General features: G+C 54.8%; 6 protein-coding genes across 11 annotated transcripts; 2 read left to right on the top strand and 4 right to left on the bottom strand.

Annotated features, from left to right (window-relative positions):
- Positions 1-2533: 2533 nt before the first annotated feature.
- On the bottom strand, positions 2534-8062 carry GPN2 (GPN-loop GTPase 2). Of its 5 annotated transcripts, none has more exons than XM_075047560.1 (6): positions 7999-8062; positions 6540-6985; positions 4825-4981; positions 4499-4659; positions 3697-3827; positions 2534-3185 (listed from the first exon to the last, which is right to left on the bottom strand). In XM_075047560.1, exons 2-6 carry the CDS (start codon positions 6954-6956, stop codon positions 3113-3115), a joined length of 939 nt encoding a protein of 312 aa, XP_074903661.1. In that variant the 5' UTR covers positions 6957-6985; positions 7999-8062; the 3' UTR covers positions 2534-3112. The 5 variants fall into 5 exon arrangements, with proteins under 5 accessions (XP_074903661.1, XP_074903660.1, XP_074903659.1 ...); XM_075047559.1 differs by having other exon boundaries at positions 4499-4682; positions 4761-4981; XM_075047558.1 differs by having other exon boundaries at positions 2534-3055; positions 3165-3185; positions 4499-4981.
- An 809-nt stretch (positions 8063-8871) lies between these two features.
- On the bottom strand, positions 8872-13415 carry GPATCH3 (G-patch domain containing 3). Its single transcript, XM_075047561.1, has 7 exons — positions 13049-13415; positions 12349-12767; positions 10916-11084; positions 10490-10549; positions 10099-10220; positions 9794-9921; positions 8872-9220 (listed from the first exon to the last, which is right to left on the bottom strand). Exons 1-7 carry the CDS (start codon positions 13407-13409, stop codon positions 9001-9003), a joined length of 1479 nt encoding a protein of 492 aa, XP_074903662.1. The 5' UTR covers positions 13410-13415; the 3' UTR covers positions 8872-9000.
- Positions 13416-15885: 2470 nt separating this feature from the next.
- Positions 15886-17667, bottom strand: NR0B2 (nuclear receptor subfamily 0 group B member 2). Its single transcript, XM_075048732.1, has 2 exons — positions 16638-17667; positions 15886-16166 (listed from the first exon to the last, which is right to left on the bottom strand). Exons 1-2 carry the CDS (start codon positions 17179-17181, stop codon positions 15886-15888), a joined length of 825 nt encoding a protein of 274 aa, XP_074904833.1. The 5' UTR covers positions 17182-17667.
- An 829-nt stretch (positions 17668-18496) lies between these two features.
- On the top strand, positions 18497-27978 carry NUDC (nuclear distribution C, dynein complex regulator). Of its 2 annotated transcripts, XM_075047563.1 has the most exons (9): positions 18497-18671; positions 19960-20037; positions 22330-22530; positions 22995-23078; positions 23416-23529; positions 23971-24165; positions 24791-24874; positions 25199-25317; positions 27032-27978. In XM_075047563.1, the coding sequence occupies exons 1-9, from the start codon at positions 18576-18578 to the stop codon at positions 27081-27083; spliced, it is 1023 nt and encodes a 340-aa protein (XP_074903664.1). In that variant the 5' UTR covers positions 18497-18575; the 3' UTR covers positions 27084-27978. The 2 variants fall into 2 exon arrangements, with proteins under 2 accessions (XP_074903664.1, XP_074903663.1); XM_075047562.1 differs by lacking the exon at positions 27032-27978 and having other exon boundaries at positions 25199-25396.
- Positions 27979-32841: 4863 nt separating this feature from the next.
- On the bottom strand, positions 32842-41421 carry KDF1 (keratinocyte differentiation factor 1). The gene is made up of 5 exons (XM_075048733.1): positions 41374-41421; positions 39913-40086; positions 36726-37839; positions 35715-35789; positions 32842-35041 (listed from the first exon to the last, which is right to left on the bottom strand). The coding sequence occupies exons 3-5, from the start codon at positions 37819-37821 to the stop codon at positions 34959-34961; spliced, it is 1254 nt and encodes a 417-aa protein (XP_074904834.1). The 5' UTR covers positions 37822-37839; positions 39913-40086; positions 41374-41421; the 3' UTR covers positions 32842-34958.
- A 4865-nt stretch (positions 41422-46286) lies between these two features.
- On the top strand, positions 46287-47508 carry TRNP1 (TMF1 regulated nuclear protein 1). The gene is made up of 2 exons (XM_075048654.1): positions 46287-46445; positions 46555-47508. Exons 1-2 carry the CDS (start codon positions 46287-46289, stop codon positions 47506-47508), a joined length of 1113 nt encoding a protein of 370 aa, XP_074904755.1.
- Positions 47509-66135: the final 18627 nt, after the last annotated feature.

Raw genomic sequence — 66135 nt, forward strand, 5'->3', positions numbered from 1 at the left:
CCCGCAGCCTCTCCTGGGGCAGATGCTCCTGGGGTCATGCTGACCCCATCCTCTGGCTTTTAGCCCACCGTCTTGTCTGTCCTGCAGCCCTGGGGACAATCCAGGCGTGGGGCTGAGCCCTGACCTACATTGCAATGAGTGGGGACTGCCAAAAATACTCAGTATTTGATCCTGGTACCCACATTTGCACCAGCCTGGCTGGCTGACTTGGCCCCCTGTATTTTGGGCTATGGAGAGGGACCCTGCAGCTGTCTGGGGATAACCCGGCTCTGGGTTGCTGCTGCCTCCCCAGCAAGCAGCTGCGGTGACACTTTGCCGGGTGGGATGGGCAACCAGGACTCTGGTGTGGTGGCCTGGCCGCAAGACAGGGGTTGGTGCTGGAAGCCAGAGGCGGGGAGCACAGCATTCCATTCCATTCCCAGCTCAGTGGCTGCAGCTGAAGTCCAAACCCTCTCCATCCAAAAAAAACCATGACCTGCCATGTTCAGTCTCACCCAGGAGGTCCCATGTGCCATCAGGGTGGGCTCAGCCTCTCCCAGTCCTGGACTTGGAGGGGCCAGGGCAGGTAGGACCAGCTCGGCAAAAAGCCTGCCCCCCCCCCCCCAGGGATGTGCCTCAATTGGGGTGACTAATCCTGGCCCTTTGCCCCAGCCGATTGCTCAACGAGAGCGACAGGAGCCAATGTGTCACCTCCCTCAGCCCCAGGAGCCTCAGCGAGGCCATCCCCTCCCAATGTGGGGACATGTGGGTGCAGGAGCCAGCTGGATTTCACACCCAGGGTCCCCCGGCTATCCCTGCCCGCTGCAGAGCCATTTTCTGCTTTGCCCTGACCGAGAGCAGCGAGTGTTGTCCCTGCTGAGCTGTGGGTCCCAATTCAGGCCCCGATTTCCACACCCGGGCTGCGAAGAGCCCCTTGGTGTGAAAACGCTGCACTTTTCAGGCTGTAGCTCTTTTAGACCTCAGCATTTCTTGGTTTGGACACGGCAGAGGTTCCCTGAGCTGAGAAGTTTCTGTCACCTTTGATTTCCACTTTCTCCAGCACCAGCACAGTGTGGCAAGGCTGGGGCTGCAGATACTGCCTGGGTATTAAAATAAAAGAGCCAAACAGCCACAAAAGCTTTGATGGCTCTTGCATAACTCCAGCTTGACCTGACGATACCCTTTTAAGCCACCAAATCTCTCAAAGCCATGAAAAAACAGCCATAAAATTCACATTTTTATGATCACATCTTCCATCCCTTTACAGCAACTAAGGGCTCAAAGATGACCAGGACAAGCCCATATGGCAAGGATGGAGTTTCAGCTCTGGTTACGGTTAGATTGGCTTCCAGACCTTCACCCCAGATAGCACTGAAATGCAGCTGCTGGGTTACAGCCAGGAACACCCAGGGAAGTTCCCGGGCTCTTGGGAAAAGAGCTCAGGCACTGACAGCAGACACGAATTTGACTTCTATATTTGAAATGTCAGTGTAGTCTTTCATTGTGAACTATCTCTCTGGTTAACACAGAAGTGTGAGTGTGTGTGCACGTGCCTGGAAGTGTGTGTCTCCATCCTCCTTCTCCCCCTCAGCTCCTCCTTGTCTCCAAATCCTGGCCACAAAGCTGCGAGACACAGGAAAATTCAGTTTTAACTCCCCGCCTAGCTGCAGTCCCTGCTAAGCAAGACCCCACTGACATTCAGATTCACTGAGTCAGTGGCCTGCAATCGCTCTGCTAAGCACCAAACTGTCCTGCAAGAAAAGAGCTGTCTTATTTTATGCAAGGTCTTGGGCAAGACACGATGCTGAGTCTGCACACCGAGCTGGGAGCCGGGAATCTCGACCGCTCCCATCCCACATGCGGCTGTGCAAGCTGCCGGGAGGCACTCGGAGGGCTGCTTGGTGTGGACGCCTTGCTTTTCATCACCCCAACCTTCCCAATTCACAGCACTGATGGACCCAAGCTGCTGTCGCCAGTGGGGATGCAGAAGAGGTGGCACGTGAGGCTGGGAGCTGCTGCCATCACCATCAGGAGCTGCAGCCAGCTGGTGAGAGGGAATTACCTGGGGAGGGGAAGCCCCAGGATTTGGGATCTGGAGAAGGTACTGGAGAAAGCAAGCCCAGAAAAAGGAAGGTGGATGAGGGCAGACAAGCCAGCTGCTGGGAAAGGCCTTACATGCAAACGATGTGCTCCAACCTCCTGCTGAGTCACACAGGGTCTTTCTTAATCAAAAGCCTACAAAAGCCGAGCTTGCAGTTTACGCGTCGCTGTCAGCGCACTGCGTGCACACCAACCGCCAGCGTTCAGCCCCTGGATAAGCGCACATGAGGAGTGACCTGCTTTCACGTCCCACAGTCACTCTTCCTCGCTCCCTCCAGCAAACGCTTTGTCTGTTCTCAGGTAGATCATAGAGGAACACGACGTCGCAAACACGGAGCCTTTCTGCAAAGTACACAACACAGCAGCTGCTGTGACGTTCCCACCAGAGGCTTTTTAGCCTCGGGCTCTGTAGCACTCTTGGTTTTATTTATTCAGGTTCAGCAAACTCACAAGATGAAAGCGAGGCGAAGGAGCGTTTTATTAAGAAAGAGTCCATCATTATTTAAAAAAAAAAAAAGAAAACCAACCATCTTGCTGTCCTCCTTGAGACAGACTGGAGGCTTCTCAGCCTGGATACTCCTCTGAGCATGAGGCCCATGCGTGCTCCTCCTGTGTGGTAAACCCAGAACTTTTGTCTCAAGTCTCACTGCAGAGGAGACAGTCAAACTGATTTTTCTTTCTCTGGATCTACCTTGGTCATGATGGGGAGGAGACTTGGCAAAGGTCAGTCTCCTTTATCTTGCTTCTCTTCTCTTGCTAACCCTGCCTTCACCTGGCTAAATCTCTCTTGTTTCTAAGGGAAGACCCTGCTTGCTGGTCACTCGGCCATTGCCCTTCTGCAAAAACACTGCTCTGTGCAGCAGGGCTGAAGCACAAGAGGTCAAACCCTTACAGAGAGGGAGTCCAGCAGCCAGTCCTCTGCCTAGACAGGCTTTCACTCGGTCTGAGTCACACAACGCAGAGATCCCTTAAGCTCCTGGTAGGAAAAGGAGAGGTGTCAAAACCGAGAGCAGCTGTGGAAGAGGTGGGTGTGTTACAGATCCATCACTTCTTCTTCCACTGCTTTGTCCTGAGATTGCACATACCTCTCCTGCACTGCAAGCGTGCTGATAACGCAGTAATTAAGGAAAACAAGGGGCTGGGCTCAAACACTCCCTTCTGCAAGGAGCTCTTAATGTTCTTGGGCGAGGAACCAGCCCCACATTAGCCTGAAGGCTGGCAGGAAGACGGCAGTACTGGCAGCTGCACGCATCACCTGAGTTATTTCTGGCTCTGGCTGATCCCAGACCCGACAAGTACAGAAGAATCAATTGTATGGTTTGGATGAGGTAGAATGAACTAGTCCAAGTGAGTGTGAGAGACAGGAAAGTTGTCAAAAGATTCCTCCCACATTCACAGCATCAATTAGCAACAAATGTGGTGGCTTTGGTGCGGACAACTGTCTGCTAAGGTCTGGGCTGAGCCATACTGACTCGCTACATGCACATCACCAAATAACATCAGATGATGTTAGTAACAACCTGGGCCTGCAAACTGCCAGCCCCACCTCCAGCCTCTCTTCCCCAAGGAAGGACAAATTAAAACTCAACACAACACAGGATCGGTGGAGAAGGATACGAAGCAAAGTGGAAATCAGCTCCCACTGCTGCCGACATCAGAGCTTCCAGGCTCCTGTGCTCCTGGTCTCCGAAGGAATAGCCGTTGGCTTTGTCCACTGCCTGCATCACCTGCCGCATGCTCTCCTTATCCTGAAAGGAAGGGAGATGACACACAGGGAATCTGGTCCTTCCCCGGAGGCAAGAGCTCGTGCTGGGCTTTACCATGGATTTTCTCCGAGGCTCTGGGCCACCCACACAGCCCCAACGCCTTGAGGATGCTGCCAGCCTCCCGGCGCCCAGAGGGGCCACAGGACAAACAGGTGCACCCGCTGTGGAGCCCGAATGCGTGATGGGCTAACACCCTCCACCCTTTCATCACCTCTTGTCTCAGCCCATTTGCCTCTGTTGACACTTCTGCAAACTACCAGCTTAACGTTTTCAGCCCTTCCTCCCAAATGTATTCCTCCCAATCTTCTAATTATTTTGTGCTCCCTAATTTAACACCATTTCAGGTAATACTTTGCCCAGATTTGAAATGCAGGCACAGAGGAGTTGAATGAAGGGGGAGTCTTAATTCCCCACCCCAAGACACAAGGCCCACATAGCCCCAAGCTCATTAGCCTTTTCTTTTCCTTTGGCTGCCACAAATGATTTACAAGTCTGGGTGTGTTTCACTGTCCTCCTCCATCCCTGAGTCTCTTCACAGCCAAGGTTTTCAGCCCTCATGGCTCTAAGCAGGCATAACCTAGCTGCTACCAAACCTGCTGACTACATATCCAACACTCCCTGTTCTCTCTGCCCCACTCCTCCTGCTGCATCACCTGGACGTTGAGCGGAACGAAGGACACCAGGCTGTAGTCCTCGATCACCTCCACCAGCTTCTCATTGAGGCGGCGGTAATTTCTGAAGAAGGGGTCAGAAGCTAAATGGTCAACCAAGTAAGAGAGGTCCAGGACCTCTGTGTAATAATCCAGGTTGAAAGCTGCAGGGAAACACCAAGAAACTCTGAAGGCAATTTGTAAATTGAAGAACCCAGTGAGATTTACACCAGTTCCCTGAACATCTCCCTGTACATCCCTGTACCTGAACAGGTAATTTACACCTGATGCAGCCCAGTTCCACGTGTCTCTCTTGCAAAGGCTCTTACCCAGCTTGCCGTATTGCTCGATCAGGTCCATCTTGGAGAGGACATTAACATGGGGCAGTTCCACGTGCAGCATGGTGGAGAGCGAGGTGCAGAGAACAGAGATAAACTTGCCAGGGTCTGTGCAGTAGTGAGAATCCACCAAATGCACTGCAGCCAGCTGGACAGCAAAGGCACAAAGCAACAGCACAAGGTCAGACCAGTGATAAGTCCACCTGCTTGCTTTTGGGAGAGTCTGAGAAGTGGCTAAAGGACAATCTGTCCGGACCTGACTATAATCACATGGACTCCCATGTAGGGAAAGTTACCACATACCTTCTAGCTCCTGCATATAAACCATCCTCACATATGAGTGCACATATATAGAGAGAAGTATATATTGCCACATTCACACCCGTAGACAACCTGGGGGATTCAGGACCCAGGGTGCTGCTGCACAGAAAGGGATCTGCAGAGGCTTATAGGGGTGCTGAGCTCCACCAGCAGTACTGAAAGACACTTAAACCTGCAACCGCTCTCCCTTTTCTGAGGGCTTCTTTCTTTGCAGATGAAGTTTCCACGCGTGTCTGAACTCTGCAGGTTTTTCAGGGGTGGGAGCTGGGGTGAAATCTCCTTCTGAATGACACAACTGCCTCCAGATTTCCACCTTTCCCACAGGAATGCTCACGCACAGCATACACTCAGGAGCAATAACTGTAGCACACCACGCTCTGCTGGGAGCACCAATTGTCATGTGGTTTGAAATAATAATTAATAATTAAATTAATGAGCTGTTTGATTCCTTGTGTTTTGTGCAGCTGTAACAATGTGGTCCGAGATCTCTGTTAAGTTACTGCCTGTTACACAATATTACTCAAAGTCAGGGCTCTATAGTTGAGTGTGGTTGAGTCACAGCTATGCTTCTGCAGCAAAAAAAGCCAGTTTAAAGCTCACAGACAGGTGTAAGCACTCGAGCGAGCATCAAAACAGCAGTGTAACTATCTTTTTTTAGTAACTACAATTTCATGTACATTTATTTGAATAAAAATAATCTCCACTGTGCAGATTCCTAGTGACAGTCTCAAGCAAACGAACTTGCCCTTCTTGCTCACACCATACACAGTTTGCACATTCATGGTTTGGCCCAAATGCAAAACAAATGCAATGTAAGCAAGTTAGCTTGGTTATGGGACTCTTCTCACCTGTGCTTCCTCATTTGCATCTTCCATTGTGCAAGAAAGCACAGAGCACGTACTACAATGTGCAGAGCGATTCAGTTTGGCAGCAGGAGAGCCATGTAGGGCCTGAGATGACGCCTGAATTTCTCATAGTGCAGTGCCAAGGGTCTCCACTCGCCCAGCGCACACATCTACCACCCCACTCCAAAATACAGCGCCCACTCAGATAAAACACACAAGGTCTGTGGAGAGGACCCTGGAGCACGGCAAGAGTGTGTGAAGAAGGAATCCATGTTTCTGTTCATGATAATTCCACTGCATTAAATGCCCTGAACAAGTCACTCTTTTGCCAATCCCTCCAAGCATAAAATGGGGCAAAATTCCCCTCCTTCCCTAACAAAGCTGTTTCACATGAAAGGCCAAAGACGTTAGTAAAGAAAACAGTCATTAGTACCCACAATCAAAAGCTCTGACTGTGCAGTGTACAGCTTCTGAGCCCCTTGTACAAGCACGTCGAGTGCCAGGCACCGATCCCAGCTCCCCACGGAGCCCCAAACCTACCCTGAAATTCCACTTGGCCAATTGCGCGAAGACGTTCTTCAGGGCGTCATGGTGGGTGTAGAGCTCTACCTGGCCTGGGCAGTCAAACAAGTAGTAGTGACCCCTGAACGCAGCCAGCTTCTCCTGCAGCCAGTCAAAGTTGGCCTCCAGGTACTCCATGCAGTAGATCAACCCCCCATTGGGCCCCAGCTTCAAGTTCTCCATTACATCAGGCAGGGTGATGAGCTCAGCGATGTCCACGGCACACTGGTAGGGCATCACCTCATTGGCGGGGTCCAGGTTCACCACCGTCACCTTGCGCCCAATCCTGCCCATGAACTCCTGCATGCCATGGCAGTAGGTTGTCTTCCCGGAGCCCGGAGGCCCGATCACCACCTGGCCAAAGGCCAGAGAGCTCCCCTTGCTGCCCTCAGACATGTCGGCTCATTTCCTTCTCCTTCTGTTGACTTGAGAAAAGAAAAACTCCCATTTACCATTTTATTTGCATTTATACGAAAGCAATCTGCTGGAATTCACACCCAGGGAGCGGGTGGAGAGGAAGGGAAAGTGCCATTGTGTAACTGCTGTCTCCTGTCACTCCTTGCACAGCTGAGCCCCATGCTGGGGGGGACATTACCCTGTTACCCCCCAGCTGGTGACACCAGGGCTGAAAACAGGCACAACCCCCCAGCCAGACCCACAGGGCTGTGCTTGTGGGACGCAGATCCCTACGCTTGCCTGCGTGTGGGGTGAGTTTTACCCTAGTTGGGTCCTTCCTGACGTGGCAGCACCCGCACATTCCCTCCCTTGCCCCAGCATATCCCTATGTCCTTCCCTCCATTTCTCCACATCCCTTTTCTCCTCCAATGTCCCCTCTCCTCCCCACGTAACCCCCATATTCCTGCTTTCCGCATATCCTCCCTTCTCCCCACACCAGCCTATGTACCCCCCTCCCACACGCTCCTTCCCCCACCCCACATGCCTTCTCCACACCATATCCCGTCCCCCCACGTCAACTCTTCCTGCCGTGTCCCCTCTCCCCTCTTCCTCCATCCTCACTTCTCCCCATGTTCTCCTCTTCTCCCCCATATCCCCCCTTCCCCCCCATGTCCCTTCTTCCCCACAACACCCTTTCCCCCCACATCCCCCCCTTATCCCCATGTCCCCCCATGTTCCCCTCTTCTCCCCCATGTCCCTTCTTCCCCACAACACCCTTTCCCCCCACATCCCCCCCTTATCCCCATGTCCCCCCATGTTCCCCTTTTCTCCCCCATGTCCCTTCTTCCTCACAACACCCTTTCCCCTCACATCCCCCCGCCATGTTCCCCTTTCCCCCACGTCCTCCCCTTCTCCCCTACGACTCCCGTTCCTCCACGCCCCCTCTTCTCCCCCACATCCCCTCCTTGCTCAGGTCCCTCCATCCCCTCATCACCCCCTCCCCGCCCCGGTAGACCACCCCCGGGCCCGGTAGGCCGCTCACCGCCTGCCGCCGCCGGTCCCCCCCCCGCCACTGGGTCCGGGTCGCCGCGGGGCCCGAGCGACGCGTTCCGGGCGAGGAGCGGCCGCCGCTACTACGGCGCCCCCTGGTGGTCGGAGGGACGCGCTGCTCTTCCATCGCCGGGACTCGAACCCGCGACCCGGACCCCGATTCCGGGGTCCGGGTCGCGGGTTCGAGTCCCGGCGATGGCCCTTGTCCTTCCAGCAACGCCCCCCCAACCCCAGTTCTGTCTCCAAGAGAAGGGAAAATTACACCCTGCATCCCCCCGCCCCGACACAGATAGCCTTAAGGAAGGTGCACGGGGCCAAACCAGAGCCTGCCAGCAGAGCGTTCACCAATTTAACCCTCCAGTACTGGGTCACTGGGACGAAGGCTCTCCCCTCCCCCAGAAGAGTGCCTGCGTCAGGAAAACGGGGCAGAGCACGTCGGAGAGCCGTGGAAGGAAGCACCCGCTACACCCGACCGCAGGGAAACGCCTCCCGCAAAATTCCTCTGGAGGCTGCCAGGACGAGTCTTTCATCCCAACGAGTTTCTCCCAGGAGTGTGGGATCGTCACGCCCAAGCAACGCGAAGCTGTGGGCCAGCAGCGAGCTTTCGGCAGGACAGTTACCGTGCCACAGCTGGGGCCCTGTCTGTACTTGTCCTTCCCCGGGTCTCAGGCAGCCATGAACTATGAGTTCTGGTTTTTTAGGCTGACCTAGCACACAAGCTTGGTTGATCCAGGCAGTAGTATTGGCTTTAAACAGCCAGTCAGAAACGCAACACCCTTCCCCGTTCCCACTAAACAACCAGGACAAGCACTATTTTCCCCTCACTTGAATGGTTCAATTGCAGTAAAAAAACCAAACCCTGAGGCAATTTTTGTTACAAGTCTATATTTCTTCCAAAAATAAATATATGAACACCCTGCTCCAAACCCAAGACCAGGAGCCAGCCTGTGCTCGACAGGAGCAGAACCAGTACAAAGGCTCTGTGACAGTCTGCTCAGCATGACTGGGCACTGAAGCTCTCCAGAGCACCGTGTGATGCTCGGACAAACGCCATATCCTGCCTGTACTTCATGGCAGTGGGTGGCTGGCGCCTGAGCAGCTGGTCACCGCTGTCCTTTGGGTCAGGGTCATCATAGACGGTCGAGATGAGGATGGGAGCGTCCCGCCGGGGCTTTTTCACCTTGTTGAAAGTTGGCAGTTTCTCCCCGTGGTACCTAGAAGGAAGCAGGAAACGTTTGGTACAACATTGCTGAGGCAGTCGGACACCCCTGTACATCCCAGCTCATTTCCTTCACATCCTGCAGGGGGAAAGTGGACCAATAAAGGGCAATAAGGATTCTTGTCCTATTCCTGGCTGTGAGATTGTTCTAGAACAAGTGCCAGTCTTCACAGTGAAACACAGCACCACAGAAAGCCTCCAGAAGCCCCACAGAGAAGGCAGGGGTGAAGGTGCACAGCTGCAGCTCAGGTCACTTGGTTCCCCACAAGAATACCATAGCAGAGGTGACCCTCAATCCTCAAGCGCAGCGCGCCCTGTTTGTGTGCTGCATGAACCTGCAAATGGTTTCTGTCCTGCTCTAACATCACAAGCTCCTCTAAGGAGCACTGGACCGTCAGGAGGAGCACTGTATTTAGCTCTGGAGCGCTGTGGCAGGCCCTGCCACCAGCTGTGCAGAGAAAGGCAGATCCTTGGGACAGCCTTACAGTTCTGTTTCACACTCCGTTCCTTTTGCAGCCAGTTACCTGCTGCATCAGCCCAGAGAGCCCAAGCAGGGTTGGGTACTTACCCCAGCCCCCTCTTGCATCTGGGGTTCTGACCCTCGTTGTCCAGAGCTTCGGCCATTCCAGAATTGCTGCTCCCCAGCCCCAGCCCCTCCGTCCAGCCCTGCCGCTCCAGCACCTTCCTGCCAAAGCCCTGGGAGAGGGGAAAAAAAACGTCAGAGTTGCTGGACAAAGGCCATCCTCATCTTCCCAGAACCCTCTGCCCACTCCCCACATCCAAGACCTCTCCTCCCCCTAACCCACATCCTCTGAGCATCGCCACCTTTCCTGTCCTGCCCCATCCTCTCCTGAGCATGTATCCAGAAGTCACCTTGGTGTGCCTCTCAAAGGTGCCAATCTGTTGCCCTGAAACAGACCCATCCTCCAAGCCATCCCGGAGTCGCTGTTCCAGCCACATCTGGACCGAGTCCCGAGCATCCTTATCACCTCCATCTAGGGAGAAAGAAGCAAGAGTCAGAGCAGCACAGCTCAGGAAAGCCGTTCACTACCATCATTTCCCCCAGAGCACCACGCAACAAGGAGCAGAACCTGTTCTTTTTGGCAACTCTCGCTGCCAAACAAGAAAAACGTTGTTTCAAGTACACTGACATCTTGGACGCTTTCAAAGGATGACAGAGCCAAAGAGCTCCCCGCTGCAGAAATTCTGCAGGGTCAGAATTTCCCAACCTCCCTGTTTTTCAGAGGGGTTTCAGCTCAGATACCTTTGTCATAGTAGATGCTCATGTCCACATCCCAATCGTCTGCCGTCTGCTCATCAAAGTCTGCCGAGAGAAGGAAAGCACTGGTTTTAGCGATGGTTGTGGAAGTCTGACGCAGAAGAGCTGTTTGCTGGTGGCCCAGCTCACTATTTTCTCTAACAGAATGGGAAGGAAACAGTATTAGAGACTCTGCAAACCACAGCGTTTAGATGACAGGCTGCCAGCAGCACCACTGGGGTCTCTGGCGACTGGATTGAACCACGGCAGGTTTTGTGATCAAGGGAAAGTTTAAAAAGTGACGGCAAGGTGCCTGTATCTGTAGCTGATCTGGAATGCTCATATGGGGTTATACCCGATTTATCCGCAAGGCTGGGGCCCCCAGCTCGTGGTGCTTAGTTTGTGGCTCAGCGACACAAACACCAAAGTTACCTCCATTCTGCTCCTGCCAGTACTGAGCATCCGTGTAGAAGACAAGGCCAGAGCCGCCTTTCTCCCACTTCAGCTCAATCTCCTCTTCAAAGAGCCGCTCCTCCACACGGTCCTGCTTGGTCACATCCTCGTGCAGAGCCTCGTGTCGCTCCCACTCCTCACAGGTGTCCTGCAAAGGAGCCAGTGAAAGGTGGGTGACACCAACAGCACACAGCCTCCTCCCTGTTTCCCTGACCCTCGCGGCCCATCGCAACGCCTTCCCTATGAAACAGCTTTGTCAACAGAGCTCGTCTCAGCCTGCTGTTTTCAGGCACTAACACGACCAGCACTGATGACCTCATTCCCCTGACTAATGCCATCTTCAGAGTCAGCAGACAGAAGTGGTGAAAAATACCACATCACACCCACTTCACAGCACGCTTTCAGCAGCGTACCCAATCTGTAACGCTAAGATGCCCATTTAAGGAGCAGGTGTGTTGTACGTAAAGTCAGCACTAGCAACAAATTAATTCCACTCAAGCTGATCCCTAAAGAGATTGTGTCGGTTCCAGTGAAGCAGCTTGCTGGCACAGACACAGATCAGACTGACAGCTTTACTGCTGCCTGCCCAATTCTGGGCAGACCCCTCCAAGGAAGACATTAACAAACTAAGGAACAGCCAAAAGAATCACTAGAGATCCAGGAAACAGAGCCTGTGAGAAACAGCTAGAGGAGTCTGTTTAGTCTGGAGAAAAAAAGACTGAATTAAAAGTTTGCAAAGGAGGGAACAAAGCGTTCTCTGTGTCCGCTGTTGCTAGGAGAACCTAATGGGATAAAATTGCAGCAAAGATTTGGCATCTAAGTTAATTCTGGTATAGCAAAGAACGGGAATGGCTTGCCTCAGGATTGTGCTGCCTCTGTAATGACAGAGGTTTTTGAGAACAGGCTAGACAGGCGTCTGTCAGGTGGAGGGAGCGAGATAATCTCCGGAGAGCCTGTCCAGCCCAGTTTTCTAGGAGTCTTTGTCACAAAAGCCATTTTTCTCAGAACGACTAACTTCAATCACAGGAGCATTCAAGGTCAACCATTTGTACAGCTCCGCATGTCGTTTCCAGCACACAAACGTGCTCCCGAATCTCTGGTCACCTCATTCACAGGCAACAGCAGAGTTGGGTCAATCTGTCACGCAGCAGGGCAGAGACCTGCTCCCACACCACCAGCCTCTGCCTGTGCTCGCTCCTCTAGACCAAACCCTTTGGGCTCAACCCCTACAACTGGCTTGATTTGGGCAAGCAGTTTGGGGCATTAATGCCCACACTGTTCATGCGCCAAGGGGCTCAGTGCACCAAGACGCGAACAACCGTATTTTAACACCATTTTTAGACAAGCGATTTATACAATACAATTAAAAAATTAATGGCTAACCTTGGACGGTGCTAGAAAAATCCACTTACATCATCCGAGTGCGACTCCTCTTCCTCCTTCTCCTGCCCCTCCTCATCTTCCTCAGCACTGGCTGGGTGAGTCACCTTAGATCTTGCCGCAGGCCCCTCTTCCTCTGTGATCTCATCCCCTGTAGCAGTGTAAACTCTTTCTTCTTTTATAACTGTCTCAGTGTCCTGGTATTCAAAAGGCACATTCCCATACCTACGGGATGAGCCTGTCCTTGGAAAATCCAGCTGCAATTTCTTGATAATCCGGGGAGGCAGCCTGCAGGCTCGGATCAGCTCCAGAAAAACTTTCAGAGGAGTGCCCACGTTCCCGTAAGGCATGAAGGAAGGGGGGTTGAACTCTGGCAGCCGCTTCAAGTCCGCTTCTGCGACAGATTCACCTGCGGCCGTCTTGTCCCCACTGTAGAGAGATGTCTCTGTGCCTGGAGGAGAGAAGGAATGGTTTTGTGGGGGAACACACGCTCCAGCAGAGAGGGGTAAATCAGGCAGGAGGGGGATGAGCACACCCCAAACAGATTCTTCTTGCCTCATAATAGATTCAAGGCATTGAGGAAACTCCGTGAGGGCTTTTAACCACCCGGTGCCCTCGGGTTGCCTGCTGGGACCCGTAGAGGTGGGATCCGGTGCCCAGCGGGTCCTCCGGACCCTCCCAGGCCCATGAGGGGGAACGATGCCCGACCCCCCCCCCGGTTCCCGCTCGTACCTGTCCCGGGGCTGAGACGGACCCTTCGGATGAGGCAGCGGCCGGGCAGCGAGGCGCCGCCGGGCCCGACCCAGCGCTTACCCGAGTACATGCGGACGAGGCGGCGGGCGCGGCCGGGCTGCACGGCCACCAGGCAGGAGCAAGTGCGCGGCGGCGGCGCCGCGGCCTCCTCGCCGCCGCTCCCCGGTAGGCGCTCGGGGCGGTGGCGGTAGTGGAAGCAGAGGAACCCTCCGGCCTCCACGAACTGGCTGAAATAAGCGCGGAGCTGGGCGGAACGCAGCGCGGCCGGGATACCGCTCACCAAGCAGTAGCGGGCGGCGGCAGCACCGCCATTACCGGCGCTACAGCTGGGCGCCGCCATCTTGCCTCACCGGGACGGCGCGTCACGGCCGTTTGGGCGCGCGGTGATGACGTCGGCTCCCGGAACGTGGACCGGGCGCCCCCTGGTGGCGGGAGAAGGCGCTGCAGGGGGGGGCCTGGGGGCGGCCAGGGCCCGGGGGGGGGTCACAGGCCCCGGGGATAGCCCGGGCCCCCCCTGATGGGGGTCACAGGCCCTGGGGGTGTCAGGGCACTGGGGGTGGCCAGGCCTCAGTGGAGGTCACAGGCCATGGGGGTGGCAGGGGGTGGGTAGGCCCCGGGGGGGGTCACAGGTCCTGGAGACAGCCAGATCCCGCCCCCCCCCCCCGTGGGAGTCACAGGCCCTGGGGGTGTCCAGGCCTCAGTGGGGGTCACAGGCCATGGGGGTGGCAGGGGGTGGGCAGGCCCCGGGGAGGGGTCACAGACCCTGGGTGTTTGAGGGTGCTGGGGTTGGCCCCCCCCCCCACCGTGCCACGCAGCGTAGCCTCATGCGAGGGGTCCTGGCTTTTCCCTCTTGGTAAAGTCCCAGCGCTGCGTGTCCCACGATGCAGAGGCGGCCCTGCGGTGTCAGACCTGCTTCATGGGCAGTGACACGGGCAGGTGCCACGCCGGAACCCCCGGTCCCTGGGGGCTGGTGGGACTGGTGGCAGGATGGAGGTGCCAGGGGCCCTCCCCTCTGCCAAGGTGTTTGCGTGCCAGGTTTGGGGTAACTCTGGCAGCGGGGCTGTTTGGCATCCCGCGTGCCGTGACTCACGTACGCGTCACCGGGCTGCGTGGCTCAGGGCTGCCCGTGGCTGGCGCGGGCCTGCGGAAATCATCTGGTGACTCATGCATTCTCTCCCTATGGAAAATGGCCGTCACGGGGCTGAGGTCACCTTGGAAGCCGTCCGTCACCGTTCAGCAGCAGCGGTGAGAGGTGGAGGGACAGACTGACGAAGCAGTCCTTCCTCCCACCAGGCTGCTGGCTAACAGTCAAGGTGTTACTGTGGGTAGGAGGGTGATGGGGCACAGGGAGGCTTCGTGCAGCTTTATCCGACGCCTCGGCTGGGTTGGGCATGGCGAATGGGATGGTGTTGCTGCCTGTTGGCAACTGTATGTGCGTCCAGGTGAGTCAGAGCATCCACCTCCGACATGGCGGCTGCGCCGGGAGCCCTCGGGCGAGGCTCAACGCCTGGAGAAAGGCGCAATGTGTGGACAGGCTGCGATTCCGCTGCCTCTGCGAATTTCCGTCTGCTGGGGCACCAAGGGCTTTTGTGCCGTGGGGCTGTTCATCAGACAGCTCCCGCTGGCGGTGATCGACGTGTGTCCACATCACAACGCTCCCTCGCCACGGTGGGGCAGACAGATTTTTATGGAAAGCCCCTTTTAATTTGAGTGTTCTTTCCACACCAGGTCTGCAGCCGATTTTTCTAACCCCCCAGAAATTTAACACCACTTCTAAAAAGTCACCACCATGTTCCATAATGTAAAACCTTTTATTAAAAAAATAATTTACTGCATCTTATATACAAACTGCAAGAACGTTCACTTATAAAATACTGACATCTAACTTGTTGCAGAAGCTGCAGGCAGGACGAGCAAGCTTTCCAGGCGTGCTATGCTTGCACCCGGCTGTAACTCCAGGGAGGGACATTTGGTTCTACCACCAAACAAGCTCCGCTCGTCTCTGCAGCGTTCACAGCTCGGGGTTCACTTCTTGTCGCACAAACAGAGGTAAGCCTACAGCCCAAAATGATGTGCAATAGGTTTAGGTCGTCTTAGGTAACCCATTGCCCTGCGAGCAGTCCTGTTGTATTTCATGGCATTGCGGAGAAAAGATACAATCTAAGAAAAAGTAAGAGGGGTGAATCTGTACACCCTGTAAGATTTAATACTCTGGCTTTTTTCCTCTTGGTGCCTGAGGAAGATCTTTCATGAATATTTCTAAGATTTCAAGCACAATAGACAGACCAAGACTTCACCCAGACCTAATTCCCTAATGTTTGCACTTGGTAAGCGACACCACTGAAGACATGTTATTCGGTGTGCCTAAACACCTCAGAATCAAGCTGTTAGTTGAGGACAAACCTCATCTCTTGGAGTCAACAGCAAAATGCACATTGATTTCAATAGGACCAAGGATTTGTTGAGTAAAAACCAGGACCGGGCTCTAACCCGACCCGCTCTGTGCTCTGTTTGCAGTTGGCTGGTGGCTCTGGCTACAAACAGGGAAAGAAACCCCTCACCCACACACACAATCCCTGAAACGGAGACGGGCACAAGTGGAGCAGGAGCTGCTGTAAACATCTGCTGAACCAGAGCCATTTCTCCATGCACTCTGCTGCAGCCTGGCTGAATCCCCTGACCTCAGCCCTACCAAAATGCGCAATTCCCCGCAGAGTCCAGACCACTTCTCTTGCTAAATCCCTGCTCCCAGATTTGCTTTGCTGCCCGGCGAGGTGTGGGGAGCATCCACGGGGCCAGCGGCCGAGCGTGGTTGCTCAGCAAGCCACCTGTGCCGCGGGAGCCAGCTGCCCGCCGGTTATTTCGTACAGCATTTCCGTGATGAGCTCGACGATGTCAGCATTGCCGATGACAGGTCGGAAGAAGAGATCTGTGATGAGGGTGGGAGGGATCGATTTTAAGGTGGAGGCGATCAGCAAAATGCGGGCAAAGCGGCCCTTGTCCTCGGGGTGCAGGGGCTGCAGGACCTCCTGAAGTGCTCTCTGGGCTTCCCGCTGGAGGCTCTCGATGTACAGGGAGGCCCTCAGCCCAGGGACATCTGCCAAGGGAGAGGAGGAAAAGCCAGTGATGAGAGAGGCTGGAAAACAGCCCCAGGTTTCTCCCATTCCCACCCTTTCCCCTCCCCATTTCTCGGAAGGGATCTCCGAGGCCCTGCTAATGAGATGTATGCAGCGCTACCGAGACGTAGCTATTCCAGGGCTGCCTTTTGAGGGTGGAAAAGTAGTTAACTGGGCAAACTTATGCTTTACAACGTAAATCCCGGGGTTCTTTATCGTCTGCAGGGCAGGCAAAGCTCTCTGGCTTTTACCACTACATTTGACATCCCTCCTCTCCACTTCCCGGCACATTTGGTAACAACTGGTGTTAAGGATAAGGTAACCAGCCCTCTCCGCTCTCATGCCTGCCCACGCTCTGAATGTCTCCAAGCCAAGCGGTGTGTGTTCAGATGCTAACGTGTGTGGGATGCGCTCTCCGCTGGCAGGCAGAGCCACGAGGGCTGGGCACTCACCAGGGTTGAAGAGAATGGCTCCTTTCAGGTAGGCGTATTCCTTGGGACTCAGGTCCAGGCTCCAAAAAGTGTTAAGGCAGCACTGCAGCCGCTGCACGGCGGCCAGCGTGGGCTGCATCCGCTCGGGCTCCTCTCGTTTGCTTTGGCCGTCGAGGAGGATCTTCTTAAGCATGCTGGGGGCCGGGGTCTCCATCACCTCGAAGGTCACCATCTCCTGGACGAGCCCCAGGAGGAAAAGAGGGACCCAGCAGCTGTCCAGCAGCAGGAGTTGATCCTCTCGCGGCAGCAGGTGGAAGGAAGGGAGGTTTTTCATGAAGCTGATGGTTTTTACCAGCACGTTGGAGGCCGCCTGGCAGGTGACGTGGGGTGTGCGGAGGCAGACGGTCCGGCGCTGGTGGCAGAGGCAGCGCTGGTGGGCTGGGCCGTGGCTGCCCCGGCTGTGGTTGAGGTTCTGGCTGAGGAGCGTGTAGAGGATGGCGGTGCGCTTGTCATCACTGTGGCACTGGCACCTCTCACAGTCCATGTCCATGCCGCTGGTGGTCATAACTGTGCTGGGCGGCCGGGTCCTCGGTGAAACTCAGCTCCTGCTACAGCAGATGGGAGAGAGATGTAAAATCCCTCCCAAACCCTCTGTTGCAGGCTGGATTCTCCCCGTCCTCTCAGCTCTGCCAGCCCGTGGCTGCTCAAAGCAGCTCTTATAAGGCTGGGTCACCAGTGAAACACCCCTCCACAGCCTTGACCGCTCTGTGATTAAGCAGTCCTCATTAAAAAAAAAAAAAAAACACAACAAAAAAAACCCAGCCGTCCCTGGGCTGATTGGCTGGGGCAAACAAGTTCTCGGTGCGGCGTCAACGGCCGTTTTCTCAATGAAGCGCCAGCAGTGCAGGGAGGGGGACGGCGGGTTGGGCGGCCTTATCACCATCACCCCAACAGTATAAACAAAGTCATTAACCCAGCCTGTACCATGGCACCAAGGCCCCAGCTGTCATCGGGCAGTGCCGTATGGCGTGTGTCGCTGCCAGGAGGTTCACACACACACACACACTCTCTCTCATCTGGGCCCTGCGTTCAATGGCCTGTACGTTCTGGCCTTGGAAAGAGCAACCTGGAAGTCGTTTTATCAGCGGCTGTTTGCGTAACCTTGCTGACAGGAGCCGCATGTTGTTAGGAACCCAGCGATCTGACGGACTGTAGTATTCAATCCCAGGCAGGGCCCATCCATCGGTTCACGTTTCTCAGAGGAAACGCAGGGCAGGGGAAGGGCAAATTGTCAGATTTTTCACCTTGAATTACTAGGTATTTTTACCCATTGGCCAAATTAGAGGCAGGAATTGAGCTTCTAATGGCTGATTTCCAAGGGGCCTGGTGGCAGGGCGAGGGATTCCTGCGGCAGAGGGTGTCCCCCAGGATGGCGGTAACTCAGCCGGAGGAAAGGCCGGATCGTTGGCCCGCCAAGGAGCGGGGAGGACACAGAAGGGACCGAGGGGTGGCTGATAGAGCTGGGACCGGGACCGGGACCGGCACCGGGACCAGCACCGGCACCGCGGTGGCAGCTCCCGGGGGCCGCTCCCCATCACCGTGGCTGGTGGTCGGGGGTCCCCGGGAAGGCAGAGCAAGGCCCGGCCGAGACAGGGAGCAGAGCCCGCGGTTCCCGGACGACCTCAGACCCCAGACCCCCCGCGGGGTCACAGGCCTCCGCCGAGTTTTCTGGAAAGGCCGGGACCGACCGTCGCTATAGCAACCGGATCCCCGCGCCTCGCGTCCCGCCTCCTTCCGGCGGATTGGACGCAGCCGCGACCAATCCGCGAAGAGAGCGGGGTGGACGGGCTCTGGGATTGGGGGGAGGGGAGGGGGAGGGTGGAGCGCGCGCGTGCTTCCTTTCGCTCCGGTTCCGGTTCCGGTTACCGGTGTGAGGGGGGCTCAGGCGGCGGCGGCAGGATGGGGCTGAGCGCGGAGGAGGCGGCGGAGCAGGAGGATCGTTTCGATGGCATGCTCCTCGCCATGGCCCAGCAGCATCAGGGCGGCGTGCGCGAGGTAGCGCCGCCGGGCCCGGGCCCGGGTGCGGGATGGGGCGGGACAAGCTTTTCCGTATTCCCGGGGGGTGGGGGGGGCGGCTGGGGCCGGGAGGAGTTGGGGCGGCCCCGGCCCACCCCGGGCGGTGCACATGCGGCATGTCCGTCCCCGTTCCCACCCCCCCGATAACGGCCCAGGCCTGCACCAGCCCCAGGGAGCGCGGAGAACCCGTTAATTAATTAGTGTGATGCTGACGAGGGGCTGCGGAGCTCAGGTCTGCGCCCTGACCGTGTGGCCTTGCACCCCGGCTCCTGCCGCCTCCGGGCTTCCCACGTCGGTCACGGAGGTTTCGGTGTGTGCGGGCAGCGCCTGTGCCGGGTCACAGCAAAGCAAAAGACCACCGGGGAGGATCGAGTCCTTCTGTCCCACTTTCCCAGCACAACCAGGTGGTAGCAGGTCCCCTGAAACCTGGTGGGTTTAGATTCGACCAACTTGAACGGGAAACGTGGTTTCCTTCCTCGTGGTGGAAGCTCTGCTGCCACACCTCACGCTTCCCGCCACGCTGACTCTTGCTGGGGGTTCTGGGAGTCCAGGTGCTGACCTGTGGGAGGACTGGAGAGTGTGGGAACATCCCGCTCACAAATGGTTTGGGGAAACAGTGCTAATAACCGTTCCATGTGCTGTAGTGAAACCGCTGATTGAAATACTGACAGGACAGAACACCTGAGAAATAAAAGACCCGCTGAGAGTATGGATTTCCACAGGGGTGCTTGGGGAGGCCAGTTCATAACTCCTAATTCATCGGTGATACCTGGCAGACAGCTAGTAGTTATTTTGTAAAAATAAACAGGACGTGAGGGAAGGTGAGTTTGCACACTTTGAGGTTTTAGGTGTGCAAAGAAGCAAAATACAGTGTATGTGTATATCTATATATGCTTATATATATATGCACATATACATACATACCCACCCAAATTCCTGCCTCAGATAACAGCTTGGGGTATTGGAGTAGGTGTACCTCCAAGGTGACCTGAGAATAAGCTGCTTGCCCTTTCTTTATGTAAACCACACAACTGCCTCTTCTGAAAACTGGGAATCGAGGAGCTGGAACTCCACAAAAGCCACTGGACGTGTTCTTTGGGAAACGGTCATGGGGCTGATTTCAGGATGATCCTGGCACAGATGCAGATAGGGAGTACAAAGAATAAAGGCTGCTCAAGAGACACGAGGCAGCTTGGAGTGATCTGGTCTCATTGCTCTTTTTTTCTCTCCACCCCTTCTCCCACCCCCTCCCTGTTTCCTCTGCCAGCTTGTGAACACATTCTTTAGTTTCCTGAGGCGTAAAACAGATTTCTTCACCGGTGGAGAAGATGGAGTAGCAGAGAAGGTAAAAAAACAAATCCCCAAGCTTTTATGTCTTCTAACTTACTTACCACCCATGTCTGTGCCATACTAACACTTCCCTGCCTGAACAACTCAAAGCATTACGGTGCACTTGGGAACTAGCAGCCTGTGATGCTGATGAAATTCATCACTGAAGCAAGGTAATAATGAATTGCCGCTATTTGAGGTGAGGCACACACGATTGCTTGTTCGAATGGTACCGACGGTGCGGGTTTTTTTGCCACACTCTGGCCAAAGGCTTGTTTGGAAAGCAAATCTGCCAGACACACTGACTTAACGGTGACAGACACTGCAGTGTTGATAACCCCAGGTTACCTTATTTGTTCATCTCAGAAAAAGCACAAAGTCCACACATCTCTGCACATGCGGCTGCACCTTTGTCTCCGGGTTGTGGTGCCTGTACAGAACGAGTGTGCTGGGGAGCAAGCCTGGGATCTGGGCGGCCTCGTTGGCAGCCTGAGCATCTCCTATCCAGCAGGTATTCCCCACCCAGCTCGAGAGCTGAAAAACTGAATTGTTTCACTGTAGGGAGATAACCAGAACATTCAAATGCGAACTGGCCAGACTTTCTGCAGATTTCTTGCTTGTACTTACCAGCATAGCAACTGTTGCCCTTCCTGGACTACTGGAACTCCACCAGCAAAGCAGGCACTGCTGCTGTGTTGAATGTGTTAGGGCAGATGTTAATTGCTAACACAGTATATAACGTACTCTGTCTAGTCTCTAAAGCGGCAAAACTAAGGCAGGTAAGGGATGGGAAAGAGGGTGGTTTCAAAGTAAGAAAGATGAAGCCTACTCCCATTTTTCTTAGACTAGAGGGCAAATCTCTCCAAATTCCTGGGGACTCTGTGCTCCCAGGGAGTGAAACCCTGAGTGGCGTTTCAGAGATAAGCGCTGGCTGGTGCTTTTGGAGGTTCTGGCTACTGTTGTTGGCAGTTCCGTAGCAAATCCATGTCTGTGCCTGTAAAATAAAAGCATTCATGTCCTTGGGTGGTATCTGTTAAAATGCTTTATGGCCTTCTGAAAAGGTGCTCAATACAGAGTCTCTGACACCATAGTAACCACAACAAAAATTGAAGAAGCTGCTTCCCCAGTCCTGCTCACCCTTTGGTGTGAAAGAGAAAGAGGAGAGGGTGGGAAAGTCATTGTCTTTCATGGAGTGCCATTTCAGAATCCCTTGTGGTATAGAGTGAGGGGGGTGTGGTGGTACATTGAGAGAAGTGCAGTGTGTGCACACGGACAAGCTCGGGCAATGTAAATAGTTTGCTCACCATGGATCATCGTGCAGTTAGCAAGAGAAGCTGGGAGATGCATGTCTTGAATTCTGTATCCTAGGAGACACTGGACTTGCATTGTGTAAATAAATCTTGCTTTCCCCTTCAAAACAAAGCAGAAATACTTGGTGATTGGTTACAAAACTACAAGGCGTGGATGCTTTGAGTTGCTCTGAAAAGGTGCTGAATCCCTCCAGAAGTTTCTGGGATGGATTTATATAAACCAGTACATAAACCCCTGTCTGAGAAATCTCTCCACTCTGATTCCTTTTCTCAGATTCTATTTTGTTTTCTGGAGCAGACTTCAGTTGTCATACGTGCTGCTTTGCACAGCGCTGCTGGTGTTATCGACCACGGAGCAATTGCTCTGGCTTCCTGCCTGTGTACTCAGCTTTCCCTCTGAGCAGTACAGCCGTTTGCATCAAAGACCTTGAGATTTTGCTTTTTGTAGTCACAACAACATGAGAATTTGGAGTGAGATTTGAAGCAAAGATTTATGTAGGAACTTGCCCCTAAGTGTAAAACGCTGAGCTTTTCAAACATAAATCATGACACTGAATCTCCATCTAGTGCCTGGGTAAAAGCCCAGTTGTGGGAAAAGTCAGAAGTAGGTAAAAAAACTTGGATCCAGTGTCTTTGTTCTTCCAGCTGTCCTGGATGTACAGAGTAGCTGTCAAATGGCTGGGTTAGGCATCTGCTCATCCTGCTGGAATTGCACAAAGGCCAAAACAAATGGAGAATTTGTATTCCTCTGTTATCTCCATGGAAATACACTCCCTGTGTAAGGAAGAAGTAGGAAGGGCTACGTTTAAATGTTTTGAGTTTTCTCCTACTCTAGATATTCAGTCAAAAGGCTAGAGTGAAAGTGAAGGGAAAAGTCACAACATCTGTGTGACTAACCAATGTTCTTATGCTCTTCAGTAGACAGTGAGTTTGCTTCATTTGGGTTTGAAAAAGTGGTGATTTTTTAAAACCTTTTGATCTGTGTTCCTGTCTTTCAGCTGATCACAGATACCTTCAACCATCACAACAAACTAGCTCAGAAGGAGCGGAAAGAGAAAAAGGCTCGTCAAGAGGCAGAGCGGCGTGAAAAGGCAGAGAGAGCTGCGAAACTTGCTAAAGAAAAGCAAGAAACAAATGAGCCAAGGATTAAGGAACTTTCAGATGAGGAAGCAGAAAGGCTGCAGCTGGAAATTGACCAGGTGAGACCGATGTCTGGTGCCTACAGGTACCATCTAGGTCATCTCCTCTGCTGGCCTACATGTAGCTCGGGTAGCAGTGATGATTAAAAAGGCTCGGACTTGTTCCTTTGCAATGTCTGGACCACCAGACTGGAGCAGGTGGTGTGCTTCGAAATTAAAATTAGCCTAGGCTCAACCATGGCAGTAACTCACTTTGCCTTTCTGCCTTCAGCAAGCTCTCTGATTGTAGCAACACCCTCTGCTACAGTCATCAAGGTGTGAAGACCAACGGAGTCTTCCCCTTGGCAGTACTGCTTTCCTGTAACACTGTTCTAAGGGCTGAAAATTCCCTGTCAGTCTTGGGTGCAGTTCTGGGTCCTGCTCTTCGGTTTCAGCTGAAGAGGCTGAGGCCACCTAGTGTCAGATCAGCAAGTAACACAAAGTGCCAACACTTGTCTGAGCATGTTTGTTCTCCTTTTACACAGAAGAAGGAGGCACAAGGACAGGTTAACAGTGTCCCAGTGAAACCCTCAGAGGATGAAGGTGAATCTTCAGATTCTAACAAACAGGTAAAGCTCATCTAGGGACTTTTTATTTTAGGCTGAGAGAAATATGTTTCTGGACAACCATGACAACTCCTGTGAATGTGAGGGGGTATCCAGTCTGGCTTTCTTCAAGAATACACACTTAACTCCCAAAGGCTTCAATATCATGTTTTTTGGTTTTGTTTTTCTTGTAATTATGTTTTAACAGAAACACCTATTCATTTTGGGCTAAATTTATGTGAATATCAAATACGTGCACCTGACCTGAAATTCTTATAAAAACCAAGAACTGTTGTTAGAAGTGAAAGATAAATGGAGACTTGAAGAGCTTCTTTCTTTACACTTTTAATTGGTTGCTTAGGAAACAGATGATGAAGAGGAAGATGAGAAGGATAAAGGAAAACTTAAACCCAACTCTGGCAATGGAGCTGACCTTGCAAATTATAGATGGACACAGACTCTTTCAGAACTGGATGTAAGTATTGCCTTATTATCAGGATCTGAGATAGGGAATAAGAGCGGGTGGTGGTAAGAATGGTGGAGTCAATGCCCCATATCTCCGTTGCCTGTGGAAGATTGTTAGTTGTACTAAACAGCAGCATTTCAATAGCTGGGGGAGAGCTTGGTAACTAAATAAAATTCCCAGAAGCTGTAGTTAACTTTGCCAAACCTTGGTGTTGTTTTAACAAGACATTAAAATCTGCTTCCCTTTTTATAGTCCGCTTGAAGTATTGGCCATCCTGTTGCCAAACTTACTCTTGTATCCGTTCCCACTCACTCAGTACCGCAAGGAAAATATCACGTGTTCTGTCTTCCTCTGGTGAAACCAAGGCAGAAAGTCTTAGAACAGCGGCACAAGAGGGTAGGGAGAAACTTCACTGCTCAGCTCCTCAAATCTGATCTTTGTCTGGTCCAGCTGGCCATCCCTTTCAAGGTGAGCTTCAGGTTGAAGGGGAAGGACGTGGTGGTGGATATCCAGAGACGGCGCCTCAGAGTTGGCCTGAAGGGCCATTCGCCTGTCATTGATGGAGAGCTTTTCAATGAAGTGAAGGTGGAGGAGAGCTCCTGGCTGATTGAAGATGGTAAAACAGTCACCGTGCACCTGGAGAAGGTAAAGCAGAATGAACCAGGGAGGATTCAGACTTGTCTGCCTCTTCCCTGGTGAAGTAAGAGTCTGACAAAACCTGTGAAAGCCCTGGGCTCTGTTAGCTGAAACAGAGGAGCCATGCTTATCCCTGGTACAGTGTCAATGATGCTATTGGAACTGGGGTGTTGCAAGTTCCCCCTGTCTTCAGCCTAACTTCATGCTAATTCAGGATATCCAATTGATTGCCCAGCAGTTTAGGAAAAGCTGGAAGGAAATCAGTCATTTTAAAGTTGTTCCTTAATGGAATATTGCTGTGTTTTGACATCTGTTAGTGACATGAAAATCCAGGGACAGATGTTATTGCTTATTGTGTCCCTTCTGAGCCTCTCTGGGTGATTTATTTCTAATCCCATTTATGTCATGCCAAATGTGACATCTGACATGCTCTCAGATTTCCCAGTTGTGGAAATTCAAGCTACCTGCAAGTGGTTCGGAATGAAAAAAGTATCCTTTATCCAAGTTCATATTTTACTGACATTTAGAAAACTGTCAAAGAAATTATTCCAGCAGCTTTTTCCTGTGACTGAGACATAAAATTCCTAGAGCAAGTCTAGAAAAAAGAAAATATTTTTACTTCTTCATCCTTCAGATCAACAAGATGGAATGGTGGAACAAACTAGTCTCCACAGACCCGGAAATCAACACCAAGAAAATTAATCCAGAGAACTCAAAGGTAAGAACTCCCCCTGTTTTACTGAATGGATCCTTCTCATAAATGTGCTCTCACACAGCTCACATTCAACTGCTATGTCTTTTTTTTACCAGCGTAAAACCAGTACTGGGAGTACTGCTGCATATGATGCAATCATACAACCTAAGTGCCCCCAAAACTTCAAATGAATGAAGCTGAGTCTATAGATCAGTGTCTGTATAAGTATTTCTGCAGCCCATGAGCACAGCATAGCGTGACCTCAATGTATTTGTGTTCTCTGCAAGCAGGGTATATGTATGGGTTGAGACAAGTTATTCCAATTTTGATAGAAGTCCTTGCTTTTAGTTATCAGACCTGGACAGCGAAACTCGCAGTATGGTGGAGAAAATGATGTATGATCAGCGACAGAAATCCATGGGCCTGCCCACATCCGATGAACAGAAGAAGCAAGACATTTTGAAAAAGTGCGTAGACCTCATTTATTTGTGGGTATTTGCTTTCACAAGCCCCTCTCCTCTTCCTCTTTGACACAAATATGTGAGCAGAAAACAGGTTGGCCTTCAGTCCTACCTGCGGTCATGTCTGGAGTTATGTAGTCATTGAATTGCTGGCCAGCCACCAGTGTCTATAAAAGCCCGTGGGGGTAGAAAGCGTAACGGAAAATTCTGGAGATAGCCTAGCTCTGGAATTGTCTTAATCTGCTGATTTCAAGTTCAGAAAGCATGTTTGGGGCTGGAGGTACCATCTCTACTGAACTTTAACATGGTCTTGATTGTTTTCTAATCTCCCTCTACTCAGTAGCCCAGATAATCACCCCTCCCTGCACACCTGCCACCAGGCAGCTGTCTCCAAGCCAATAGCACTTTTATGTCTTTATTGCCCTGTTTGGCATAAATGCACCTTGGCAGGGGAGTTACTCATGGAGCTCCCAAGGCCATCTGGGAAGGCGTGGAGGCAGTTCTGGGTCATGCAGCTTCTTCAGCAAGTTCAAACCCACATCTTATCTCAGGATTGGAAGGAGGATTAGTGTAGCAGGCTCGACTCCTTTTCTTCTTGGCTTATCTGTAGCGGCAGAAGCTTCGCTCTGATCAGTGTGTCAAGTACAGCATAGGGTGCAACTGCTTTAGAGCAGAGACCAGATTTCCTCAGTGCCTGTCTGTTGAGTTAGTAGAATGGGAGGTAGCCCTCTCCTCCTGGGAAGTCCACATACAGGATACCTCGTTGGCAAGGTCACTCGTTTAGTGCTCTGGAAGTTTGCCTTGTGTGCAGATTGGCTGGTAAAGAATGGATAGGAAGTTCAGAGTTTGTTAAGGCTGAGGTAGACTCAGTAATGCACACATGGGTCCTAATCTCTGCCAGTGAAGCCCTCCTGGCTGCTAAACAAGGACACTATTCTCGCAGCACATCTTTCCATGGAAATGAAATGCTGTGGTGGTGTTTCAGGGGAAACCATGAGATGAGAGCACAGAGGAAGACAGGGGCCTGCTCTTACTTGCACTTTGTGTGTGAATCCTCCATATGGTTAGTTGTTGTATGCCTTGGTGAACTGCAGGGCAGAGGAGGAAGCCAGGAGCTTCTGTGTGCGTTAATCGCTCCTGATCACTCATAGGCACAGTGTATCGTTCTCGGGACTTTCTGATGTGGCAACCTGAGTCCAAATAGTCGTATCTGCTGGGACTGCAGTACATTTGAAATCAGGTTGCACCTAGCCTGAAACCAGATTTCTCTGGTCACGTCCTTCATGAATTTTCACTGTCACAGCACTGGAGATATTCCCCACGTCTCCAGTAATGCTTAAGCTAATAAATTTGAGCTTAAACCGTAATTTGCCCTCACAATCTCCCTTCTGCCCCACAATCAGTGTCATAGCTGCTACGTGTCCGTCCGAGAGGTAACAGTTAAAGGGTGTGTGTTTGATAATTAATAATTCCCATGTGTCTGGACTTGCTGACCTTGATGGCTGGTAGGATTGGTGATACCACTGACCCGAGGAAAAAGTGTTTGTAGTATGGGGACTGTGTCCCAAGGAGCTCAGCAAAACAGTCCCTGCTGTGAAGGGTGTGGGGAGGAAGCAAACTTTGTAGTGCAGGAAGTAGGGATGCCTTACTCCCCCAAAGAGAGCTGTTCTGTGGCTCCTGCTGACTCATACCCAAACTCTTGTCTTTGTTTTCCTTGCAGGTTCATGGAACAGCATCCAGAAATGGACTTTTCAAAGGCTAAATTCAACTGAGCCCTCCCTTTCTCCCCCCTCTTTCAGTCAACCCATCAAATGGGGCAGGATATGTATTGCCAGATATCCCTTACCTTGGACAAGTAAACACTTCCAGTATCCCCACCCGAGCTTGCTGTGGAGGCAGCTTCATGAAGTCATCCTCAGTTGTCCTGTGTCAAGCAGAAGGCAAGGCCACAGAAGCGGCCTGCAGCAGCTCCAGTCGGAGCCATCTGCGACACTTCCCAAATGGCAGTTAGGAGAGAAGGAGGGGTTAGAGCAGAAAGGGTGTTAGGGCTACAAGAGCCAGACAGGAGAGATTTTGGGACATATCCTTAATGTATCGCTTAGCTTCATCTCCTGGCCCTTCAGAGCCGCTAATCCACTCTTTGCAATTTCAGTTTGGCAGCAGGTACTCCTAGGTTTTCACTCCCTTCCCCTCGGCTTTCCTGCTCTCCTGTGAAAACAAGGGCCAGTTTATTTTGTAAAATAATTCTCCTTCTGCCTCCTTGGGAAGGGAAAACAGTCTAAAAAAACCAGCTATTGCAGTAGAGACAGACTGCTGCTCCTTGCCGCTGCTTCTATTCTTGCCAGAAGTGGAACAGACTGAGCCCTGCAGGGCTCAAGGGAGGGCTTCCATCGCACCTGGAGAGGTTGACCTGCTGTCTTACAGCAAGGAAAGGCTGGAGGTCCTGTGGTTGTGGGCAAGGGAGAGGATGCGGAGGGTCTTTGGGGGTCCTGTTCTTGCTGGGAGTGTGTCTCCTGCCTCTTTTCCAAGAGCCTCTCTCCTTGCTGACTACTGACAGGCATCGCTGCGTTCTCTTCTGAGCTCCTGCTGACAAGTGGCATTACTCTGCATGTTCGTATCTTTCTTTGTTAAAACTGCAGTGCAACATAAAGAAAGAGTGGCACATTTCCAGGTAGAGCGTGTGATTTCTCCCGCAGAAGGGATCCAGGCTGCCTGTGCAGGCTGGGATGTGAGCTGGGAGGGGGCAGCGCCTGTGAATAAGGGTGCTGGCAGGGGCTGGGGGTCATGCTCTCTGCAGTCGCCTGTGAATGCCTCTCAGGCTCCCTGGCTAAGGAGAGGCATTTGGAGCTGTGTGTCTTGCTCAGGAGTGCTGATGAACTCCATGACCAGCTTAAACACTCAGGGATGACCAAGGCTCATTGTTCCAGGCTCCACCCTCCACGTAGCAGCGCGTGACTGCACTGAGGAAGCCACCCTTGCCCAAGGTCTCCGTTATGACAAGCTAATGAGGAAAGTGTCACAAAAGCCTGGGCTTCTCTTAGTCCTTTATAGCCTACCCCAGATCCTTGCTGCTGTGGTTCTTGCCTCTGCCTCCCTGAAACCTTTCTACCTCCTACCAGAGGGAGTGGGCACAAATGGCTGAAAAAACCTTGGGTGAAGTCCAGCCTGGCATTCCATCTGGTGTGTTTGGTTGTTTGGGTTTTTTTGAGTAGTAGGACATTGTTTGCATTTAGTCTCCCAGTTTTATAGGCTCTTGGGGTCAAAAAACCAGCACCCACCCAGTTGAGCAGTGACCTTGTGGGTGAGCAAGGACCCAGGTCGGGGCAGCTGCCTCTGGACTTGTCGGTTCTGCATCCTCCTGCCTGTTCATCTTACAGTTCACCCCGCACGCATTTGCCCGTGTGCTTTGGCCCTGATAAAACAACAGAGTCTCCTGTTACTGTAAGAAAAGCCAGACTGCTGGCTTCAAAGGTGCTTAGCCCTAGAGTGAGTGTACTTGCCAGCATTGTCCTGAACTGCGGTGCGTGGGGCAGGTGAGCTGGGAGGGCTGAGCTGTTCTGGGGGGTGTGACGAGCTTCACCCCATTCTCAGCTATGTCAGAGCGCTACTGCTGCTCCCTGCAGTTGCTGGAGATCAGAGGAGACAGCTGGGCTCTGCACCTGCAGCAGGATCCTGGTCCAGCCACCAGCCCCTCCTAAGGAGCAAGCACAGGCAGGCACCAGTGCAGCAAACTGGCACCAGTCGTAAACCGGCACAGGTCGCAGCACCAACCCAAGCCCAGCCTGTAGCTTCATTATTTCCCTATTACCACCTCAGCCCTGTAACCGACACCAGAAATCCCGAGTCTGACCTGATCCAATCGCTGGCAGCTGCCTGAATCTGGCAGCAGCCACAGATCAGCAGGTTGCTGTTACATGGTGTTGTGCTGCCTGGTCTAAGTGCAGAGCTCCCTCAGGGTTACCAAAACCAAAATCTTGGGGTTGTTCCTGCAGGGTCGTGGCTTGTGTGAGCTGTGGCAGTGGTCACGGTAATGACAACTGTGAAACTCCTGAGTTTTCCAGTTGAGGCTGGCACTACACTTAGAGCCGGCTGGTGTCACCTGCAGGAGGCAGGTTGGGTAGCAGCTGAGAAAAGACAAGAGTTAAGACAGAGAAGAGGCAGTGGCACAAACCCCAGAGGATGCTGGGGGAGATTTTTGGGGGAAGGAGTCCTTTTGCCTTTCAGGCGGGTGAAGGGAAAAGGCAAACAGTCCTGGGAGAAGGACTGTAACTGCAGCTCCGAACCCTACAGCAGGTGAATGCCCGGGGCTGTGTTTGTGAACGGCGGTTGACTCCAGCAATACCCCTGGACTTCAACCCTTCCGGCCAGCGGAATAGAAGGTGTTTCTCCTGATGGCCTTGTCCTCTGCAAACATCCAGCTGCCACCAACTTTCCTCAGGCCAAGGTGAATCAAAAGCACCCTTTTGCTTCCAAAAGGCAGTTTCCCCTGGAATAAACCATGTCAGGGCAGGACAGCTCTGCTCCGAGCAGCTGCAGAAGTGGCTTAAAGAATGCAAAGCCCCACCTCAGTCCAAGTTATTGGAGACCACAGACCGTGGCCTCGTCCTTGTGACCGTGGCAGGGGAACACCGAGCATCACGAGGGACGCTGGGAACCAAACCCTACAAATACATCCTTGTCTTGACCCCCAGCAGACCGGGGAGGGCTGTGCTGGAGGATGGCAGGCGATGAAGGTCCCTTTGCCTTTCCATGTCCTTGTCAAATCACCTGGAGAAGCTGTTTCAGTGCTGCCACCCGCCGGAGCCACAGCTGGCAGCACAGCCCAGAGCTCCTCCACCTGCAGGGCCATGGCTCCCTCGCTGCTGGGCCCCTTCCCATGTCCTTTAAAAGCAAAACCTTGAAGGCATACAGGCTCTGCAGAGGGCTTTCCATATGGTAAAAGTTTCCCCCAGTCTTTTTTTTTTTTTTTTTTTTTTTCTCCTAACAGCACCTCTTGACTTAGCTTTTATTAATGAATATTGCAGCTCAGACCATTTGGGAAACGGCCCAGACTATAGGACTGCTTTGGAAAGAGCAATGAAATAGCAAAACCCCAAAGAGAGAAACAGAAGCACGAGGTATTTAACATTACAGCTTACTTTCAGGAGAAGCCTCAGCTCCTCTGTTACTGCTAAGGACCAGGCTATGAGGAATTAGGGTCAATCCATCCGCTTTCTAACTTCTAAGCCACGCTGAAATAAATAATTAAGTAGTTCAGGGTGTGGATGGGGAAGATTAATTTCTTAAACACTCAAAGCCTCATGCATCCATTCCCAGCAGAGTTACTGATCTGCCTTAACCGAAACTCAAAAAATCCCTGGCAATAGGGTGGCTTAGGCCGTGTAGTACATTGGATCCTGTACTAAAGTCACTGTACTGAAGGGCAGCACCTTTGTGGCACAGTGAGGACCACACACAGTATGAGTCTCTGGAGAGTCCCCTGGCAAAGCCAAGCCCAATAAAATCAAACAATGTCTTCAGGAAAAGGAGGGTGCTGAGTCAGGCTCCCAAAAGGAAGTACCTGTGCAAAAAAACCCATGTTTACATGCATGTGGCTGGGTAAAGGGCTCTTGTGTTTCTAAGATTTCCACTTGGGCAACCAATTCTTTCTGCCAGATCACTCAGCAGAACACTCAACACTAATGCTCAGAGCAAAAACCACTACAGCAACAGGCCAGACAGCTGGATTGACAGCAAACATAACCTTCAGCAGACAAAAACCCTGTGGACTCGTTCCACGTGCGGCTGTGAGCAAGAAAACCCACGATCCATGCAGCTAACTCAAAAGCAGGAGAGTTGCTGAACACAGGACTGACAGCAGAGACAGATCAACTGTAAGCATCATAGTTTTAAGTGCAAAGTTTTCAAATCTTTCCAGAAATTGCAGTAACCTTGCAGCAGCAGTTTTGAAGCAGCCAGCTAGTTAGGAAGCAGCGCTTTGGGGCAGGTGATGAGCTCCCATGCTGTGCACCCAGCAGAGCCGCACTGAGCAGTGATCAGACCTGAAGCCTCCAGAAACAGCCTTTCCCCGGGGATTCAACGTGCCCAAGAGAAGCAGAAGTAACACTGCATGTTACAGCCACTCGGTCACTCCAACTGCTTGAATGAGTGCTGTGGGAAGACTAACCTCTTCCAGGAAAAGCACTGGAGAAATTTAGAGAGAAAGGGTAAGCAGAAGGCAGAAAAACGTGGCCCAGACTTGCAGGGGGAACTAGCAGGGCAGCTTAGGAGCAGGTGCGGACAGCGGAGACAGCAGCGACACAGCCACATCGCTGCGCAGGGTGCTGGAGGTTCGCCAGCAAGCTGCTGCCAGCAGCCTTTGCTCCATTTCCCTGGGGCCCCAATGAGCTGGTTTGAGGGCTCCAGACACAAAAACATCTCCTCTGGAGACCCTTCCTAGCCAAAAGAAGGCAGTGTTTACCTGTTCATGGCTTTAAAATCCTTCCAGAAAACATATCTCTCGCACAACTGCAGTGGACTCCGCCTGCTGCCAAAGGGTGGCCGGCCAGGGTGGACTCAGTCTTCGTTTAACAAAATCAGGACAGAACAGGCAGGGGACCACGCACAGAAGGACTCAAGTTTGGGCTCAGTCTTCTGCCTGTCTGCACAGACTAGACAAGAATCACAAGTCCTTAACAGACCAAACTTAAGGAAAAAAAAAAAAAAAGAGGAGGTGTTAGTGCCAATCCTTCGCACCATCCACCCTCCTCCCTTGCAGGGGCACCAGGAGAGTTGGTCCTGTGCACCTGGGGGCAGGGTGAGGGAAGGTCAGTAGCAGGGAATGGAGCTCTGCAGGTTATCGGCTGAGTTTTTGTAGTGAAATTATAAAGTGCAAACTGGTCCTTCAAGTCACAGGGGCAGAGACTGAGCCAGCCTCCCTCCCCAAGCAGATCCTGCCCCACCATCAGGCACAGTAGCTGCTCTGCAGCAATTCTTGCATTTTCTAGCAATGGCTGTCTACACCTCAGGGAATGAGCTGGAAATTCTCCCCCCAGGCTCAGTTTTTCCAGAGCTCAATTCCAGCATCACCCCTCAGGGAAGGTCCAGGTTTCCCTGCATGCAAACAGGCACTTCACCAGAGGCTCCTTTATTTGCACCCAGCTTCCCCATATCCCATGCACCAGCCCGGCATTCAGCTCTCTGAACAATACCCCCGGGCATGGGCAAGCGCTGCCAAATGGACAAAAATATCTTTGTCCATGTGCTGCTGGGAAAGCAGGGATCTGCAACTCCCTGTGCAAACCCCCCTGCCTGTCCCAGGCTCCCTCCACTGAGGGATGCTCTTCCCCAAACTGATGCAAGCAGGAACGTAAAAGACACAGCACAGGTAAAGAGCACATCTTTTGCTTTATAAAAAAGACCAAATCAGATGTTTAAGGCCAAAGAGTGCAAAAGAATCCCATAAGACACCACAGGTGCACCAGCTTCAAGGACCATCAAGTTGACAGTCTTCCTTAGTGATTTTTTGGGGGGGGTTCAGATTTTGGGGTTTTTTTTTGCAAGCCTAATCCATACACATTCACTCTTCGTACACAGACTAAACATTAGAAATGTGCTATTGCATCTGTAATAGCGATTGGCAGCTTTTGCAAGTCCATCCTCACCCCTCGTCTCCAGTGCACAGACCACAGAGCTACATGTCAGCGTGACCCATGCTGACGCCTCAGTGCACAGGTTTAAGTAAACTTGTCCAAATATGTATGTACAAATCCATTCAGAAGCAGGAAGCCAAATGGGTCCATCAGTACATGTGGCATTCGGAAGGAGGTGACCAAACAGAGCTCGTCTGGGAGTCCTGGGCTGGCCTTGCTTCAAGACTCTTCCTTGCACAAACATGGGTTTTCACAAACCAACAGCTTTAAAAACAAAGCAGGGAGGGGAAGCCAAATCCAAGTCTCAGTCTCTCCCCTTTATTTTCAAAATCTCTCTCTGTCAGTGTCTCAAGGTGTGGTCTCAATAATGTCCGTGATTTATGAAAGCATGCTCTGAAACGCAAGCAGTTTAAAAAAATAGGCTCTAACAGGGACTTGAACTGTACATTTCAAAGGGCTTTGGCTGGTTAAATAAGCCTGACTGCTCATGTGAGGAATTAAATCCTTTCCCCCCCTACCCAACCTTTTGAAGAGTAATCACAGGCTATGAAATAGAGGCACATTTCAGTTCAATTAAGGCACATTTCAGTTCAATTAAGGCACAAAAACATGGTCCATACCAAAGCATGGGGCTTATTTTGGTTTCCCTCTCCCCAAAAAACTGTGGGTATGTTTACTCTATGGCTGGTAAATTCAACTAAGCTTTTTCTGTTCATGTCCAAGGGCACCCAAATGTATAAACAAGTCTGGTGGCTTCACGTTTACTTTATGATAAACAACCAAGTGGCAACACCAGTAAGATACAGCTTCCTCCTGCTGCAATGCTGCAGCCCTCAAGGTCACCTGGCACCGTGCCCTCAGGGTAGGAATACCACATCTCCTGCTTCTGACTGGCTGTTAGAGAGGGGCAGAGGGAAGGAGAAGGCGCTGAGCACCCACAGGGGAGAGGCAGGACCAAGCAGTTCCTCACAGACCCTCTGGAGACACTCTCAGGGGAGGCCCTCCTTTTGAATCAAGCCACTTTTAGGGCAGTTTCTAGCAGAATAGTCAAACAGCCCAATTCTTAATTACAAAAACTTAAAAATCAATCGGCTATTTCCCTCACTTGCCATAACTCAAGTTCAAGGCTCGCCCAGCAGTCAGCATGACACCAAGCGTGACGGGGAAATGCAGAGGGCTTGGCAGATGAGTGAGGAAGAGCTGACTGGCATGCAAGTCACAGGTCAATGCGTGCAATTGGTAACAGCTCACGCCCGCAGTTCACATCAGGCTGGCAGTGACTGCAAAGCTGATCCCCATGGTCTGCTTGGGAGATGAGAGTGGGGCTGCTGTCCAGGCATCCCGCCCCTCTGCAACTGGCACTATGTCGAGAGACACGCCAAGAGGCCAAAGATTAAACGAACCACATTACCTGAACCTTCTCCTTACAAGGCAGCAGGAGATGACACCACTAAGAGTCAGCAGGAAGGAGGCAGATCTGGCTACTGCAAACACCACTGATAGAGGACTTAACGTTTTTGGGACCAACCCAGCCACTTTAAATAGAGATTTGGGTCCCTACAGAGCAGGTGCTTGGCCTTCACCTCAGCATCGGCACAAACACAGAGACACCATCCAGTTATTCCCTACCCAAGTTAACTTACGCAATGCCAGAAAGCAAGAACTGTACAGCAGATCCTCAAAGCAGGGAAAGGGCTGGGCCACTGAGGTTATTGAAGCTAAACATGAAGTATGGAAACCATAGAGGCACAAGCTATCTTCTCCTCCCTGGGCACACATTCCACCCCCCGAGTTCATTAGCTCCACAGTTCACTTCTTTGATGTTCTATATTGTCCAAAAAAAGAAAAAAAAAATTATCCAGTGAAATTCAGACAGCAGGAGAAATTTGGCTTCAACAAAGGATCAGGGTAGACTGGGGGAAAAAAACGTGCCATAGCACACTCCATATTGAAAAAGGAGAAATCTGATTGCAGCAAAGCCTTGGAATGCCTGCCTGCTGCTTGGGTCCTTTTTCCTTAACAGTACACCTGAAGCAGAGGTGCTCCAGAAGAGTCAGTCTCTGTGTCTTGGAAAGAGGAATCTCTGCTTGTTGGAGAGCCTTGAAGAGGAAAGAGAAGAATGGTGACATTAGACAATGTGAACTATAGCAGCCGAGTGCCTGGCAGTTAGGCAAGCAACTGCCACAAAAGGCTTTGTGTATCATGAGGGAGGAGAAAGCCACACAAAGCCCACAGGCAGGGAGCAACCCTGCCTGTATTGTAGCCATCTTCTAGGACAGATCTGTTATTATGCAGGAGAAAACTTGTCTTTTAGCCCTGGGCTGCTCTTTGGAGCAGAGCATGCATGCCACAAAGATCAGAGCTCAGGGGACAGCCCATCACTCTCCCCTGCTTCCCTTTTGCACAGTTCCTTTTGTTCCCAGTATAACCCAGCTGTGACCTTAGCTGGTCACACCCCAAATACAGCCCCAAACTTTGTCAAGACACCCAGAGACTGAAAGCTACCAGGCCAAGTACTTTGCCTGGACAGAGATCACTCCATACTTGGGTTTCATTCTTTTGCAGAAGGACCCACCAACCCAGGCAGTCTTCCGAGCTCCCTTCACTCCCAAAGCTCAAGAGAACAATACCCCTTACTGTAACCTAAAAGGCAGGTGTCAGCTCAGCCTTTGCAGATGGTGAAAACTGAAGGCATACATAATACAGGAAGTTCAGGGCATTCCCCTCACTCCTGTGACGCACTGCAGCTAAGACCCTGGTCAGGTACGTTACCTGCGCTGCTGTGCCGCCTCATATTCCTGGCTATCACATCTGCTGGTGTTTCTTCTGATATTTGTACGGCCAAATCTGGAATGAAAACCAAGAGGGCCTGAGACAAGAAAGGATGGGCAGCTATGAGTCAGGAGTAAAGATCCCTGTCAGGGAACACTCAGGGCTCTCCTTCAGAAGGCACCACCCTCAGGTAATAGGAGAGGTAGAGTCTGATTCTTCTGATTGCTTCCACCATTGTCTTGGTAATCTGAGCTTTATAGTCCCTAAATACCAGGAAGCAAACAGCAGCCTTACTGCTAAAGCACAACAGCCACTGGGTTTCCTCCGTTACTTCTGGATGTCTCCTTGCCCCCCATACTGAGCTTTTCAAGGTCTTTCTACAACAAACGCTCTTACAATGTGTTCTGGAGGTCAGTCACTTCGGGCTGCTCCAGACAAGGAGAAAAGCATCCCTGAAACAGCCATGAGGCACTTGTAGCAGCAGCCCTTCCCTCCCTTTGCAGGGATATTTACTGGCTGCTCATCACCCCACTGTGTAGAGGAAGTCTCAGCTCCAAGGAGGCACTCTGTCACAGTAATCTAAGGGTGGCATTAGCAAAGAGCGCTGGTAGAACATGAGGGAGAGAGCCAGCTTAGTAACTGGACATCCTCTGGCACAAGCCAGCTTGTCTGGTCATACCAGTTAAGTTTGACTCACGGTCTTTCTGCCTAGCTTAGAGGTGTGGAGGAAAGCCAGAATCATTGCAGTAGCAGCAGAATAAGCCCTTACATTGCTCAGCACAAACTTCACTGACAGTGAAAGATACTATCAAGAAAGCCACAACACCATGACTGGTGAGAAGCTGAGGTCTCCAGTAATACGTAAGGACCTCCATTCAGACACTCCAGAAAAATAAGCCCAGCCTGAAGACAGACATCAGCTTTCAACCCTGCTCCATTGCTGTATCTCCATGGCTTTGATAAAATAACCCTCTTGTATTGAAGCGGTAACACCAAGGAACCCACACGTACCATCTTGGCTGATGACCATGGACTCTAGCATCGTTTCATTACCGCTGTCTGGTGCGTTGCCTCTGCTGGACTTCTCCTCATGGCTCTGGCTGGCTGGGATAGAAATATGGGGCCGGACCCTGCTTTTCCGGGTGCTAATGCGTATGATGCCTCGGACCAGCCTGCATTCAGCATCCTGCTCATCCAGGTTGTAGTCCTGAGTTATGCTATTGATGAGGTCCGAGATCTTGTTGGTCTTCTCCAGGAAGACAGTGTCTGATGTGCACTTGGCCAGCTCATCAATCTGGTGGACGCTGAAGAGCTCTGTCAGTTTCTTGAAGATCAGGACATCGATCTCCCTGCTGGACATGGAGCCGTTAAGCTCGCTGATGTCCAGATCAGACTCATGGAAGGAATAATACTCCTCTGAACTCCGGTGGCTGCTGGGAAGTGGTGGCTTTTCTATGCTGTTCCTGAAGGGCTTCTCTGGCAGCTGCTCTTTGCAGCATGAATCCGATTCCAGGTGGTGGCTGGGGCTCCTGTTTTGATAGACAGGAATGCCCTTCAGTTTCACATCTGGGTAACTAAAACTGCTACCCATGCTGGACTTTTTGATCTGGTTCCCATTCTTCTCAGTGGGAGAGACATTGGTGGGGCTGTTTGGCAGTCGCCCATTATAATCTCCGTTCTTTCCATCATCAGTGGATGTCTCGGTGGGCCCTGGATAGGGGATACAGACACTGCAGTCCTGAAAGCAGCCCCCACAGGTCACTATACAACAGAAAACAGCCTTATATGTGTTCCAGGCCTGAGACAGAGAGAAACAGCAAAAGCTCTGGTTTGGGGGAGCCTCTGCTGTACCAGAAATAAAGGTAATTGTTTCTGCCTCTCTTCCGTTAGAGTCTTTGAGGTCAGCTTTGCGACCTTTCCTATCCCGCATCTGCTGGGCTCTAGTGCGGCTCTGTTTGATTTCAGGTGTAGAGCCGCTGAACACCTCCAAATTGACATCTGTCTCCTTGGATGGTCTGGTCCGCAGGGGCACAGCCTCCTGGTAGGACTGGTTCAGCTGGCGGTGGCTGTTCAGGTTGTGGGGGAGTCCTGTTTTCCGGCCCAGCATGGCTCACCGCTCAGGCACCTGGAGAACAAGAAGGCCTCAAGTCAAGCATTTGTCACCAGTCTCACCTTAGCAAGCTGTTGATCAACAGAGAAGGACCTAACATTCAAATTCAGTGATTCTCGAGCTCAGACTCAGTATTTCAATTATTTACAGAAATATTTTGCATTAGGACTCACGCTGTTCTTGCTTGTTGCATAGAGAGGGAATCCAGCCCGTGTTTCAGGCTTCTCTGACTACTCCAGCTTTGCTGCTTCCTTTCAGTAGATGTGTGAATCAGAAGAGATATGTTTTAAAAGGACTATTTTTAAGACATCATAATCCCTGTAACCTTCAGAAGAGGTTTCCTCAATGCAGCTGGAAGAAGAGTCAGGCTCCAGAGCAATAAATGAACAGCAGAGCTGTAGGTGGAGCCAGCTGACAGGCTCCAAAGGGAAAGTATCTTCTTTTAAACAACTTCCCCTTTGTCTTGCATTCCTTAGGATTAAGCTGGGCCCTGACAGCACACTTATCCGTTTCGTTTCAAAACACACCGTGCCCAGGAGGAGATGACAAGCAATCAATCATTATGCAAACTGCCAATTCAGACTCCCAGATTATTCGATGCTATTAAAATTTGGAGGATTTAGCAATGACGGCATTACTAACACTGATGATTTTTGCTAGTCATGCTAAGGCTATGTTACCTTAAGGACTTTGCTAGGAAAACTGAGGTCTTCATCTGGATTAAAGAAAAGAACTTGTCAACAAGTCAGTCTCAAATCACTCCTCATGGGAGAAAAACCTTTACAAAAGCCCTACTACAGAAATCCTAGAGCAGACTATCTGCTCAACTGTTTTTCTCGTTGCCACTGTACACAGGAGTAAACTGTTTTTACAGGGTACTATGTCACAGTTTAGCTCCACAGATCCAACACGCAGAGTTTGGCACATTAAATCTCCCTATTCTGAAGAAAGCTCGGCACTGGGTGATGGTGAGGAAAGTCAGGTCAAGGCTCTCACTCTCTGCTTTTATTGCTGCTGCTTTTATCCCAGCCTATGGTGGGCCCCTAAATTGTTCACAGTTTCTAAGCTTCTTGGCTAACACTGCTTTCACCCCCAAGAGATCCTTTTAAATACTAATTAGGCTAATTAATAAGCAGTGAGAGCCCAACCATAGCTTAAGCATTTTCGGACTGTCCCTGCTGCTCTGCTGTATACTTTCTGTAGGGCACCTCAAGCATGAATAAATACATCTGTCCTACCTTCTTAGAGCATTGCCTGTTTTTCCCTTTTTTTAAAACAAATAGTAATGTTGCCTCCACAAAGAAACAGGCGCAGACGGAAAACCAGGCAGTTACAGCATACCACTGCTTTCCAGGAATATTTTGGCTCCAACAGCTTATAAAAAGTCGTAAGTAGTGCATGTCCCAGGAGCTCCCTTTGCACATTCCTGGACAATATGTTAAATATAAAAGCCCCAGATGCTCCAATTTCAGTGCTGAGCAGGCAGAGCTCCCTAGACTCAGCATCAGCTGAGAGGTTTGATTGCTTTCACTTCAGAACAACAGGGTTTTTTTCCTCATCTTTGCCATTTTTGTAATGCAGTTCAAAATTGAACAAGAAACTGAAAACATTTGAGCTGATCTAAGCACAGAACTGCTTACTGGGATGTTTCTCTTAACACTGAAGCCTCATCAAGACATCTAGCATATGCATTGCACAGTAACAATAATTTATATAACTATATAATATTCTGAAATTTCAAAGCATCTTTGACACAGGGAAGAGTACTAGCTCAGCTCTACAGAAAAAGACTTGCAGGCACACAGATTAAACCTCTTGCCTGACATCGCACAAACCCCCAGCTGCATAACGCATCAGAGACACCTCCAACCCCAAACACTGAGCTCGCCCCCTTCCCATCACAGCTCACGTTTCTGAGACCACCAGCTCACACGTCTGAAGAGTTCCCCGGGAGCACACACGACACAGCTCCTTGATCCAGCTGCTTCTCTGGCACAGCAATGGACTGGACCGAAACCTGCAGCCAGCTGCTTAACACAGCCATAAACAAAAGTCAGGACTAAAATCCACAGCTGAGTTGATACTCACAAGATTGCTGGGAGCTTTCTCTGTTCTCACGCAGGCACTGTGTGTGAATAGACAAGATCCTTCTAAGGAACTTCAGCATCTGCTTCAGAAGAGCGAGGAGGGATTCACAAACAGTTTGCGCGTCTAAGAGTTAGCCGGGGTCTAAGATCTTCATTGTTCAGAAGACAGGATTTCCTTCAAAAGTTTTAAAAAAGCTAAATTAAATTGTGAATCTACTTAATAGTCACATTGGTTTGCCAATAACCATATTGCCACCGTTGTTAGAAGCTAAGGAAATCAAAGCATTAACTTAAAAAGGGGCCAGAGGACATAAATTTAGGATGCAAGATTTACACATAGATACAACTTCTCCTAAATACATGGAAGCATCAATAGCTTCTAATTTTTCTAAGCAGCCTGGCCAGGAGCTGAAAGCTGCCCCATGAAGCTCCCAGACTCCTGACCGCTCTGCGGGCACCAGGCAGCAATAGAGACCCTGGCCCAGAGTAACACGGATCTGGCCTCTCCTCTGTGCTCCTGTATCCTCTCTCTCACCTACTTGGGATATAAACAACCTGGCCAAGGAACTGCCTCTCACCAAACGCTTCCCTGTACCTCTGGCCCAAAACACCCCCCGTTCCAGCTGACAACCAGGACTCCATCGCGGTGTAAGTAAACAAACTTTGCCCCTTCCTTCTCATGAACGAAGCGCTGCAAGGGGGGAGACCCGCTTGGGCACCAAGCAGAGGCCCCTCTGCCTACCCCGGGCCCCCGGACATCCTCGGGATGGTGGATTTTTGGGAGAAGAGAAGCTGGCAGCAGAGAACAGCCAGTTTCCAGCAGAGTCACTGACCCATCCCGGCAAGGCCTGCCCTTCCCTGCACGGGCTCCCCACCACGCTCCCAGCTTCGTTTTTCAGCTCTCGAAAGCCAAGCCGACCCCAGCAGGGGCCAGGGAGACCCGGCCTCCCCATCCCCCGCCTCGGGAAAGCTCCTACCTACACCAGCCCCCCGGGGCGACAGCAGGGAAGGTCCCAGAGCAGCGGGAGGGGACAGAGCGGGGAGAACAACGACAGCAAGGGGACAACTAGTGGCGGGGGGGGTCTGTCCCCCAGCCCTGGGTGGGGGGCCGGGACACACGGCCTGAGGGCGCCTGTCTCGGGAGAGGCCCGAGGCACACGGAGAAGAAGCCGGTCTTGGCGGGGGGACGGCACCCGGGGCACCCCGGTCTCGGGGGGGACGGGGACGAGACCGTGGGGATCCCCGGTGTAAAGGGGGGGGGGCAGGGCCTGTCCCTCCCTGCCGGTCGCGGCCTGCTGCTCCCCCCCAGGCCCGGGACGGGCGGCCCCGCCGGGGGAAACACCGAGCAGGCAGCGGCGGCAGACCGGGAGCGGGGCTGAGAGCCCGGGCTGGGCCCGGGGTCGGGGTCCCACCACGGCGGCGTCGCGGCTTTCCCCCCCCCCCCCCTTCGCCCCGGCGTTACCTGCGAGCCAGGGAACGGCGTCCGGCCCCGCCTCACCTGGGCCAGGTGAGCCACGTGACCCGGCCCGACGGGCCGCCGCGAGGGACAGGAAAGATCGGCGGGCGAAGCTGCCCCCGGCCCGCCCTGCCCGCTCCTCGGGGTCCCCAGCCCCGAGGGTCTCAGGAGCCCTGTCCCCACCGATCCCTGCCCCCGAGGAGTCTTCGTCTCGAAGCATCCCTCTGCCCGAGGATCCTCATCAGCCCCAAGGGTCTGTGCCCCAAACTATCCCTGTCTCCGAGGATCTTCGTCCCCAAGGATCCCGGTCGCTGAGGATCGCCTTCCCTCGGGGTCCCTGTCCCCGAGGTCCCCGGGCTTAAGGTCTCTGTCCCCAAGGGTCTCACTCCCCAGGGATCCCTGTCCCAAAGGATCCCACTCCCCAGGGGATCCTCATCCCCAAGGATCCTGTCCCAAAGCACCTCACTCCTGAGGATCCCATCCCAAAGGATCCCTGTCCCCAAGGGTCCCCATTCCAAAGGATACCCATCCCTGAGGATCCACCATCGCCAAGGATCCACCATCACCAAGTATCTCTGCCCCAAATGATCCCTACCTCCAAGGATCCCTGTCCCCAAGCATCCCCATTCCAAAGGATACCCATCCCTGAAGATCCACCATCACCGAGGATCCACCTCTGCCCCAAATGATCCCCACCTCCAAGGATCCCTGTCCCCAAGCATCCCCATTCCAAAGGATACCCATCCCTGAAGATCCACCATCACCGAGGATCCACCTCTGCCCCAAATGATCCCCACCTCCAAGGATCCCTGTCCCCAAGGGTCCCCATTCCAGAGATACCCATCCCTGAGGATCCACCATCACTGAGGATCCACCATCATCAAGTATCTCTGCCCCAAATGATCCCCACCTCCAAGGATCCCTGTCCCCAAGGGTCCCCATCCCCAGGACCCCCCCCCGATCTGCCCTGCACCATTCCTTGTCATTTTACCCCCCCTGCAGGCAAACCCCCTCCCCGTTCTGCCTGTGCCGGGCAGCACCTCCCCGCCGAGGGGCATAAAGCAGCAGGCGTGGGGTGGCCAAGTCCGTCCCCTGGGGTCCCATGGAACCTGCACCCCAGGGAGAGCAGCTCGCCTGTGCCTCCCTCCCCGGCTGCTGCCTGCGGTTTTGGGTGCCTCACTCCGGAGTCGGAAGCCTGTCCACCCCAGGATGAACCTCCACCCATGCCATGCCCAAGTGCTTCGACATCCCCAAAGCCTTTGACCACCCCTCCTGCCACCCAGCCCTGCTTTCCCACCCGGCCGCAGCCGCAGAAGGACCCGCACCCTTCATGGGGGGTGATTTCACCCTCTCTGCTCCGCACCCTGCAAAGCAACGATGTCGTCCGTCCCTTCTCCTGCTGGCACCGGTCGTTTCTGTTCCCCTGGGGACAGCGGTGGCACGGGGGTGGGACGCGTGCTGCATGGATGCCCAGTGCTCCCCAGGCATGAGGGCTGCCGGGCTCAGGCCATCCTGTTTGCTGCTGCGCGGTGACTCAGTGGTTCTCTCCAAAGAGCTGATGATTCACCTCTTGGGGGGTCGAATCCTTCCCCAAATGTTCGGAGGAAAGGAAGGAAACCAGGAGGGAAAGTGGGCAGCAGGGCAGGCAGGGAAGGAGCCCAGAAGAACCACAGCACGCACTGAGGCTGCAGCCGGAGTGGCAGCCGCTCAGCTCAGATGCACCAGCCGGTTTCCGAGAGGAAAGAGGAAAGAGAGAAATCAATTTAAAGGATGGTGCCAGTGCCAAGAAGCTCATTCCTTCTCTAAAGGGCACAAAGACCGTGTTTATTTATTTAAGCCTCTGGCACAGGAACGCCATACTTAATTCCAGCCGGTGTCATTCCCCTGGCCGGGCTTTCATTTGTGTATAACTCAAAGCACTGCTTGGAAATGCATTGTCTCCTTCTCTGCCAGGTGCCTTGAGCACAGATCCCGACCACGAAACCTTTCCCGACGCTGCCCCATCGAGCCTGGCACTGCCAGGGCAAGCCGAGCAGCACGGTGTGGTCCCCTGAGCCCAGCATCGTGCTGCTTCATGCCCCTCGGCTCCTGCATTTTCCCCATGCTCCGTCACCTCCCAGCTGTGCTGCCACTGTGTGCCGGGCCTCCGGTCCCAAACGGCTGCTGCCAGCATTGTTGGGTCCAGGCTGGCAGGACAGGGAGCTGGGTCGACCCAGGATTCCTGGGGCTTAAACCTGAAATCCTGATGCAGGATTCCTTCCCTTAAACTGGGCCAGGATGAGAGAGCAGCGCCTGCATCCTCCCTCTGCCCTGGTAACTGGGACACCTGGGGAAAAAATTGCAGAGAGACTGGGAGAGATGGCACTAACATTAATTATTTACTGCCTATAATAAGGCTTCACTTTTCTGGAACACATCCCAACGCGGGGTTTTAAAGAGGCTGGATATAAGAGGCCAGCACGCAGCCCTTGGCTATGTCCCCTGGCAGGGCTGCCCTACCCCGGGGCAGATCACGGCCGACACGGGGCTGGTTACCCGTATCCCCGGGCAAATACTGGGGACCAGCACCAGGCCAGCTGTGGGATGCAGCACGGTGCCCCATCCCGGTGGTCGGTGCCTCTGGGTGCGGCTGTGGGGTGCGGAGTGTCGCTGCCAGGGAAGGGAGAAAAACGCTCTCAACCAGGCTTTTGCATCAAAGAGGTTTATTCTGAGCGCTGCTAATTGCAGACTCCTCTGCTAAATCATTAATAGCTCATCAGCCCAGGCAGAGATCCTGCAGCAGTGCAGGAGGGTTTCTGGGACTCGGGCAGTGACTTACCCTGAGGGGCAGGGGCATTTCTTGTATTTTTCTATTATTTGCCTTTACCAGCCTCTGTCTGCTCATCTACCGGGATGTGCTGTGGCTGGCTGGGACAGCGTGGGGACACAGCCGCTGTGGGGGCTCAGCGACACCCTCAGCCTCACTGGCCAATGTCCCCAGCCCAGCTGACCCCTTCTTATTTCTTAAACTCATATCCAGGCACAGCTGCTCCCCATTTCCATTTCCTTTTCTCACCCTGGACCAGGGACTGGAGCTGGGAAGATGACGAGCAGCACAGACCTGGGGGGTGACCCAAAAAGGCAATTATTTTATGAGCAGGTGACTGATGGAGCAGGCACCTCCAGAGGTCCCTCCAACCTCACCAATTCGGAGGTTTCACTTTGGGGGAACGGGGGAAGTTCACTGGAAGACAGGCCCTTTCCCCCTTTGGGGGTAACCTTGGGGGTCCATGTTCCACTGAAGCAGAGCAAAAAAATCAGAGAGGAGGATGTTCTGTGTAATACCTGCCTGTTGCCACAGTTTTTTGGGTTGGAGGCAGAGGGAGCAAGAGCACAGCTTTGACCCTGAACCTATGATGGAGCAACACCCCTCAAATCCCCAAACCCCTTTTTATAGCAGCATTTGCATCGGATACATGAAGATGGCTCAGCCCGGACTTCAGCTTTCCTACAGCCTGAAATACAGCCTGCAGAGGTTAAGCAAATGTCATGGCCGTGTCTTTGACACCGGGCAGTGGCGATGCAGTGGGTGCCGCTGGACGGGCAGGGAAGGGATGAGCAGGCAGCGGGGGCCTGGAGCAGTGACGCAGCAGCCTCTGACGCTGCTCCGGTGTCTGGCAGACGTGTGGCAGCGCTGGCAAGAGCAGGAATGCGACGCAAAGCACAAGAGACGGGGGGTTTTTTTCCCCATAAGGTAAGGAAAACAGAGCTGCCACCAGCCCATGTGGGGTGGGGGTGACATCCACCACAAGCCTGGACGTGGCTCTGCCTGGAACAGTTTTAGGCTGGGTATTTTTTTTTTTTTTGGCTTAGACTTTTGCTCCTGTCTAGGGGTGGGATCAGACCTCAGCACCCGGTTCCTATCATCCCTTTTATCTTCTCTGCTGCTCTGATGCGAAACACAAGCAGGCTTTACCCCACGCACCTATGTGAAGATGCAGCTGCCGAGTGTGACGTCCTGGCATGAGGAACCCCCCAAAAACAGGCTCCTTGGGGGGAGCAAGGTGACAGCGGTACCCTCCCGCTCCAGCTCCCTCCCCATGCAGTCTCGGCCCACTCGCAGCTCTATTAACGCCATCTTAAACGATAATGACTTTGGCAGCGACGCAACCAAGGACATGCTGTCCTAGTGCCACGTTCCCTGCACCCCAAGGCTGGGACACCCCAGCCACAGCCCTGGGGGGTGAAACGGGGGCTGCCCCTGCCCTTTTCCCTGCCCCAAGCTGGCTGCTGGGGCACCAGCATCCCCCAAACAGCACCAGAAGCTTCTTAAGCTGCTTCTCCCAGGGGCTGCAGACATGAAACCCGCCGTTCCAGTAACCCATCCCAGTCCAGCCTTTCCCCTTAACCCTTCCCGGTAAATCTCCCCAGTATCCCTTTCCCAGTACCCCCCCCCACCCCAGCCCAGCCTTTCTCAGTAAGCTTCCCCTAAGCCTTTCCCAATATCCCCTCCAGTAACCCCCACCCAGTCCAGCCTTTCCCAGTGACCTCCAGTAACCCTCCCAGCCTTTCCCAGTGACTCCCCCTCCCCAGCTCCGCATTTCCCAGCGACACCCCCCCCCCCCCGGCTAAGTGATGGCAGTTTTCCAGCGCCACGAACCGCTAACGCCACCGGGCCATACCGATCCCGGATCCGTGCCAGTGCCAATACCTGGTGCCATGCCATACTGAGCTGTACCGAGCCCGGTGCCGGTACTGAGCCCGGACCCGTGCCGGGTGCCATGGCACGCCGAGCTGTACCGAGCCCAGTGCCGGTACTGAGGCCAGACCCTTGCCGGTGCCAGTACCGGACCCTTGCCGGTGCCAGTACCGGGTGCCATGCCATACTGAGCTGTACCAAGACTGGTGCCGGTACTGAGCCCGGACCCGTGCCGGGTGCCATGGCACGCCGAGCTGTACCGAGCCCGGTGCTGGTACTGAGGCTGGACCATTGTCGGTGCCGGTACCGGACCCTTGCCGGTGCCAGTACCGGGTGCCATGCCATACTGAGCTGTACCAAGACCGGTGCCGGTACTGAGCCCAGACCCGTGCCGGTGCCGGTACCGGGTGCCGTGGCACACCGAGCTGTACCGAGCCCAGTGCCGGTACTGAGCCCGGACCCGTGCCGGTGCCGGTACCGGGTGCCGTGGCACACCGAGCTGTACCTAGCCCGGTGCGGATACTAATCCCGGACCCGTGCCGGTGCCAGGACTGGGTGCCGTGCCAAACCGAGCTGTACCGAGCCCGGTGCCGGTACTGAGCCCGGACCCGTGCCGGGTGCCGTGCCATAGCGAGCTGTACCGAGCCCGGTGCCGGTACCGAGCCCGGTGCGGGTACCGATCCGGGACCCGTGCCGGTGCCGTACCGGCCCATACCGAGCCCGAGCATCCCCCGCCGGGGCTGTACCGTACCGGGCCGGGGTCGCACTCCTTCCCCCCCTTCCCCCTTCCCCGTGCCGGTGCGGAGCCGGTGCCGGAGCCGCCCCCGGCGGGGCCGAGCCGCCCGAAGCCGGCACCGCCCCCGGGCTATATATCCTCGCCGCTGCTCTCCCCGGTTCCCGTTCCCATGGCGGCGGCGGCAGCGGCGGCGGCGGCTCCTCCTCCTCCTCCTCCTCCATCACCTCCGTGTCCGGCTGCGGACGGCGAGCAACGCCCCGATCACGGCGGTCCCACCACCACCGGTACCGGTACCACCGGCAACACCACCAGCGGCGGCAACACCACCACCAGCAACGACAGCCCCGGGTCGGTGGAGCTGGCGGCGGCGCGGCGGCGGCTGGTGGCGGCCGAGGGTCGCCGTCGGGCTGCGGCCGAACTGGAAGGCCGGGTCCGGCAGGTTCACTGCGCCCTGCGGCACGCCGAGCTCCGCCTGGCCGCCCGAGCCGAGGCCTTGGGCCGCTTAGGAGCCGGGGTAGCCCAGGCCCAGCTGGCTTTGGCCGCTCAGAGCCAACGGTTGCAAAAGGGGCTTCGCCGTCGCCCCCGGCCCCGGCCCGCCGCCTTTTTGGCCGCCGCCCGCGCCCTCCGGAGCTGCGTTCCCTGGGCTCCCCCCGCCCGGTCCCGCGGGGCCGGTTCACCGGCAGCCGTTGCCCGTCGCTTGCCCGCCGCGCCCCGCAGTCCTGCTTAAGGGGGGGGTGGGGGTGGTGGGTTTTTTGGGAATCCTGCAACGGGTTGGGGGTACTTGAGAGGGGGTCCTGGGGGAGTGTGATGGGTTGGGAGGACCTGGGGCGGGGGACGGATGGATGGGACGCGGATCCTGCAGGGTTTGGGGGACCCTAAGGGGTGGGGGGGATGCTGGGGGGTCTGGGGTTCTTGAGGGGGTCCCGGGGAGTCTGATGGGTTGGGAGCCTGCAGGGTTTGGGGGTCCCGGGGCAGGAGGGGAAACACGGACTCTTTAAGGTTTGGGGGGTCCCAAGGGGTGGGGTGGGGACCCAGCGGGGTCTGGAGTCCTTGAGGGGGTCCTGGGGAGTCTGATGGCTTGGGGTCCTGCAGGGTTTGGGAGTCCTAGGGGAATCCTGCAGGGTGTGAGGGGTCTGGGGGACCCTATGGGGTAGGGGGACCCAGCGGGATCTGGGGCCTTTTAGAGGGTCCAGGGGAGTCTGATGGGTTGGGACCCTGCAGGGTTTGGAGGTCCCAGGGGGTGGGGGGAGATGGACCCTGCAGGGTTTAGGAGATCCCAAGGGGTGGGGGGACCCAGAAGGGTCTGGGGTCCTGGGGAGTCTGATGGGCTGGGACCCTGCAGGGTTTGGGGGTCCCAGGGAGGACAACAGACCCTGCAAAGTTTGGGGGATCCCAAGCGGTGGGGGGACCCAGTGGGGTCTGGGGTCCTTGAGGGGGTCCTGGGGAGTCTGATAGGCTGGGACCCTGCAGGGTTTGGGAATCCTGGGTGGACTTTGCTGGGCGTGAGGGGTCTGGGGGACCCTATGGGGTGGGGGGACCCAGTGGGATCTGGGATCCTTTAGAGGGTCTTGGGGAGTCTGAGTTTGGGACCTGTGCGTTTGGGGGTCCCAGGGGAATCCTGCAGGGTATGAGGGGTCTGGGGGACCCTATGGCATGGGGGGACCCAGCAGGATCTGGGGAATCTGCTGGGCTTGGACCCGACAGGTTTGGGGTCCTCAGAGGGATCCTGCAGGGCAAGGGGAGTCTGGGGAACCCAGCAGGGTCTGGGGACCTCAGCAATGGCCTGAGGGGTCTGACGGGGGGGAGACCCTTTGGGGTCTGGGGTATTTGGGGTTCCTTAGGGGACCCTGTGGGATTGGGGCACTCCAGGGAACCCAGCAGGGTCTGGGGAACCTTGGGGTGCACTGAGGAATCTGGGTGGGGGGAACCTGGGGGTTTGAGGTGCTTGAAGGACCCTGCAGGGTCAGGGATCCAGGGGTGTGCAGTGAGATGGCAGAGTTGGGGGGGGCGGTGAGTTTGGGGGACCGAGCAGTGTCTGGCAACCCCCATGGGCTTGGGAGACCCTGCAGGGTCTGGGGTCCCTGGAGGATCTTGCCAGGTCTGGGGGTGTTTATAGGGGAATCTGCTGTCAGCACCCCCAGCTCACTCTGGGGTTCAGAGGCAGCAGGTTCAGGGCAGCCACTCTGGGGCAGGACCCCTTCTCTGTCCCTGTCCCTTCCCACTGACCCCCAGGAAGGGTCCCCGAGACCTTGGGCCAGCAAGATGCTGCTGGGACTGTGCCTCACGCTGGGGCTTGGCTGCAGGTTTCACGTGCCCCTGTGCAAGTCTCAGTGGGGGAATCAAGCAGGCTCGGCGTCACTCCACTTCCACCATCCCCAGACAGTGATTTTGGCTCCAGACTGTGCACCCCCACGGGGGCAGAAAGCAGAAGAGGACTGGTCCTCGCAATGGCACCGGCACCATTTGCCTCCCACTAAGCTGGATTTTTGGGACTGCTTTGATGGCCGACCAGGCAGGTGACGCTTGAAGCCTCCCCGTGCTTCCAGCAAGAGTCCTTGGACACCCCAAAAGCTACCCTGCAGCAGAGCCTGTCGCTATGGGCACTGGAGGGATGAGAAGGCATGAGGAGGCAGAAGTGGGCTCGGGACAAAGCACCCCTCTCCAGGCAGAAGGCTTGTGCAGGACCCCAGCATCACTGTCCCCATCGCTGTCCCCATCTCTGCCCCACCAGCCCTGAGCTGGCCTCAGGATGGAGGGCTCGGACCTGACAGCATCATCCCTTCCCCACCGGGAACTGCAGTGGTTCAGCTGGCAAAGACCTCCGTGAGCCTGCTTCTTTGCCGGGCACAACCGCAGCCTTCGCCATCCCCAGGTTAATGGCATCCCTCAGCCAAGCCGCCGAAATGGGGGCTCGCTTTGCTGCACCAAGCTTTCGCAGTGGCTTTCCCTGGAGGCTGCACAAATCCCTCCCTCCTGCTGGAAAATTATAACTCACCCCCTTTTTTTTTTTTTTTTTTTTTTAATTAAAAAAAGCACTTGATTTGGGCTGGGGTGGGGGGATTTCACTGACTCATGAATGTGCCGCGACTACCTTGGTGTGAGACAGCAGGTCTGTTGTGTAATCCTTGCTTCTCGCCTCTGCGCCGGCTGGTGCTGCTGCCGGACTCCTGCCTGCACGGTGCTGCCTGCACTGTGCTGCCCGTGCTCTGCAGAAGGGCACGAGCAGAAGTAAACTTTGATATATTTTATTCATTACATGCAGTGTCCTTAGGTGCTGGCTGAAATATAACCGAGAGGGTGATTAGAATGTGGATTAGCAAATAAGCCCTGGTAATGGCACATAATTAATATCAGAGTGGATTTCTCTGATTATTGATCTCTTCCCTCCTCCGGGTATGTGGGGATGTGGAAAATGTGTTGGGAGCTGCCTGCAGCAGAGTGCCGCTGCGAGTGTCCAGGGTCTCTGCCATGCACTGCAGATATACATATATATATATATATACACGCACACGTACAAATGTATTCTGTCCTGAAAAATCTGTATAATGTCACAAATAAGGTACAACTTGCACATGAATCTGTGCAGAAAATGGGTGTCAGAGAAATACTTGAGCTACCAGCATGAATTCATGGTCATGCGCTGTGGGGGGGGATGTGCCTTTCTCCTATTAATCCCTGTTTTCAGACAATTATTTTCGGTTTTGTGCTACCCTACACGGAGCTCACAGATGCTCTGACACCCCGTACCTCCTCGATGCTCCCTAATTTCTGCCTTTCACTACATTGCTGCCCACTGGAGGTTTTGCCATGCGTGCACAGCCATAATCCCAACCAGGAGGTGATTCCCTGAGCCGGGTGGGGAGTTTGCAGCTAATAGCAGCTTACAGGTCTCAGCCAGGAGAAGGGACACATTATCTCTCCCAGGCTTTCAATTAATAGTATGAAATGCACAGCTTGGGCTTAAATCCCTTGATTTTTTTCCCTCCCTGGTGATTATTTGCAAATCAGCTTTTGACCTGATTAGAGCAGAACCTACTTAAAGGAACTGCAGGGAAAGACCTTAAAAAAAACCCAAAAAAACAACTCCATCAAAACAGTAAGACCAAATCATTCAAAATCCTTTGATGCAATGGTTGCTCCCCACCCTCCGGTCTCGGTAAGGTTACCGTCTCATCACACTTTGTATTCCTGCAGTATCTTTAGCTGGTACGTGACATCTGTTACAATTCACAAGCTTATTCCCATTTTCCTACTGGATGGGGAGGCCGATGCAGTTAGTAAGGACAGGAGGGTTGGTGGAAGGGCAAAAGGAGATCCCAGGTCTCCTCACAGCTCCACCCTGCAAATAAGCACACATTTAGCTGAAACAGATATCTGTCTGCTTGGGGTGCCCAGGGAAAGCCGCACTCTGGATTTCAAAGGATGGGGAAAGGCAGTTGGGGTCCCCTCTGTCTCCCAGGGCAGGGGGGTGGATGTCCCCCCCGTTTGGCAGAAAGAGTAGTGAGTGCAGTTAAACCTGGGGAGGGATGTTGTGGCCACGTCTGAGACCCGGCTTTCAGAACGGAGGAGTAACAGGAGCTCCCCAGGCTGATACTGGAGTGAGATGTGATACCTGTCAGAAAAAAGAATAAAAAGAAACCAAAACCTAACCCGAGTCCCATTACACAGCGGCTGCTCGTGGCCGGGGTAACACACTCATGGGATTGCCTCTGCTGCATGGGAGTAGCCATCACCACCTGCATCCACGAGTCCCTGGTTTGCCTGTTGCCCATGGGTTTGGGCAACATCTCTGCTCCAGTGACTTCTGCAACAGCTCCTGCAGCCGCTCCCCAACTTGCCAGGGCTCCCCGAAGCTGTGCTGTGACGTTCAGTGAGCCCCATCCCCCTGTCCCTGGCTGCAGACACGGCTGTGCTGGTACCCAGGTTCACTGTCTGGATGGACAAGGCTGGTCCAGCCACCAGGCAGGAGCCCCCTGCAATGCCAGCTGGGCATTCTCATTTAGTTTTGTGGGTGACCTTGCCCATGAACCCCCTGTGCCACCCCCAGAAAGCTCCAGCTGACACTGTCACCGGGCTGCTCACGCACAACAGAGACAGCAGTGAAGTCCTGCTGAAGGATCCTGGGCCTGTTTGGGGTATGAATTTTAGGGAGGAAAACCCACACCACCTCCAGCACAAAGTCAGAGTGAAAACACAGAGCAGCAGCCTGATCCTTCGCTGCCTGCTTTTGGGAGCATCCCTGCCCCGGGAGCGCAGGGCTTTACATAACACCGCTTCCCTTTCTGCCCTCCTGCCAGTGGCCAGCAATAACGTTACATAAATAGCACCAACACTTGTTGGTTTTATGAGATTATTTTGTTACAGACTTTCTGGGAAAAATAAAATTAATGTGGCATGTTAATACCTAAGCCCAGCTTCTCTCCTTTCTGCTGTTAATTCCTTTGGGTTAGTCCCAATGAAGTGTGTTGGCACAAGGCTGGTGCCAGGGTGGGTGCCAGGGCTGTAGGCACCGATGGGCAGGGACAGAAACTCCTCAGAGCCGAAATTCTGCTGAGATGCTGGTGCAAAGGTGATGGAGGGGGGGACAGGGTGAGAGCAATGGAGAGGGGGAAGGGTTGGTATGAGAGCAATGGGGGGGGGGGACGGGGGTGCACAGGGACAGTGGGAGGGTGATGGAGGGGGAACAGGGATGCTGCGAGAGTGATGAAGATGGGACAGGGATGGTGTCAGAGTGATGGAGGGGGGACAGGGACGGTGTGAGAGCAATGGAGGGGGGGACAGGGACGGTGTGAGAGTGATGGAGGGGGGACAGGGATGGTGTGAGAGTGATGGAGGGGGGGCCAGAGACGGTGTGAGAGTGATGGAGGGGGGACAGGGACGGTGTGGGAGCAATGGAGGGGGGACAGGGAAGGTGTCAGAATGATGGAGGGGGGACAGGAATGGTGTGAGAGCAATGGAGGGCGGACAGGAACAGTGTGAGAGCGATGGAGGAGGAACAGGGACGGTGGGAGAGCGATGGAGAGGGGACAGGGACGGTGTCAGAGTGATGGAGGGGGGGACAGGGAAGAAGCGAGGGCGATGGGGACGGAGGGACAGGGCTGTCCCCCCCGAAGGTCCCCAGGGCAGGTTCCAGGAGGCACCGAGGCGGCCCGCAGCCTCTCCGGGACGGCGTCGCCAGAGGGCACTGCAGGAGCCGCCGGCCGCGGCTCCGCTCCGCGCTCCGGCCCCGCCGAGCCGGCGGGCGGGCGGGCAGGTGGAACCCGGCTCCCCCCCGCCCCGGCTCCGGCCCCGGCAGCGGGGACGTGTCCCCCCCCCCGCTGGGGTCCCCAGCCAAGCCTGGCCTCAGCCCCGCAGTTATTTCCCACCGCCCCAGCTCTCCCCGCAGCGCAGCGTTTCCCAGCCCAGAGCGCTGTATTAGCACTTAAAAAGACATTTTTCCCCAGCCCACCGCCCCCCCCCTTAACCCTTTCCTCCTGGGACCCCCCCAGTCTCCATGTCATGCCCTCTCCCCCCTCCAGCCTTTAGTCCTTTAAGAGGCTGTTACAGCCCCAATTAGCCACAGGGGGGGGGAATTGTCCCCCCACTTTGCCCCTTCGGGCAGCTAAGCCTAGCCCCCCTCCCTCCTCGAGCTTTTTGGGGGGCTGGAAGTCACCACACTGGGACTTTGGTCTCTTTTTGTCCTATGGCCAGAGCAGCCGGTGCCCGGGGGTGTCTGCAGGGGCTGGGTGCGTGACCCACACAACTGGGCATGGTTTTCGGCTCCTTTTGAGTCCATGGGTATTTTCATCCCACCCTCCCTCAGCCCCCGGGACAGACACCCTTGTGCTTCAACCCCCAGTTCAGCTGTGTTGAGAAATGCCAATAAATCCTCTCTTTTCAATTCAGTCGCCCCATGCCTGCCCATACCCCTCCATTGAGGACCTGAGACACCCCCCCACCAGGCCCAAGGGACAGGAGGTCACTGTGGGTTTGCAGCAGCCCTGTCCCCTGCGTGACGAGTGGGAGACACTGCCTGGGGCCATTTGGGTGACGAAGGAGGGAGTGGGCACCCTTTATCCCCACCACCCTGTCTCCCCCTGCCCTACCCACACAGCACCCCCAGCCCAGCCCAGCCTGTCCCCATGTCCCCCTGCAGTGTCTTGCCCTGGCTCTGGTGGGCTTCCAGGTCTCGGAGCCTGTTCCTGCCACGTGTAGCTGCCAGGCTGGCTGCCCTGCGCTCGCCTTACTGTGCTAAGTGCGTCTTGGTCCAGTTCTCTCTTCTCTGCTAAAGCTCTTTAAGTCACTGATCTAGTTAAACCTTAGCAATCAGTTTGTTTTGCCCTGCAAGTTAATGTGCCTAATTCCTGCCCGGCTTGCTTCTGATGCCCAGCCTGCAGAGTCCCCGTGCCCACGCGGGAACAGGCACGGTCACATTGTACGTCTCCCCCTGCTCTTGTCCCGGGTGATTTTGACCATGGCAGCCCCACATGGAGTGGGGTCCTGGGCAAATCCCTTGGTTGCCCCTGTCTCAGCCCCAGGGAATGAGTGGCAGCATGTGGCATGGGCAGGACAGTGCCCAGTGACCCCAGCTCAGCGCAGGCAGGAGTGCCCCTGGCAGCAAGATGCAGCCAGAGATGGGTCGGGGATGCTGCAGAGCTGGGCAGCTTTGGACTAGGGTGCAAAGCCATGCCGTGGGGTACATGCGAGCCTGACGGGTCCCCCAGCATGAGGCTGACCTGCCACCTCTCTCGGGGTCCTGCCCCATGCACCCCACTCCCTGGCAAAGCTGGGACAAGGCTTGCCTGTGGTGCCCCCACCTCCTTGGCAGACCTGCCGTGCAGCATCCCCCTCTGCAGACCTTCTGCTCTTGGGTGGAGAAGAGCAGCAGAAAGTGGCTTGTTCGGTCTCATCCCCCTCCCCACACCCCTTCCAAATTTTTGGATGTTAAGAAAGGTTTTCTTTAGGGATTTGAACCTTTTTTTAGGGGAATAATTTAAGGGAAATTGGGTAATTAACCCTGCTATGTGTGGGCTCGGGGCTGTGGTTTCTCATGGCCTTTCTTTTTCTAGGAAGGCTGGACAGGAGGAGGCCGTCGGGCAACAGCCGGGACCGTCCAAGCTGTGATTTTCCAGGATTCAAGTATCTCTGCCTCTCGCCTCTGTCCCGGGCTTGGCTGAAGCACCCCGCGAGTGGCGTCTCTATTTTCAGCCCCGGCTGCCCTAATCCGATCACACGCCTCCGCCTGTGCCACAGCCAGCTCCTTCCCAAAGCCCAGAGGTGCTTTACGTTACCAGCTTGGGCAGGATCCGGCATCTTCTCCCAGGGCTGTGTCTTTAGCAGAGGGGAGTTATCCTCCCACTCCTCTGCAGAGCTGATCCCAAGCATCCCAGGACCTGCACAAGCCCCCTCCCTACAGCACTGGGGCTTCCCTACACCCACAGCAGCCAAATCCACAGCAAGCCCTGGGAAGGGTGATGGAGAGAGGACTACACCCCAAAAATAGCTGTATAACATGTACAGCAAAGGGCAAGGTGCGGGCGAGTGGTTTTGTCTTGCTCACTGTCCCATCTCATGCATGGCAAGGCTGGGGGAGGTGGGAACAGATTCCCCCCTGCAACCCCTAAAAGATATATAGATAGATAGATAGATAGATATAAACCAACACCCTACCCTGGTGTTGGGATGTATAGCACAGAGACACCAAGAGAGACAACCCCTCCCCTGCACGCTTCATTCGGCCGTCCCTGCTAATCCTCAGCAATCCAACATGACGGGAGACCTGTAACCTGATCATGGTTCATTAAGGGGTTTAAAGAGATTAATTGTCAAAAGCACCAGTTATTGCTTGCAGCTCCCCCCAACCTGCTGCCTCCCCCGCTGCGAGGACCAAGAGGACCCTGGGCTCTGCACACCGCGGTGTCTGTGAGGATCTCTTAAAATTGCAATGGTGTAATCCTCAAAACTAATGAGTTTGGGGTTCTAGGGTTCCCCTTCCAGAGGTGGGGGAGGCAGAGGCAGCTCCAGGTTTTCACCTGCAAGATGGTGGCACGTCCCGGTTCCAGCACGGGGTGCTTATACCCTCCGTGCCGATGCGTGTCTGCAAAACGGGTGGCACCCTTGGTATCCCTGAGCTGGGGCTTGCACGCTGCCATGACCCTGGGAGGTGGGGATATAAGGAAAAAAAGCCCCACATTTTTCCAACCCTCTGTTGTTTGAAGGTGGGGTCATTCAACCAGCAAAGCTCATTTGGCAGAGCTAAAACTGGGGTGGCTTTTGGGGCTCGAGCGATCCCAGCACAGGGGCACACAGTGCTGGTCCTGCTGCCTGGCTTCTGCGAAGGACCGAGCTTCTGGAGCCCCGTGAGCGTGTGATGGCAGAGCTGAGTGGCTTTGCCATGCCTCGAGCATGGAAGGAAGGCAGGCAGGAAGGAGAGAAGGAAGGAAGGAAGGTAGAGGAAAGAAAAGCAACCCACATCCCTTCTTTCTCTTCCCTCTCCCACACCTGCAGGGGTGGTGGAACTGCAGCACCAGTGAGCTCATTCCCATGCCGTGGGATGGCTGACACCAGGAGCCCCAGCCTTTTTGCATGGAAATAACCCCCGGGCAGGGCACTGCACCCACCGCCCCACACGGGACCCCCAGGCACCATCAATCATTGAGACCCACCGACGTCCCTGGGGTGCGTCAGCCCAATGCCAGCCTGCCGGCCCTGGCACCGCTGACACGCGGCCGGGCTGACGCTGGGGACTATATTGGTCGGTGACAGGCAGGAAAGGAATCCGCGGAGAGAAGCCAAGCGGCAGGCTCTTCTCGGCTCTCCCCGTCGTCTCGCCTCTTATGGAGAGGAGCAGGAGGGAAGAGGGGCCGGGAGCAGCTCCCGTTATGGAGAAGCCCTGGGGAAGCCCTGACTTGCATGGGCACCCAGCAGGGTCCCAGCAGCCTCCATCCACCCCAGCAGGACACAGCGGGGATGACGTTCTCGGGACATGCCGTAATCCATGAGGACAGCCCCGAGACATGACTTGAAGCCGCCCGGCCACGGTGGGACAGGGGATCCTGCCCTCCCTGCGGCCGGTCAGGGGAGGTGGGTTTCCCCCAGGAGATGCACTGGTTACCCCCAGGTTTTAGGCAGCTGCCAGGCATGCCGGGAGCTCCCCGTGCATGGGCAGAGGGACTTGTTGCAATAAAGCACACAGGGATTTCAAAACCAGTGGGACCACAGGCAGGGCTGACACCTTTACATTACAGCTGATGCCTCCTGGAGAGGAGGAGGAGGAGGAGGAGGAAGAGCTCACACCGGGCATTGGGGACTTGGCTGGGAGCAGCCAGGCCGTTAACCTGGCCTCACCCCGGGGCTTTCTGTGCTCCTAATACCCAATTAGTGCTGACCCTCGATGCTCAGGGGTCAGCCACTCTCTGCCAAGGCATGAGCAGAAGGACCTGGCGGGGTGGTCACGGGGGTGCTCAGTGCCGCTGGGTGCTCTGGCGGGTCGGGGCTGGTGCTGGTGCATCAGCCTTTACCTTTTGCACGGGCTTGTTTTCTGATTCCTGCATTGTTTCCAAGAAAAACTGGGTGGATGGGGTGTGTGCCGCTCCCAGCACCTGGGCCCAGGGAATGGCTGCAGTGAGGGAGTGGCATCGAGCCTGTGTCGCTGCACCAGCGGTGTCAGGGCAGGAGGGATTTTTGGTCCTCAGCTGTTGTCTGAGGACTGCAGGATGGTCTCGCTTTACAGGTGATAGAAAATGATGCTTTAAGGTACTGCAGCCACAGGGAAAAGCCTCAAGATATGAACCCCGGAGAGGCTAAATGGTAGATGGAACCCCCCCAAGCACAGCATTGCCACCACAGGGGCGAGGGTCCGGCAGAGATTTAGGGTGGGTTGTGTGGCACGGCCACATCGTGGCCGATGGCACCAGCGAGGAAGGGCATCCGGCATCCGATATGCAAAGCCCCACTCCGACAGCTCGGTGCTGCCACCGCACAATATTGCTCAACTTCATACACAGAAGGATTTTGGGGTAGATTTGTGGTCCTTGGGGACCACAGGAGCTTTGAGCATCTTCGGCACAGGCGGCAGGGCAGAGCCCCACCAGAGCTGGGCACCAGTACAGCCCTGAATGCCCCTGCCCTGGTGCCCAGCAGGGTTTTCTACGGCCAGCCGAGAGCGATGCCCTTTTGCTGGGGTGCAAATTAAAAGCCTCTTTGTGCAAATCCATAGAGCATAAAGAGGTTTGAAACCTGGGCAGCTCAGCACAGCGACAGGTCAGGGCATGGTTGAACCCCCCCGCCCCGGACCAAGTCCGGCTCCCCGGGAACCTCCCCCCGGAGCTGGAGAAGCAAACGCTCCTGCTCTTTCCCATGTGTTATTGCACTGTGCAAATATTTGCTTTGGAAAGCGCTGCCTTGCCCCAAGCCCCGCAGCCAAGGCCGGCCCTGGCAGGAAGGCTGCTCGCACCAGGCACCGGGGACGAATCCTGCTCAGATGCAAACCCATGCACTTTATTGAAGGGAAACAACTGGCCCGGAGCTGGCCTTGTGCTCCAGGGATGCTCCGGAGGGACTCAGAACCGTCCTTGGAGCGGAGTGGGGAGATGCTGTCACAACCCATGGAGCTCATGGGCTCCGGCGAGGTGACCCTCCTGCTCCAGCCCCTCCTCGGCCACATCCACAACTGGGAAATCACCCAGTAAAGGGAGCAGTGGGGCCGGAGGGGAGGTCAGCACCCATCCCGCAGCACCCCAGGATGCAGGGAGCGTCGGAGAGGCATGCAAGGTGCTCAGGGCTATTCAGGGTCCACGCCGGGCTTGGAGCCCCCCAAAATCCTAGGAGATGGGCTGGGGATACACCTGCAGAGGGAATAGCCCTGGTCTGGGAAGCTGCTTGAAGGTGTCAGAGGGAAATCCCAGCCCTTTTGTGCTATTTTTCAATCCCCCCCCTTTGCTCCTAAAAATGCACTTTTGGCTGGAGGGCAGCAGGAGAGAGATTTGTGGTGGGAGCCAGGCAGGGCTGGGGGGGGTTCAGGGCAGGAATTTGGGGCAGGGCCCCCTGCGGTGGCAGCGTTTCTGGCTCTGCCCGTGCTCCCCAGCCCTGGCCTCCGCACCGCCGGGAGCTGGACCAGCCCTCGGCGTCTGGGACACTGGCCTTTGTTTCGGAGAATAAAGTTAGCGCTGTTACTCAGCCTGTCGCTATTCCAGCAATTCCTGCCTCCACTTTCGCTAGGCAGCGGGGAAACATTCCTGCCTGGGGGCTGCCAAGAAAAATACCCACCGGAGGGACATGCAAGGATGGGGACTGGCAGCACCATGGTGGCAGGGGATGGCCGTGGGTCCGTGGCTCCCCTGGGATGGGCATCGCACCGCGGCTGCGGGTTGGTGCCCATTTTGCATCCCGTAAGAGCCCATTCCCAGCACGGGACACCAGTAACCCATCCCATCAACGTGATGGGTGGCTTGTGGTCCCGTGGGTGACCAAAGAGCAACCAGAGGACACGGGGACAAGGTGTGTCACCTCTGGTGTGTCACCTCTGGTGTGTCCCAGAGGTGAAGAGTTATCACTGAGTGCCACCGATTTCCATGGAAAGTTTTGCTGATGCCAGCGGGGCTCCCACAGCCGCAGCCACATGGAGCCACGTATTTTTTTTCTGCCTGCTTTCTGCCCTTTACCTTGTGATAGGCAAAGCCAACAGCCCGTCCCCAGGGTCCCTCTGTCCCCAGGAACCTGTCACATCCTCATGCTGCTCCTCCACTATTGCCCCAAGTGGAAAAAGGCAGATGCCCCGATAACCCCTCTCTGAGGGGTAAAATAACCACTTTGAGCAAAAACTGTGGCTTCTGCCAGCTCCCATGTGCCAGCTACCGACCAGCTGCCTGTGGCTGCGGGGGTCTGCGGGCCAGGGCTGCGGGCAGGCTCTGCGGGTACGGGCTGCGGGCAGGGTTTTGGCAAGGCTGCAGACGATGCTGTGGTTGAGCCATGCGGGTTGCCGTGAAATCATAGCCTGGCTTTGCTGGGAAAGAGGACGTGGGACCTTCGGGCGGCTGCGGTCTGCCGGGCTGGGGGAACTCAGCTGCAGGCTGACTTGCCATGGCTGAGCGCATCCAGCCTGTCTGCAGCAATTCCTCTTTCAGTTCTTGCTGGCGCTGGTGGGAGGACAGGCTGAGAGACTTGAAACTGAAACCCACCAGCGGCGGGTGGCACCAGCACCCTCCTCCTGCACCCATCCCTTCCCCTGCATGGGGGAGAGCCTGATGGAAAGATTTGGGTGTTACCAATCCCCAACCTGGCTGGCACCTCCTGCCCACACTGGACTGGGGCTGTAGGACACATCAAGCCGTATGAGAGCAGAGAATGGGACCTGCTCCATCCTTTTTCTGGGAATGGTCTTCTCCCCTCCGCTCCCTCCCACTGCAGGGAGATGCTGGCATCGCATCCTCACTCCCTCCTCTGTAAAACCTTGGAGAACTGACCCCCCTGCCATGTGCATAGTCCTAAAACCCACTGAAAATCCTTGTGAGCACCAAGACCCAACAGCTTTAATCTGGCCGAGCCAAGGACTAAGCAGAAAGCCCGGGGCAGCACACCCGCAGCTGGGGCTCCGCGCTACAATGCCCAACTCGGGAACAAAGGGAGGTCGGAGGCCGGGAACGTCCCTTCCCAGCCCCAGGGACATTAAACAAACCCCAAGAGACCATTCTCCCTTTGTCAGCCCCACAGGTCACCCGAGGTTTGATCTACAGCCCAGCGTGGCAGATGGAAAAATTCCTGGCGAGAGTTTTGGATCAGGTCCCTGCCGTTTTCTTCTGGCCGGGGAGTTGCCGGCAAAGCTGCCAGGATGCCGCTTGCTATGGTGCGAACCCCAAAAAGCCCTGCCTGTCCTTTTGAAGCCCCTCTGAAGTGGATCGTAGAGTTTTATTTTCCCCATTCCCCTTCTTTCAGAAAGCTTTTAAGTCCTTCCTACATCTGAGAATAGAAGTTTGAAGTCTGGCTGCTGAACCACAGACGTGCTCATCAGCTCAAAGTCTGGAACCATCCTAAATTTAAGCCCAAACTGCACTGTGGGCTCCTGGGGTCACAACCCTCTGAGCCCCTATCACCCACTCTGCTTTCAGCCCAGGATTTTAGCCCAAATCCCCACTTGCTGCCAAAATTTTGGCCAAGGTGAAGTAGTATTTCCACTGGAGAAGAGCTGCTGAGGGCTTTGGGGAGACAACCTCCCAGCCTGTGGTGCCCATGGGTCCGGCCGAGCCTGGGACGAGACGGGACCCATCTGAGGGGTAAAACAGCCATGTTATTTTCCTCCTACCACCCTGCCTTGTCAAAGCAGGGAGTAATATGCCCCAAAAACTGATTAAAAAGGTAAAAGCCTCACTTGGCTCTGCATGGCTGCAAGGTTGGCCCATCCTGAGTGAAGCAAAGAGCACAATACTCACACTTGCTGCGGCTTATGCGCTTTAGGAACCCATCAATTTAGCCTTATAATTGCATTGTAACCCAAAGCTATTTTAATGTTGCTATCTCGCTTTCCTAGGCTCTTCTGATAACCCCAAAGTTATGTACATAAATAACACTAAATGGCTGTAATCTCCCGTACTGCACACAGAGCCTGCGCTGAGAGAAAGCGGCCAGGACACAAAGGTTGCCGTAATCTTGAAATACCTGAAGAACAGGGCATGGTGAGGGGAATTTATTACCTGCTGTCTCACTCTGCTCCGGCCAGGGCTGCTTGAGCCACAGGGGAGAAGTTCAAATAGTCCCACCGAGAGCAAATAACCCAGCCTCACTGCGGCTTTTGGGATGTTTTGGTGCTGTGCTGGTGGTGCAGACGATGCTGCATTGCTGGGCTTGGGCTCAGACAGATGATGGGAAGGGGATTTTTCAGGGCTCACCTCATCCCACTGTGCTTCGTGGGACAGAGCTGATGCTGGCAGCAGCGTCACCAGCACTGGGGACATGCACAGCAGACGGTGCGAGGCAGGATCCGACTCTCCAGCATGCACAACCCAGCACGAGCCTCGCACGAGATCGCTCCGGCACTGAGCCATGCCATGCCGAGGTGTCAGCCCACGACGGACACGTGGAGTGGGGTGATGGTGGGGACCCACATCTCCTCCCTGTCCCCTGCACCATGTGCAGCCGGTGGGCTTGTGTGGTCCCAGAGCAGGATACAGCCCACACATCTGTCCCAGAACATGTGCGTGCGCTGGAGGGGGCTCGGTGCTGCTGGAAAACTCATCCCCCCCTCCTGGGAGGGGAAAGACTGGATTAGACCCCCCCAGCCTGGGGCCAAGGGAGCAGGCTGGAGCACAGCACGGGGCACAGGGACAGCCGTATCCTTATCTCGGGTGTCCTTATCACAGCTGGGTACGCGTGTCAACTGCCGCGCCGGGACGGGCACACGCTGGCCGCGCACAGCTCCAGCAGCTCTGGCCCCAGCAGCATCGGCTGGAGAGGAGTCATCAGGCAGATGGGTATCACAAAGCACCAAGTCCCTCATCACCTCCTTTTTCCAGCCCGTGTCCTTCAAGGAGACAATTAAAAGGTCTTCCCTGGGTGTGACACATGGCGTGGGGACTCCCAAAGCTGCCCCATCTGGTTCAGGAGGGTGATGTTCCCCCAACACCCCCACCCACTGCTGGCACCCCCCTCCAGGCTGTCCTGCTCGCACGGGCGGCCCTGGTCCCACCCCAGCTGTGACAGCAGGCTGGTGGCAGCCGTGTCCCCTGGCCCCTCTGGTGTGGCTGAAAAGGCAATTCCCACCGGGACGATGCAAGCCCTGGGTGCAGGAGGACGAGGTGCAGGAGGCACCTGCCTGGATAGTGCCGGGGTGATGATGGGTGCTGGAGGTGTGCAGCCCCAATGATGCGCTGGGTTCAGCCGGGCTCCATGTCCCTTCCCAATGCCTGACACCTTGTACTGGCATTTAGGCTCTGCCATACGGCACCTCCTGGCACCCCTTTACACCAGGGAGCATGGCTGGCTGAACCAGCCCCGACATTTCAAACACTCCCCGAGCTCCAGCGTGACCCAGAGCCACAGCTCCGGGCAGCCCTGGGTGCTCCTGCCTGCTAAATGCCCTCTCCATCAATACTGCATCTTGAAATAATTATCCAGCACTCACACAGCTGCTCCTGCCTAAACAGACCTCTTCATCCTTCCCGACGGATCTGCCTGGCTTATTTACCCAGGAAAGCCTGGCTGAGGGCACGGCTGCATTGGGGGATACGCCGGTGAGTGTCCTGCCGTGCCGGGGGAAACCACCACCCTGGTCTCCCCATCCCGCAGCCAAGTCCTCCCTGGAAATGGCCCCGAGAACACTGGCCCAGCCCAGCCGCACATGGCTTATCGAGCTGGACCGGCTCCCAGCCGCCCAGCCAAGATCAGGCAGGGTCAGGCTCTGCTCCGTGCTGGAAAGGGACCCCCTCCCTGTGCACCCCGTACCCAGCTCCCCCCAAACCTGATGGTCTCCCAAGCCTGGGCGCTCTCTCTGCACTGGCAGGGCTACATTAGAAGACCTCCTTTCACCCTGTTAAACCTCCGAGACACACTAAAGCGGCCGTCGAGCAGCTCTAATTCATACCCAACCGATGGGCAGGTGCTGATGCCACGTGGGCAGCAGGACAGGCAAGGGACAGTGATGGGATTTCATGACGCCCGAGCTTTTTGGGCATCTCAGCATCCTTTTCTTCCACAGGGCAGTGATGGAGCTAACCTGGTCAGGCAGCTGGCACAAGGAACATCCCTGCGTGGTGAGGTTTGCATGGCCCACAGCGCAGGGTATGGTGGGACCTGGGACAGACTATGGTGTGGGGCTGGGCTGTGGGGCAGAGCAATGGGGCTCGGTGGTGCCCCCAGCCCAGCCCAGGGTGAGGGGAGCCATGGGTCTGGGCGAAAGGCAGCTCCCCAGGAGCCCCCTCCTTGGAAAGAGTTAATTCTATGATTCTATAATTTAGTGAGGCAGGTCTGGCCGGTAGTGCTGGCCCCCCATGTCCTCCCAGGGCAGGAGGGGGCACATCCTCCACCACCACCATGCCTGGTGAAAAACCACGGGCTGGCAGAGTTTGGGGCTGGCAGGGCTCTTTCCCTTGCCATAAGACAGGCAGCAGGAGGCAGGAGAAGGGTCAGGATTCCAGAAGAACCCAGCATGGTTTTCCTCATAGGCAGATGTGCCACATCTGGAACTCACTGGCGAAGCTGGACTTGGATCCGAGTCCTGTTACAGGCGTGCTCAGACCCTGGGGTAGCCGATGTCAGAGCGCAGCCTGTGCTCCGCTCGCCGAGGGACATCCCGGCACGGGCTGCAGAAGCCGGCGTGCAAAGGGATGGACTCAGCAGCGACCACGGTCCTTTCAGGAGGCTGCAGGGAGGAACAGGCTCCTGCTGGCAGCTCCACCAAGGAGAAAACCTTGTGCAGAAGATTAAGCTTTACCCCAAAGCAGTCTGGAGGCAAAGGCAGGCAGCTGCCAGCCTGCAGTTAGAGCAGAGAGAAAAACCACCCCAACCCAACACCTTTGATCCCACAGCCCTTGGTGGCAATGAGGTGGTGGCTGGCAGAAGCCCTGCAGCCATCCCGGCAGCTTGCCGGGCTCCCTGGTCCCACGCGGGGCCAGTGGTGGCTTTGCTGAAGTTTGGGGGACAAGGGGAGCGGTGGGCACCCCCTGAGAAGAAAGGAGGAAAGGGAACGAGGCAGCAGCCACCGACGGGGCTAATGAGAGGGTGGATTTCTTCAATTATAGGATAACACCAGTAATCCCGGCTTTCAAAGGTTTAGGCGAGTGACAACTGCTGTGGGATGAGCCTGCCTTCCTCCCACCCATGCGACGGCCGAGGAGCCCGGCGCCTTCGCTGTGCCGTGAACTGGGGTGCGGAGCAGCTCCCCGCCTGCCCGCAAACACGAGCCCCGGCATCCAAACACCCTGCAGCACCCTTGTCTGCCAAAGGGTGCCTTGGCATCGGCTAAAAACCACCAACTGCCCCAGGGGAGATGGACCCTCCAGCCCAGACCATCGTGGCAGCTCCTGGTCACCAACACGCTCGAGCCGGTAGCGTCTGCCGTCATCTCTCCCGGAGGCAGGAGCTGGCTCTTCCCGGCTGCCGGTGGGTTTTGCACTTACCTGGGGCTGCAGGGAGCTGCCGGGGCTGCCAGGGGATGGATGTGCCACAGGGAAAAGCAGCATGCCCCGGGAACTGGACGCATCCTGGTTTCTTGGGGGGGTCACTGCCCTGCAAGGGGGGAATTTCCTTTACTCCGGCCAAAAAGACGCTGTCCCTATTGCTGGGGCAGGATAGCAGGGCGGCAGCGAGAGGGGCACTCGTGGCGCCAGATTTGAAACTTTGTTTTCCCCCGTTGCAGCCCCCTTGATCCCCTGCAAAAGCCCTGAACATCTCTTTTATTCTCCCCATCCCAAGGAGTGAAGAAAGAGGCGCTTGGAGATAAGAAACTGGAGGGATGGCTGAGAGATGGGGCTTGGTTTTGGCACCGGATAAACCACGTTCATCCAGCTGGGAGCCGGCTGGAAAACAGAGCTTGTCCCCGCGGTCTCTCCTAGCTCACCTGGGCAGCCCGGGATGGCCTCGGGGCGGAAGGGTTGAGGTTGGACGTAATGCAGCCCGCCTGGATAAAACAAGTCATCAACTAAATAACTACCGGGCAATTATTGCTATTAGGAATGCCGACCGTCTCCAATTCTCTGGGCATTAATGGGAGGTGGAGGGTACTCAGCCCCTCCCAGGGTTAGGTCACCCGTGACGTGGGATGCTGGTGAGGATGCACTTACTCACGTCGCTCTGCGCCCTCCGTCACGGGCAGCCCAGCAGAGCATGAGCCAGAATAGCAGCATCCAACCCCAAATGAGCAGGTTGGGTTCAAAGGCCACCTTCGTCAGGAGGGCATGTTACAAAACCCCCGAGCTGCTTGTGGGAGGAACAATCCCGACACTGCAGAGAAGGACACACACGCTCCGCAGTCCCTCGCAGGTGGCTGTCACCATAGGGAAGGGCTGCGTCCCTCCTGCCTTCCCACCACCCACAATTAGCGTTTTTTTTTTTAGCCTTCCCAGGACAGCAGCGCTGCTCGTGATCTCCTTGACTAAAACGCCCCCGGGCAGACAATCATCCTTTCGGGAACAGATTCCTCCGGAGCCCCATTGCGGCAGCGAGAAAACCCCTCTGCGAAGGGGGATTGCACCCCGGATGCTCAGCCTTTGCGATCGGAGTACGCAGGGACCATCTAGGGCTGCAGGGGAGGAGGAGCAGGGGAAGAAACTGGCTAAACTCGTTACACTGGTGATATTTGAAAAGGGTGGTTAGTAAGTGGCATGTTAACATTATGTCCAGTCTTTAAGGAATGCATCCAGGATTCATTAGGGGAGCAGTAGTTAGG

This window comes from Buteo buteo, chromosome 16 (assembly GCF_964188355.1).
Source record: "Buteo buteo chromosome 16, bButBut1.hap1.1, whole genome shotgun sequence".
In the NCBI taxonomy this organism is placed as follows: Eukaryota; Metazoa; Chordata; class Aves; order Accipitriformes; family Accipitridae; genus Buteo; species Buteo buteo.

Coding starts and splice junctions, on each gene's coding strand:
- GPN2 (XM_075047556.1), bottom strand. CDS start 6,956: ATGTCTGAGGGCAGCAAGGGGAGCTCTCTGGCCTTTGGCCAGGTGGTG. Junction 4,982..6,539: donor TGGCCAAGTGGAATTTCAGG/GTAGGTTTGGGG, acceptor TTTGCTGTCCAG/CTGGCTGCAGTGCATTTGGT. Junction 3,828..4,498: donor TCGTTCCGCTCAACGTCCAG/GTGATGCAGCAG, acceptor CCTTCCTTTCAG/GATAAGGAGAGCATGCGGCA.
- GPATCH3 (XM_075047561.1), bottom strand. CDS start 13,409: ATGGCGGCGCCCAGCTGTAGCGCCGGTAATGGCGGTGCTGCCGCCGCC. Junction 12,768..13,048: donor CCGTCTCAGCCCCGGGACAG/GTACGAGCGGGA, acceptor TCTCTCCTCCAG/GCACAGAGACATCTCTCTAC. Junction 11,085..12,348: donor AGGAGTCGCACTCGGATGAT/GTAAGTGGATTT, acceptor GCTCCTTTGCAG/GACACCTGTGAGGAGTGGGA.
- NR0B2 (XM_075048732.1), bottom strand. CDS start 17,181: ATGACCACCAGCGGCATGGACATGGACTGTGAGAGGTGCCAGTGCCAC. Junction 16,167..16,637: donor AGCCATTCTCTTCAACCCTG/GTGAGTGCCCAG, acceptor CTCCCTTGGCAG/ATGTCCCTGGGCTGAGGGCC.
- NUDC (XM_075047562.1), top strand. CDS start 18,576: ATGGGGCTGAGCGCGGAGGAGGCGGCGGAGCAGGAGGATCGTTTCGAT. Junction 22,531..22,994: donor TGCAGCTGGAAATTGACCAG/GTGAGACCGATG, acceptor CCTTTTACACAG/AAGAAGGAGGCACAAGGACA. Junction 23,530..23,970: donor AGACTCTTTCAGAACTGGAT/GTAAGTATTGCC, acceptor TGTCTGGTCCAG/CTGGCCATCCCTTTCAAGGT.
- KDF1 (XM_075048733.1), bottom strand. CDS start 37,821: ATGCTGGGCCGGAAAACAGGACTCCCCCACAACCTGAACAGCCACCGC. Junction 35,790..36,725: donor CATGGTCATCAGCCAAGATG/GTACGTGTGGGT, acceptor TTTTCATTCCAG/ATTTGGCCGTACAAATATCA. Junction 35,042..35,714: donor GAGGCGGCACAGCAGCGCAG/GTAACGTACCTG, acceptor TTCCTCTTCAAG/GCTCTCCAACAAGCAGAGAT.
- TRNP1 (XM_075048654.1), top strand. CDS start 46,287: ATGGCACGCCGAGCTGTACCGAGCCCGGTGCTGGTACTGAGGCTGGAC. Junction 46,446..46,554: donor CCAGACCCGTGCCGGTGCCG/GTACCGGGTGCC, acceptor AGCTGTACCTAG/CCCGGTGCGGATACTAATCC.